The sequence below is a fragment of the Trachemys scripta genome, chromosome 1 (assembly GCF_013100865.1).
Source record: "Trachemys scripta elegans isolate TJP31775 chromosome 1, CAS_Tse_1.0, whole genome shotgun sequence".
Lineage (NCBI taxonomy): Eukaryota > Metazoa > Chordata > Testudines > Emydidae > Trachemys > Trachemys scripta.
In genome coordinates, this window is record NC_048298.1 from 257,484,949 (window position 1) to 257,557,037 (window position 72,089).

A 72,089-nucleotide genomic window follows, 5' to 3' on the forward strand; every position below is an offset into this window, starting at 1 on the left:
ATCATGCTGGATGAAAGGAGATGAAGATTGTATTGGAGCACACATTTCCTTTAGAAACAATGGCAGGATATTCAGGTATGTTAGAAAGCAAGGCTAGTAATCACTGGATAGGTGATCTGTTGCCTTTAAACACACTGTACCAGAGACAGTAGTGAGTAACTTGAAAGAGTTGGAAGCAGTCTTATGGATTACCTATATCTTATTAATGTTATTAAAATATATTATTGGCAGAATTTCACTTCATTGTAAACACATCTCTAATCTACCACCCTCTTTCACTGAGAGGTCATTGTCTGCTTGTCCAGTGTATAAAAATGTGCTTGGGTCTACATACTGTATTCAGGGTTTGATCAAGCTGTTACTTTGGGGATGAAGCTAGACTTGGTAAATAGGTCTCTCTATCTATCTGCAACCTCTACTCAGGTTACCAACTTCCTTCTTTCTCCCCTACTAATCACAAGGCTTCTAACTCACTCTGGTCTAACTCAAAACTCTCATGAGAGTTAGGGTGACCAGTTGTCCTGATTTTATAGAGACAGTTACAGTATTCGGGACTTTTGTCTTATATAGGTACCTGAACCATTCCTCACCCCTTTCCTACTTTTTCACACTTGCTATCTGGTTACCCTAATGAGAATCCCCCCAATTACTGCTGGGGCTTCTCATTTCTGATAGTGTGGCTGTAATTCTGTGCCAGACAGGAATGTATGCTATCATATTACAAGGAGTATGCTCCATCTGCCAACCAATATTAAAGCAATGGGGGTGGGGTACCTTGTTCATGTTTATTGCTTTTTAATTAAACATGGCAAGCCAAGGTCTCCCATTTTCAAAAAATAACAAAACAAACAAACAAAAACCCTTCTTTTCACAGAAAATGATTTGCTACTCATTTTGAAGCAATTCTTCAATACTTGAGGAATATCTATTATGAATACTTTGGGCTTATCTATATACAGTTCTCATGTTGCTTTACTTGTGTTGGTAAACCTACAGGATTAAGGCATATTCATAAAAGTACTAGGGAGTTGTCACTTCATTACTATGTTGATTTAGGAAATCAATGTGGGTAGTGGTACAAAAACTTCATGTAGACCAGCACCTGTTCATTAACCACAAGAACAGTGATGTACTCATAGCAATACCAACTTTTTAGCAGCATCAACAAGATATTTTAAGCAACAAACAGAATGGTCTTTCAGTTCTTTCTCTAAGAATTTGCCTTGCTGGAATCTGCATGTGTTAAGACTCTACACAGGCTTTCATTGTATGTGTGGTAGGTTTGTGGCTGGTTTTCCAGCTGCAGTCAGCCATATCCACAATGCTATTTATTTGCTGTCACTTTTGACTTACCAAAAAAAGTTTTTTCCATATAATTCATTTACATTCATCATCTCCTTTAGGAACCCTTCTAAACACAGAAAAGGCATACAGAGCATGCCCAGCATACCTTGACTGCATGCAATTTGTGCTGCAACCCCAGGGCTGGTCAACTCAAATGTTCCTGAGTATGTAAGTTATGTACAGTGTAGCACAAGGTCCAATTTTGGTACTGTGGACATAGTGTCAGATGTGAACTCTCCAAGGTGGGAAGGAATTGAAAGCCTCAGAGGGATGTCAAAGGAAATTAGCAAACATGAGAAGGAAGGGAGGTTACTAAGGATGTAGAGAGGCTCACAAAAGTGTTGATGTCAAGGTAAGGGAAAAGGTGAAATCAATAGATGGGGTTTAATTGTATACAGCCCAATCAGTACATGTTATATTCAAAGAAATCAGGTATTTGGGAACTTTGGCATAACTCAGAATTAATAATTTTTTTGAACTCCCTTTCTGTAGGAATTTTTCAAAACTAACTATTCATTAAAAGAAGAACAGGAGTACTTGTGGCACCTTAGAGACTAACACATTTATTAGAGCATAAGCTTTCGTGGACTACAGCCCACTTCTTCGGATGCATATAGAATGGAACATATAATGAGGAGATATATATACACACATACAGAGAGCATAAACAGGTGGGAGTTGTCTTACCAACTCTGAGAGGCCAATTAATTAAGAGAAAAAAAAACTTTTGAAGTGATAATCAAGCTAGCCGAGTACAGACAGTGTGATAAGAAGTGTGAGAGTACTTACAAGGGGAGATAGAGTCAACGTTTGTAATGGCTCAGCCATTACAACATTACTAACACGGCTGTTACTCTGAAACTTGTAACTATTCATTGTTTCTGCATCCTGTCAAAGATTTAGAAAAAGCACACAGATGAGCCATTTAACTGATGCATGAGGACTTTTTGACTCTCACTTTACTCATTTCACTTCACTCAAAGAGGTGAATGAAATTATAGATTCAGGGTTTAAATTAGAAAATTTTCAGTGAAAAGGCTTTCAGCATCAGTTTCATAGTGGACTGGAGAGGACCAGTACAAACAAGCACTGAAAGCTATGCACTACCCAAAAATGTCACTAATGCAGACTTAAGGTTGTTAAGGAGAACCCTTAGACCCCTCTGGAATGGGGAAGCTGACAGCTGGAAACAAGTCTCCAAACCGTAAACATCTGAAAACCAAGAAATGCAGAGTTAGAGGGGTGCTTAAATGGATCTGCCCCTTGGAGACAGCGGGCCAACCAAAATCAGTTGGAAAATAGCAGTTCTTGGGATTCCAATTGGTTAACACAGGCAGTGTGGATCTCTGCACTGGGAGTTAAGAGACCTAGGTTCTACTCCCAGCTCTGCCACTGATATGTTGTGTCACTTTTTCTTCCATTTTGATGACTGAACCAAAAAAAAAAAATTGACAAAAAAAATGGTTTGTTTCAAACCAAAACCATTATTTTAATTACTTGAAAAAATAAAGTCAATTTGTGTCAACATTTTCACAATGAAAGAGTTAATTTCAAAAATGTTAACATTAACTGTTTTGACTCTTTGAAAAAATCTCATTAAGTAAAAAATTATTCACCCAACTCAACCAGAATTCATCAATAATTTCTGTCTCCCCGACGCTTGATTTTTTTTTCTTGTTTTTTGGTGAAAGTACTAGCCACTAAAAAAATTCATTCAGCTCTACTAGTAAAATCTATAGTTCAATATGATCTGAAATGTCTCCATGAAATTTAACATGTAGTAGAATATTATGGGCTCCATTTAAGATGAACCCTAAAGTCTAGTAGCAGTGGAGCTGCCCATAATCTGCTGTGTTTACCTCTTAAAAAAAGTATACATGTGTTTTTTTTTATCTAAGAAAATTGGCACTCCAGCAGAAAATATGGCCCAAAGCAAAACCTTTGCATTTACTTTGCCTAATAAATGCAAAGTATTTTCAAAGCATTGTTGTTCACCAGTGTGAAGAAGGTAACGTTCTAGAAAATAAAAGTATTTCCCAGGTGAAGGCCTTTAGAAAAATCCACAATGTTGATAGATGAATGAAGTGGCAAGATCTTTGACTAGTAACATTAATGGGAACTGAAAGGTTTGTTTGTTGTAACTATGAATGACACTGAAGGCTCAAGATCAACAACAATAATTAATTTCTCTATATTCAATATCTATCCTGTTTCTACCTCCTGATGTAAATGCTTTATTTCCATTTACTAGTGCTTGTATGTGTAGAGGCCTGTAGGGGCAGCGTGCTGGGAGGGCAGCTGAGCCCTGATTAGGGGGCGGAGCTTGGTTGAGGAGAGGGCCTATAAAAGCGCCCACCCAGCCAGGCAGAGGCACAGGAGCCGGCAAACAGGGCTGCTAACAAGGGAGTTTGAGTGGGAGTTTACAGGGGGAGGTGGAAGGGGAGGCAGGAGGGTGTGGTGCCCAGTGTGCTGTGTTTCCCCAGGTGCGGAGGGCACAGGTGAGCAGGCGGGCACAGACAACAGCAGCCATGAGCCAAGCAGCAGGGGATACAATGCAGATGATTGCATGTGGCAGCTGTGGTATGTCCATGGTCCTAGCTGCGGTGCCTGAACAGAGGTATGTCTGTATGAAGTGCCGCCTAATAGAGCTGCTGGAAGAAAAGATCCAAGGTTTGGAGATGCAGATAGATACCCTGGTAGAGTTTAGAAGGGGGTTCGAGCAGCTGATGGAGCAAAGGCAAGGAGTGGTTGAAGGGGAATGTTCGGGGTACAGGTGAAAGCAGTGGCAAAGGCCTGTGAGGGGGGAATGCTGGGGGGAGAACAAGGGCAGTGGAAGCATTTGACCATGAGAAGCAGGCCAAGGAAAAGGAGGGCCAGTGAAGGAGAAATAGAGCTCAGGAACAGGTTTGGGTGTTTGGAAAACGAGGAAGGGGTGCAGCAGGTGGTAACTGAAGGTGGGAGGGTGAGGAAGAAGAGAAGAGCAGCTAGTTCCATAGAAAGAGGGGAGGAGTTGATGGAGACAGCACCAAATCTGGGCCCCGGGAGGGTGCAGGATGGCATAAAGGGGATTATAAGGGAAAATAGGAAAGGACAGGGGTTGCAACTAGAGGGAACAGGGGATAGATTAGTAGATCTCACTGTCACCAGGCAAAGGCAGGTTTACGTGATTGGGGACTCCTTACTGAGGAGGTTAGACAGGCCTGTGACCAGGGCGGACCCAGAGAACAGAAGAGTTTGCTGTCTACCGGGCGCTAAGATACGGGATGTGGACCTGCGGTTGAAAAGGATCCTGAAAGGAGCAGGTAAGAACCCCTTGATCATCCTTCACGTAGGAACAAATGACACGGCTAGGTTCTCGGTAGAGAGAATCAAGGGAGATTATGCCAGGCTGGAGAAGACGCTTAAGGAAATCGAGGCTCAGATCATCTTCAGTGGGATTCTGCCTGTTCCTAGAGAAGGGCAGCAAAGGGGTGACAGGATTGTGATGATAAATAGCTGGCTAAGAGAGTGGTGCTATAAAGAGGGCTTTGGAATGTATGGTCATTGGGAGGCTTTCGGGGACAGAAAACTGTTCTCACAGGACGGACTTCACCTAAGTAGGGAAGGAAATAGACTTCTGGGAGGGAGGCTGGCACATCTCATCAAAAGAGCTTTAAACTAGGAATTTGGGGGAGATGGTTTGGAGATGTCCAGTTAATCTCCACACCAGATTATAACATTGAGAGGGAGGACGATGAGATAAGAACAGATATAGCCGGGGGGAAGAGATTGGACATAAGTAGGAGGGGGAGGATGGATACTAGACTAATAGGTCATACTGGCGGTACCGTGTCCGTACCAAATTGGACAATGAATGTGAGAGAGGCCAAACGGCATAAATTAAGATGTTTATACACCAATGCAAGAAGCCTAGGTAACAAAATAGAGGAATTGGAGCTCCTGGTCCAAGAAATGAAACCGGATATCGTAGGAATAACCGAAACATGGTGGAACGGTAGTCATGACTGGAGTACAGGTAAGGAAGGGTGTGTGCTGTTTAGGAAGGACAGGAACAAAGGCAAAGGTGAGGGAGTAGCATTGTATGTCAATAATGAGGTAAACTGTAAAGAAATAATAAGTGATGGAATGGATAATATGGAGTCTGTCTGGGCAATACTCACACTGGGTAAAAGAACTACTAGAGCCTCCCCTGGAATAGTGTTTGGGGTGTGCTATAGACCGCCGGGATCTAGCTTGTATATGGACAGAGAACTCTTTAACGTTTTTAGGGAAGTAAATACTAATAGGAACTGTGTAATCATGGGAGACTTTAACTTCCTGGATATAGATTGGGGAACAAATGCTAGTAACAATAATAGGGATCAGATTTTCCTAGACATGATAGCTGATAAATTCCTTCATCAAGTAGTTGCTGAACCGATGAAGGGGGATGCCATTTTAGATTTGGTTTTGGTGAGTAGTGAGGACCTCATTGAGGAAATGGTTGTAGGGGACAACCTTGACTCGAGTGATCATGAGTTAATTCGATTTAAACTAAATGGAAGGATTAACAGAATTAAATCGGAGACTAAGGTTTACGATTTCAAAAGGGCTAACTTTAATAAATTAAGGTGACTAGTTAGGGAAGTGGATTGGACAAACATATTTATGGATCTAAAGGTGGAAGGCGCCTGGGATTATTTCAAGTTGAAGTTGCAAGAACTGTCGGAGGCCTGTATCCCGAGAAAGGGAAAACGGTTCGTGGGCAGGAGATTTAGACCGAGCTGGATGAGCGAGCGTCTCAGAGGGGTTATTAAGAAAAAAACAGAAAGCGTACAAGGAGTGGAAGATGGGAGGGATCAGCAAAGAAACCTACCTTATTGAGGTCAGAGCATGTAGAGATGGAATGAGAAAGGCCAAAAGCAGTGAAGAGTTGGACCTTGTGAGGGGAATTAAAACCAATAGTAAGAGGTTTTATAGCCATATAAATAGGAAGAAAATAAAGAAAGAAGTGGGACCGCTTAAGACTGTAGATGGAGTGGAAATTAAGGATAATCTAGGCATGGCACAATGTCTAAATGAATATTTTGCATCCGTCTTTAATGAGGCTAATGAGGGGTTTAGGAATAGTGGCAGCGTGACGGATGGGAATAAAGGAGGGGGGGTTGACATTACCGTATCCGAGGTAGAAGCCAAACTCGAACAGCTTAATGGGACTAAATCGGGCAGACCGGATGATCTTCATCCGAGAATATTAAAGGAACTGGCGTGAGAAATTGTAAGCCCGTTAGCGATAATTTTTAATGAATCGCTAAACTCGGGGTTGGTACCGTTTGACTGGATAATAGCTAATGTGGCTCCTATTTTCAAGAAGGGGGAAAAAAGTGACCTGGGTAACTACAGGCCTGTTAGTTTAACATCTGTAATATGCAAGGTCTTGGAAAAAATTTTGAAGGAGAGAGTAGTTAAGGACTTTGAGGTCAATGGCAATTGGGACAAATTACAACACGGTTTTACGAAAGGTAGATCGTGCCAAACCAACCTGATCTCCTTCTTTGAGAAAGTAACAGATTTTTTTTAGATAAAGGAAATGCGGTGGATCTAATATACCACAATTTCAGTAAAGCATTTGATACGGTACCGCATGAGGAATTATTGGTTAAATTGGAAAAGATGGGGATTGATATGAAAATCCAGAGGTGGATAAAGAACTGGTTAAAGGGGAGACTGCAGCAGGTCGTACTGAAAGGTGAACTGTCAGGTTGGAGGGAGGTTACCAGTGGAGTTCCTCAAGGTTTGGTTTTGGGTCCGATTTTATTTAATCTATTTATTACTGACCTCGGAACCGAATGTAGGAGTGTGCTGATAAAATTTGCGGATTACACAAAGTTTGGAGGTATTGCCAATTCGGAGAAGGATCAGGATATCCTGCAGGGAGATTTGGATGACCTTGTAAACTGGAGTAATAGTAATAGGATGAAATTTAATAGTGAGAAGTGTAAGATTATGCATTTAGGGATGACTAACAAGAATTTTAGTTATAAGCTGGGGACGCATCAGTTGGAAGTAACGGAAGAGGAGAAGGACCTTGGAGTCCTGGTTGATCGCAGGATGACTGAGTCAGCAATGTGACGTGGCCGTGAAAAAAGCTAATGCGGTCTTGGGATGCATTAGGCGAGGTATTTCTAGTAGGAATAGGGAGGTGCTGGTTCCGTTATACAAGGCACTGGTGAGACCTCATTTGGAGTACTGTGTGCAGTTCTCGTCTCCCATTTTTAAAAAGGATGAATACAAACTGGAACGGGTACAGAGAAGGGCCACTAAGATGATCCGAGGAATGGAAAACCTGTCGTATGAAAGCAGACTCGAGGAACTCGGTTTGTTTACCTTAACCAAAAGACGGGTGAGGGGGCATATGATTGCTCTCTTTAAATATATCAGAGGGATAAATACCAGAGAGGGAGAAGAATTATTTCAGCTGAGTAATAATGTGGACACGAGAACAAATGGATATAAATTGGCCATCGGGAAGTTTAGGCTTGAAATTAGACGAAATGGTTTCTAACCATCAGAGGGGTAAAGTTCTGGAACAGCCTTCCGAGGGAAACATTGGGGGTGAAAGACCTCTCTGGCTTTAAGATTAAGCTTGATAAGTTTATGGAGGGGATGGTTTGATGGGATAACATGATTTTAGTCAATAGGTCAATAACGTGCCATTGTTGGAAATTAGTAACAATGGTCAATGATGAGATATTAAAAGTTACTACAGAGAACTTTTTCCGGAGGGTCTGGCTGGAGACGCTTGCCAGCATGCTCGGCGTTCAGCTGATCACCATATTTGGGGTCGGGAAAGAATTTTCCTGCAGGGTAGATTGGCAGAGGCCCTGGAGGTTTTTTGCCTTCCTCCGCAGCATGGGGCAGGGGTCGCTTGCTGGAGGATTCTCTGTGACTTGAAGTCTTTAAATCATGATTTGGGGACTTCAACAGCTGAGTCAAGGGAAACAATTATTCCAGGGGTGGGTGGGTCAGCTTTTGTGGCCTGCATCATGCGGGAGGTCAGACTAGATGATCATAATGGTCCCTTCTGACCTTAAAGTCTATGAGTCTATGATAGTCAAACTTTTTTTAATGAGCTATTTTAACTGTATTTCAAAGACTAATGCATCTAAGACGGAATTTGAAAAGACTGCAACACTTGCAAGAAGACATTATATAGACAAAATGCTTCTAATACTGGAAAGTTATAATGGTACTTCAGGTAACTTGTTTGAAGAGGAATTAGCTGTGTACTAGCAACAAAATGGCAAGAAATAATGGGAAATGTTTTTGCATCTTCAATCATTCTTAAAAGAAACATTAACATTCATGGTTTGCCATAGTAATAGTGGGCTTATATTATCTGCATATAATCATGATAACCAAGACATACGTTTGTTTCCCAAAAATGTGAATTTGCCCTAGGGCCAGGTGAAGACCATAGCTGGAACATGAAGGTAAAGTTCTACTTTAAAAATATTGCTTTTTAAGGAGATGATTCTGCATTAGTGAATTCTATTCAGATTGATGGAAGTCAGTGGGGAATTTAGTCCTTGACTTCAAATATATGAAGTATCTGGTCTTAACAATTGAGTACCGTCTTTGAACTTTCAGAGCTTACTATTTCAACTTGGAATTCAAAACCCGTATTCTTTCTGGATCACTCATAACCACCACTAATAAAGACTTCAATACTGGAATTTAAATGTTAAGTTGAATATTCATGATTCAGAAAGCAATGCAGATCATTCACCCATAACTGAGTTATTTCTGTGCTGAAAGTAGATGTAAAAAAAGACACATTGTTTCATTTTCATCATAACAATAAATACCCAAATATAAGTTGAGTAAGAATGTCAATTGTACAACAACTCTTCTGACCATAACCACATTTTTAAAGTTATATCTCAAACTCCAAATGCCTCTGATTTTTATATTAACATTTATTTTTAATGTCAGACATTGAGCTGTATCTTCAGGATAACTTTGAATATCAGGGTTGGAAGGGACCTCAGGAGGTCACCTAGTCCAACCCCCTGCTCAAAGCAGGACCAATCCCCAGATGTATTTTTACCCCAGTTCCCTAAATGACTCCCCCAACGATTGAACTCATAACCATGGGTTTAGCAGACCTATACACAAACCACTGAGGTATCCCCACTCCCGCCTTACTTGTTTTGAATCAAAGATAATGGGGCTTTCAACCATCAATGCAGATAATTTTTTTTCACCTATCTCCTGCAGCACACTATGCATTTTTATTAGGGAATGAACCAATTCCATATTTTTGACTTAAGTGGACTAACCACCTGATATCTTCCTCAATACAAAGGATGGACATGACTCTTGACTGAACAATTTACTTCTTGATACCATCTGGGGTTCCCTGGGGAAATCATGAATTCCTTTCCCTTTGGTTTCCTGTTATTTATTGTAGTGTGTAAGAGAGACCCATGATCCAGAAAGGACTGCTTCCTTTTCCAGAGAAGATGAAGGGGACATACTTGCCTAAAATGTTTGGAGGGGGTGAGAGCATGTACTTTTTGGAGCAAGAGATTATAAAGGGAGCTGTTGAAAATAAACATCTTATCTTTCCACTCCTTCAATAGGCTGGGACCCAGAGGCAGGGCCGGCTTCAGGATTTTGGCCTCCCCAAGCAGCGCCACACACACACACAAAAAAAAGCCGCGATCACAATCTGCGGCGGCAATTCGGCGGAAGGTCCTTCACTCCTAGCGGGAGTGAGGGACCGTCCGCCGAATTGCCGCCGAATAGCTGGACCTGCCACCCCTGTCCGGAGTGGCCGCCCCAAGCACCAGCTTGCCAAGCTGGTGCCTGGAGCCGGCCCTGCCCAGAGGATAAGGTACTACAAAGCTGTATTTTGTTACACTGGGTCCAAAGGCTTCAGGTAAATTTCAGTTAATTATGTCAGGTTTCACTTAATGAATGGGCCCCACTCTTCCACTTTAAAGACTTCAATTGATTCCATGTGCAGCTGGAGGGGATCAGAAATGGACCTTCACAATCCCTAAACAAAAATTATTTGAACTATTGGAAAGGGATCAAATGATTTTCAGCTGAACAGACTCTCAGATGAATTGCAACTTGGGGTAGCCAGAAATAACCTTACCATTACAATTCTTTTTAAAATCAAAATGATGTTCTCGTGTAACTGACACAGCTTGGATAAGTCAAATCTGGTCTGATGAAGTTCACGTCCCACAGTTGCGGCCACTTTTGTAACTGGCTCCTGTTGGTCCTGCTAGCAAATATTAACCCTTTTAGTATATTACATTCATTTACATATTAAGTACTGTCCCAAAATCTTTTTGATATTAACAAAGAATCATAGAATCATAGGACGAGAAGGGACCTGAAGAGATCTTCTAGTTCTGTACCCTCACTCATAGCACAACTATATTATCTACACCATTCCTGAGAGGTGTCTGTCTAACCTGCTCTTAAAAATCTCCAATGATGGAGATTCCACAACCTCCCTAGGAAATTTATTCCAGTGCTTAACCACACTGACAGGAAGTTTTTCCTAATGTCCAACCTAAACCTCCCTTGCTGCAATATAAGCCCATTGCTTCTTGTCCTATCCTCAGAGATTAAGAAGAGCAACTTTTATCCCTCCTCCTTCTAATAATTTTCTATTAACTTGAAAACTGTTATAATGTGCCCTCTCAGTCTTTTGTTTTCCAGACTAAACAAACCCAATTTTTTCAATCTTCCCTCATAGGTCATATTTTCTAGATCTTTAATAATTTTTGTTGCTCTTCTCCGGACTTTCTCCAATTTGTTCATGCCTGAAATGTGGTGCCCAGAACTAAACACAATACTCCAGTTGAGGCCTAATCAATGCAGAGTACAGCAGAAGAATTACTTCTCATGTCTTACTTACAACACTCCTGCTGATCATCCCAGAATAATGTTCACTTTTTTTTCCAACAGTGTTACACTATTGTCTGATGTTTAGCTTGTGGTCTACTATGACCTCCAAATCCCTTTCTGCAGGTCTCCTTCCTAGGTCGTCATTTCCCATTTTGTATGTGTTCAACTGATTGTTCCTTCCTAAATGGAGTACTTTGCATTTGCCTTTATTGAATTTCATCCTATTTACTTCAGATCATTTGTTTGTCCAGATCATTTTGAATTTTAATCCTGTCCACCAAAGCACTTGCAACCCCTACCAGCTTGGTATTGTCCGTAAACTTTAAGAGTACTCTCTATGCCATTGTCTAAATCATTGATGAAGATATTGAACAGAACTGGACCCAGAAATGATCCCTGTGGGAACCCACTCCATTGTGCCCTTCCAGCATGACTGTGAACCACTGATAACTACTTTCTGGGAATGGTTTTACAACCAGTTTTTCACCCACCTTATAGTAGCTCCATCTAGGTTCTATTTCCCTATTTTGTTTATGAGAAAGTCATGTGAGACAGTATCAGAAGCTTTACTCAAGTCAAGATATACCATGTCTACCACTTCCCCCCCATCCACAAGGCTTGTTACCCTGTCGAAGAAAGCTATCAGGTTGGTCTGACATGATTTGTTCTTGTCAAATCCATGCTGACTGTTACTTATCACCTTATTATCTTCTAGATGTTTGCATATTGATTACTTAATTATTTGCTCCATTATCACTCCAGGTACAGAAGTTAAGCTGACTGGTCTGTAATTCCCCAGGTTGTCCTTATTTCCCTTTTTATAGCCTAGCACTATATTTGCCCTTTTCCAGTCGTCTGGAATCTCTCCCGTCTTCCATGACTTTTTAAAGATAATCGCTAATGGCTTAGATATCTCCTCAGTCAGCTCCTTGAGTATTCTAGGATGTATTTCATCAGATCCTGGTTATTTGAAGACCTCTGACTGTCTAAGTAAAGTTTAACTTGTTCTTTCTCTATTTTAGACTCTGATCCTACCTCATTTTCACTGGCATTCACTATGTTAGAAGTCCAGTCGCCACCAACCTTCTTGGTGAAAACTGAAACAAAGAAGTCATTAAGCACCTCTGCCATTTCCACATTTTCTGTTATTATTCCCTCCCCGCATTGAGTAATGGGCTTACCCTCTCCTTGGTCTTCCTCTTGCTTCTAATATATTGTAGAATTTGTTGAAATAGTAAGGCCAGAGTGTTAGTCTATAACCTGTGAGTGATCTATATTCAGGAATTTCATAGTTTGAGAATTAGACTATAATCCATCACACCTGGCACCTGCAGGTTTCTGGGAATCAAGATTATCAGGGAAAAGATCACCCCACCCCCGCCACCAGCTAAACTACTAAAAGTGTCTACTGATGTATACTATAAACAACACTGGGTGATTGATAAGGGATACTCATTATGGCAAATGTTTTCTGCAATGGATGACTAATCAAAAGATGTGTTGAACTCATTAAGAACTGTCAATTTTGACAACCATTAATAAGAATGACCGGATTATAAATTCCTTTTTACTTATCAATCATATAACATAGAGATATCATAAAGTAAATCCATAAATACTGAGGTAAACAAAAATGTTAAAACATAGCATATGGTGAAATTGATCACGAGAAAGTATGTTTCCCTCCAGAAAAGGGGATTCTTTGTCTTACACCCTATAAAAGACAAAGGACTTGATACCTAGGTCGGGGAATGAAAATTTCTGTCATCACATCAGTTACAGAGAGGAGAAACACAGAAGCCAGCTCTTTTGATTACAGTAAAGTATCTATTCTTTATGTATTCTGTACAGTGATGAATTAATCTTTAGTTGATAATCATTGTTTAAATCCATTTTAGCCTGTAATTCGACAATGTCAAATAGTTATTCAATTCAAGCATGCAACACTCCACTGGGGCTGACAATGAGGTCTGAACCCAGGACCTTCAATGCTAAAAGCATAAGCCTCTAATGCTTGAGCTAAAGATCTGACTCCCTTAACTAGCTGCAGCAGCAGATTAGTAAGGTTACTATGAGGACTAGCTACTAGAAAGGGACAAATATCCACATATTCCTATTAAAACAGAGGGTACAGCTCAGGCACTGTCTGGGTTACAGAGTACCGTAATGGGACCAGAGGTCGTTGGGCTATAGCTGACTGGGCCCAAAGCTGGGAGAATGTTACACCTACTAAAGCGGTCCAGCAGTGGGCATGCTCTCACTCATTGAGACAATATAACCTGAATGCTGGGTTGTTACCAGTCATGTGGCCAGTAAAAATTATGGACAGACCTTTAATTTAGAACAAGAAGGCTGTCAGAGGGAAGGGCTACTTGAGTTGCTGCAGGGAGAACTCATCTCTGGCATAGATTTATGCCAAGTCTTTGGTTAATGTTCTTGTAAGGAGCCAGTGACATGATGATATCTGTTTAGAAGGTGAAGAGAATGGGAGATAGATAACATATAGTAGCTTATTAGTGTTTTGTAAAGTGTTTTTTGTAAATAATGCCTTTAATAAACTGTGACCTTTATCCACAAGATCATGTTGCACTTCAGTGCCTGATTCAATTAAATCCTTTAAAACATGCCTGGAAACTTTGGGAATTTGGTAGTAAATGAATATGAACAAACAAACCAAAAACATTGCCCAAACTCCCTTTTTTCATTTGATTTCTTGACCCATTTATTTTAGTAGAAATAAGATTGAAGGTCAAAATTAAGCACTTTTGAAGAGAGAGATACAAAAGATTAAGGCTCACACAGAGCTTTTCTGCCTTCTGTCTTTAATTCCCAGACTGTAGGAGTCTTCTGAAACTGCCCTGCTGCTTTATTTGAATATCATCACCCTTCACTGAAACTCTCATTTAAAGTAAATTCATTACCGTATGTGACTTATTTAAATAACAGGTGAAAATTAATGCCTCTAGGGCATGGAACTGGTTGTTCCACAATGAAAGTAGGATCTAAGAAACATCATAACAATACTCTGCACTAAGTAATATTAAATAGATAGTACAATTTGACAAAGTATTTTACAAATGTTGCGCAAGTTTCACAAAGATATTGTTAAATAGATGAATATTATTAGACCCAATTTTACAGATGAGTACTCTGAGGCACGGAAAAGGTTAAGTGAGCTGCTGAGAGTTACAGTTAGTGAAAATCAGACCTGGGAAAAGAACCTAGGATTCCTGATTCATATTCTCCAGCTCTATTTAACAGAAAGCATTGGGTCTGACTTTCAGCCGACTTGCACACTGTGTACTCATATATATCTGTGTATAAAACACTGCTACCCAAGTAAATGAGTGGAAAATTAAGACTTAGTAGCAGCTTGCACATACTTTGTGACATCCCACTTCTTGGCCAACACACCAGTGATAGAACTGGGTACCTCCAGAGCTAAAAGCATGCTGTTATAGGTTAAGCTCATGGTCTCTAGTTGGGGTTGTAGAAGATTCACATCCTCTGTTGAATGGACCGGGGGAGCAGTAACACACTCTTACCACTGGGTTACATTTGCAGAGGGGGAAATGGCTATATAAGGCTCAAGATGCAAGGTGGGTGACCTAATTTATTTTATTGGACCAACTTCTGTTGGCGAGGTTTCAAGGGAGTGGAAAATCATTCCCATTGTCTTTCAAATCAATAGATATCATTTGATGTAAGGTACCATATAGATGCAATTTTTACCTGAACAATTATTAAATTGTGAGCTCTCTAGGGCAGAGAGCCTGGGTCTCATTCTCTACTACTCCATAAAATATATACTGTAATAGCACCATATTGCAAGTTGTCAGTGCTATGGAAACAAATGGATTAAACTTGCTTAGCAAAGAGTTGGTGGAAATTAGCACACCCATGTGTGAAATGCAATAGATAATCAGACCTAAAATCTTTGCAAGTCTTTTGGGCAATCTATAAATCTTGAATGGGGAGAGATCACAAGTCAGTGGAGGACAAAAAGGGCTCTTCAGTTTAGCAAACAAAAGCGTAACAAGAGCCACCGGTTGGCAGTTGAAGCAACACAAATTCAGACTGAAAATAAGGTGTACACTTTTAGCAGTGAGGGTAATTAACTGTTAAAACAATTTGCCAAGGTTTGTGGTGGATTCTTGATCACTTTGCAATGTTAAATCAAGATAGGTTGTTTTTAGAAAACATATGCTGTGATATAAGCAGGACCCAATTAATGGAAGTCCTTTGGCCATAGGAAGTTAAACTAGATGATCACAGTGGTCTCTTTTGGTCTTGGAATATATTAATTTCTCTGGTGGTTTCCACTTTCTTTTCAATAGAATGGCAATGATTCTATAAGCAGCTTTTGTTACATTTTTGGAAGTGCCAGAAGGGACCCATGACTCTACTTGCGCATTCATCTTCCTGATCATGGAGGCCATTGGGGCTTGAAGGACAGGAAAGATGAGTGGCTTTGGCTCCATTTGACTGCACATTTCTACCTACAGATGTGTAGGAATTAAAATTCAATCTTCTGCCTAGAAGATTGTGATTGTGATTTAGTGAAGGGTTGTTCTGCTTTCACACTTCTATTTGGGACCATTGTTCAGTATATTCTGGTTCGTAAAATAAATATACTCCCCTCAGAGGAATATAATTTACAAATGCTGACAAACATTTTAAATTAGATAGTAGCTAATTCAGGACTCCAGGTCTAGTTAATGTTTCAGAAATATATCACCTGCCACCCCCCAAAAAGAATCCCATACCCTTTCTAGTTACAATATGCAATTAGAATTCCTCCACAATGGAACACAAGTAATTAGTGTCATAATTCATTACACCTTTATGTTGGCTATGCATAAGCAATATTTTAATATATTTAACCAGAGAGGCAGACAATAAGCATTAAGCCAGTGAACTGGAAAATCAGAAGACCTACAGTACATAGACTATAACATTACCGCCCAGCATGAATTTTATAGCAACTTGCTCTAGTGAAAACCATTGCAATGTGACTTACAGTGTCTGTAATGTTACATAGTCAACAACATTCTATAGCCATCAGAAGAAAAGGTCATCATTTTACATAGTTGCACCCTATTTGAAATATCTCTCTCTAAAAACAAATTAAGTCTAGAAATAATTTTCCTGAATTCAAAATGGCTCATTCTGTGCTAAGTAATTGATTCATAAAAGTCAGGGGCATGCACGTTTAAATGTGTTTAATCAAATGTTTAATCAATAAAAACAAAACTGAAGATAAATTCAACATGGGATGATAAAATAGAATATTGTTACGGGAGGCACCAAAGTGCGAGTGAGCTGTCATTTGAGACACAATATGTAAATTATGCTAAGACAAAGTCGAGCAAGGACTTTTAGGAATAACTTCCTTTCTGACTGAATGCCTATTGCTTCCTGAACCCACCGCTCCTTCAACACACGCTTATTGATATTAAAGCTTTATTCACACTGATTTTTGCCCTCCCCCAGCTTTAAATTTCCCTTTGCTTATGTGAAAGCGTAATGTCACTGTCCTTAAGGGTGACATATAAGCCATCCTGTACAGAGCAAATAAAATTCAACCAGATATATAAGTATCCTTGGATCCAAGTTCCCCCATCTGTATTACATTTTTGTAATGATCTTATCCTGCTGTTCTTTTCTTTGTGCTGTTGTTAAAGTAATCTTCAAAGTGTTGACAGGTTTTTTTAATTAAAGCCTTTAAATATCAATCAACATGTTACCACATAGAGTTGCATACAGCTCCATCTTCCTGCATAACCTTACACTGAAATAAGCACAAAATAAGATTTCAAGAGAATAGAACAGAAACAGTAGGTTCACTTACCCTCTGCAAAGCAGTATTTAATTATATTTTTATGAGTTGGCAATCTGAGCTCTTCAACAAGAAATGTTTTGTAACAAGACAGCATGTTTTTAAATAATGGTAGACAACTCTTATTTAAAACCCCTGTGATTGATGTGATGTCAGAGATCCACTTAATATTGCTTGAAACTTATGTATATTGTTCTTTAGCAAAAATGGCTTTAACAACTTCAAAATCAATTATTTTTCATTCAATCTCCTTAATTAAATTTTGACCAACTGATGCCTGAGGTTGTGGCCAAACAGCACAAATTAGCTTCAAGCTGTTTTATCTTGCACTAGAGAAATTGTCCAGCACAGAGCAGCCCAAAGATTGACTTAAGTAAAGTTGCCATAAAGTCATTTTTACATTCCCCTTCCTGAGTTATGCCAATTGCTCCTCTGTTAGAGTTGTGGACCAGGACAAGTATTTCTTTCCTGGCTTTTTTTTTTAAACTGTATCTACATAATTCCTCCTGTCCAAAACACATACAATGTACTTTGACTGTCAACATGAAAAATGAAATGACCACATTTTTGTTAAATAACTGCCTACAGAGGTACAGTACTGTAGGTCTCCGGTTCTGACTTTGCCACACATTATAGATATTTTAATAGAATGCTAATGATACTATTGAGCCCCCAGTAAAGCAATATTCTCTCCAAAGGAAAAAAAAATAAATATCCCTTTCTCAGTTCTGATCAGATGTCATATTATGTTATTTTTATGATGGATAGCACTATGCAGAATATTAAAACAAAGTTGTTACATGTTTTATATAATGCCTAGGGTAGATATCCTTGAGCTTTGAAACACTGAAATACATTTGTTTGCCTAATAATATTTCAGTGATGGATTATCACCTCATATTTTCCTTAAAAAATGTTTTAAAACTAAAGTCTAAGAAAACAGAACCAAATGGGAATAGAGAAGTGATGAACTGCTCACTAGCAATCCACCTTCACTGCTTGCAAACTAAGGAGGTGCTAGATAAGCAGGAGTCATCTCTATGCTTAATCATAGGAAATGCAGGAATGGCTGAAACTGTAGTGGGTTGAACCTATATCAAAGTAAAAGTGTTCTTTTCAGTTTGCACATCATAGTGGATTGGCTCATAATATAGCAGTAAAATACTATAATGTCATACCATCTGACACATGTTCTGCTAAATATCATAATAGAAAGAATTATGACTAGTGTAACTTTTTTTTAGACTGGAATACACTAAAACATTTTAATGAAAAGTTAAACGCATCTTGCATGAGTGAAGACAGGCTTTCATTTTCTCCTCCAATTTCAATCACTTTATTGGCATGCAACGGTATTTAAGCATTGCCAGAATTATAAAATCAAATATCTGTGTATAGATTAGGTTTCATACAGGTAACTGGTTAAATGGCTTTTACATATCTGTCCATTTTCTACTGCTGTTGATTTTTCTTATTCAGAGGCATATACTATGAGGTTATTTCTCTATGCTCTCTCTTTTCTGCCAATGATGTACCTAGCTATTTTACATGGGACTTGATTCAGCCCTTGAGTTTCACCAGTGAATGCTGGCAGATCCCAGACTCCAGACTCATGGTGGGTAAAGGTCAATCATGAGTGGGAGCACAAAGGACTATGCCTCATGCAACTTTCACTTTTCTGAGGATATATAACACCAGACATTCATATACCAGTAAGTATTTCTCTTTAATTGCACACTAAGTCTCATCTTCTAACACAGTATGTGCAATCTACACCATTGTATATTCTCTGGCTATCTGATATAATTTAGACATCTAGTAACCTCTTCTTATCATCTACGCCTTTTGATGCCTCAAGAGCATAATCCTGACAACACACTGTGAGGAAATGTATTCTTAATGCACTGGCAGGTAAACAAACTGATTCACTTCAGATGCCAGAAACTTAATTCCAGTTGATATTTCTCCATACAGCTACTTCAACATGTGGTATTGATTTCTCCTAGCTGTCACTGTATCTTTTAAGATCTTCATAACATTTCAGGTTAATAGCTGAGCACTTAAAAGTATGATTTTTCCATTTTTAATTTAACTTTAAAAATATATGTTAATTTAGATAATATTGAATTTTCTGTTTGTGTTTTAATAGTGGAAATAATAAGATTTCAAGATAGTTTTTATATTTACTTCCTATTTTCATAAGCATTTGGCTTTCCAAAATATTCACCCAGTAAGCTTAAACTTCCTCTACTAGAGCTGTTCTCCTAGATGGCTTTATTTTCATGTGAACAAATTCTCCTCAGTTTTCAGTTTATGGGAAAGTGGGGGAAATGCAATCTCCCTTTGTAAAATATTGGTTCTTTTGTAAATCTAACATCATCTCTTTTGAACAGGGTTACCGAAAAAATATTCTGAAGTTTGAAAGTTGTATCTTTTTGGGGACATGGTAATAGATTGAAAAATCACTTCTGAACATGCACAAGCAGAATCTGCTAAGATTTTTCGCAATTTTATGAAACACTCCCCATCTTAGGGAAAGTATTTCTCATTATTTATACTCAGCCTGACATGCAACAGAGGTACTCTGGGACAGTTTTCACAAGGAACATTGTAAATGTCTCATTGAAGCAAAATTTCTCCCAAAAATTGCCTTAACATCAGGACAGAAGAAAACTGTGGCAAATAAAATTTTGTGGATTCTTGATTTTAGGGTCTGTATTATTATGGCTGTCTTATACTATATCCTGCACATTTCAATCTAAATATAGTATGTTGTCTTTGGCTCTAATACAGCAAGCCCTAAGCATGGGAAATCTCACTGATATCAGTGGAAGCTCCATATACAAGGGGTTAGCAAAGATCAAGCACTTTTTCCATAATTTCTATAATTTAAACCAAAGAGTGGAGAGAATGGACTCCAACAGAAACAAATTTCCTCAACAAGGTAGAGATTAAACTTAAATTGTGATAATGTAAAGACTAACATTACTAAATATGGGTTCATTTTTTTTAAAGGATAATTTAATCTGCGTGTGTTGCAAAGGATAGCCACATGCTTTCATTCTGAATGACTTTTTTTTTTAAGGGAAAACAGTGAACTGTAAATACAAAGGTCTCAATTGAGTGCTTTACACTAGGAAAAGTGAATGAGGTTACAACAGAGTTAGCACATTTTAGCTAACCCTAACCTAACTTTGATCTTTTTCATAGTGCAGATACAGGTTAGAACCTTCTACCTTAATTTCAATGGTCAAGATTGACCTTAGGGAGGACCTTCAGGTGGACCTTGATTAGATATAAATCAAAGTAAAAAGATATTAACCTGGATCTATGCTTGGAAAGAGGCCAAGGTCAGGTTGAGGAAAGCTAAAACATTTTAGCTAATCTCAGTATATCCTTAACCACTCTTACTAGTCTAAACAAACCATATGAGAGATCACATTAAGTTCATCCCCTGTATTGGGCTGTATAGGAGTTGAATACAAAATGGCCGACACCTCCAGATGATGATGGACTCCTACAGATTTAAATATGCACACTCACACACAACTCACAAGGCTCATATAGTTAAATATACTATAGTAATTAAATGTTAAGTGCAACATTAAGGTGAAAACAATAACAGAACTAAGGATTTCAGCATAAATGGTGGCCATATCTAATACTGTTTTGTTGAACGTATGAGGTATCCTGTACTCTTGTTTCTCTAGTTCAGAGGTTCCCAAACTCATTTGGCCTACCGCCCCCTTTTCAGAAAAAAAATTACTCAGCGCCCCCCTGGAACTCTACCTTCTTTAAATGAACAAACAGAAAGATGCAGTGACAAATTTGTATTCTTTTATGTATCTATATTTCTACTTACATCCTACAATATCGTAAAGAAAGATGTTGTTGTAAATAAGACACCTTGAAATTATAAAATTATTTATTAAAATCAACCATAGTAACATTCGCATTACACACAGAAAATTAAGATAACGAAGGATAATATTAAAATAAAAATTACGAATAACATTAAAAATAATCCTAATGCGAAGGATGAACCTGGTGCGCTGCTATCAATTTATTAATGTTCAGCTCTATTTTTGTCAGCAGCATTCTTAAATCACCGCGATTAGCTATTTGCAGTCAGTTTCTTTTTTTAGTTAACAGATTTGTGACCGCACTGAACCCACGTTTCACTAAATATGATGAAGGAAATGCAATTAAAAACTTTTGTACTATAGCCCATAATCCAGGATAAAGTGTAGGTATCTGCTTTTGCAGCCAGAACTGTTTGGTAGCTGTCTTTGAATTTAAATTTAAATTCCTCATTTGTTTTTACTTCTATCAGTTCTTCTTGTAATTTTAGAGATTCTTCTGTGTTTGTAATTGAAAAAGGGTCCAAAACCCAATCGGGTATGTTCATTTTAAGAATATCTTCAAATCGTTGATTGAAGTCAGAATGGAGAGCCTCCAAGTGCTGACAATAGGTAAGCAAGTCTTCATCATGTTTTTCTACTGTTGATAAACTTGGAAACTGGCTGAATTCTCCTCGTCCTAAATTTCGTTTGTACAGAAGAAGTTTTGCCACAAACGCGGAAATAACAGTTTTTGTTTTGATTAAATTCAGCTCATTGCCTTGGAGCTGTAAATTTGTTTCATTAAATTTATTAAACATGTCTGTCAAATAAGCTATGTCATTTTTGGAATCAATCAAGTTGGCTTGTAAAGCATCATCTTTGTTTTCTAGGAACTCTAGCACAGAGTCAAAGACTTTATAAAACTGATCCAAACAGGCACCTTTTGATAGCCAACGAACTTCTGTATGAAGCAGCAAGCGATTGAATTCTTCATCGTTTTTCAATACAAAGTTGTCCAAACAATCTGTCATTCAATTAATTGTTTCTGATTTTGTTGATTGCTTTAATGAAATAATGTAATGACCTATGTAGGCATTCACTCAGATTTTTGGCAACTAAATGTTGACGATGAATGACAGTGTACAGCGAATACATTCAGAACTGCTTTTTTTAAATATGCAAGAAAACCCCTGTAGCGCCCTATCATCGCTGGAGCACCATCAATAGCAACTGACAAGATATTACTCAGGGGGATTTCTTTTTCTTTAAAAAACTCTTCCAATACATGAAATATCGATTCTCCTTTAGTATCAGTTTGCAAATTTTTAGCAAATAATAATTCTTGGCAATTTTTTTCTTTTATGAATCGCATGTATGCTAAAAGTAAGGCTTCATTTCCTGACAAAGTTGACTCATCAAACTGTATAGAGAACTGGGATGTTTTTAAATACTCACATAATGAGTCTTCAATATCTTGAGCCATTTCATCAATTCTTCTTTGCACTGTATTATTGCTCAAAGAAATTTTCTTGGTAATATCAGATGCTGGCTTGTGTAGCATAGTGCGTATTACCTCACTTATAGCTGGTAGAATTAGTTCTTCATCAATAGTATGCGGTTTTCCCGATTTAGCAATCAATAACAAAATGTTGTAAGAAGCACGCAACCCATCATCATCTTCTTTGAATGCTATTGAAAAGAGTTTTGCCAATGTCGGCTGTCTCAAAAATTTTTCTTTAAGTGCTTGAAAATAAGATAAATCCTTATCTATCTTATCAGCATGAACTTTTGTCAAATGTTCTTGTAGTCTTGAAGGCTTCATAGCTTCATTTGATAAAACTTTTTGGCAAATCAGGCACATCGGTAATGTGTTGATTGTAGGCGACTGAATAAAGCCATAGTTCAAGTAACATATTCAATACTATATTGTCTACATTTCAGCCATGATATTATCTGTAAAAGAAATAAAATTTGTGTTAATTTTATACCCCATTTATGATAAATAATCAAGATATATAACAATTTATATAACTGAAAAAGTGCAATTTCTCTTGCCGTAACCAAAAATTTTGCAATAGTTGTGTTATTAGAATATCGCCCACGACATAAGGTATACAGTGGTTTTTGCGTAAGATGAGAAAAGACAACCAAACTGAAATACTGATGAAACTAATAAAATGGGTTTTCTTCTTTGCTCTGCATTAGATATATGTATTTGATATTAAATTGTCAAATATCAAACTAAATTTATCAAAAATAATTAATTTAAAAAATAATCAATATGCAATTAAAAATCAGTTAATAGTTTTAATTTAGTTTGCCCTTATTTAAATAACACTGGTCTACAATTTTTGAGAAGTCGTCTGCTTCAGAGATAAAATGTGCTATTTATTATGTATTTTGATGTGCTGAATTCAAATATGACAATTAAAGTAACTGGCTACTATTTCTAATTTTTAAATTTTATGTTTATGTATATACTGTAGATAGTAGAGGTTTAATCATAAATTGTAAACCTAGGTCTTTTCATGTGTTTATGGTTGGTTTACATGATAATATTTCACCTGTCCTGTTTATGTAACACTTTAAAAATCAGCAAAAGGGTTATATAAATAAAATGTATTATGAAACAAAAGACAAAAAACTATTATGTACATAGTTTAGTCCTATTCAGTGTCTACTCCGCGCTTCTTGGCTTGTCTGCTGTATTCATTAAATGGAGCATCTCTTGTCACTGTCCAGCAATAGTCTGCAAGCATTGATGGGCTCCATTTGCCCTGATGAAATCGCTTGCCGTGCTCGTCACTCACTGCTCCGCAGTTCGGTGGGAAAAAAATCTAGATGAGAGTGCAAAAAATGTATCTTTAGTGATATGTTGCAACCAAGGTTTTTGTATGCCTTGAGGAGGTTTTCCACCAACAACCTGTAGTTGTCTGCCTTGTTGTTTCCGAGAAAATTTATTGCCACTAACTGGAAGGCTTTTCAAGCCGTCTTTTTCTTGCCATGCAGTGCATGGTCAAATGCATCATCTCGAAGAAGTTCACGAATCTGAGGACCAACAAAGACACCTTCCTTTATCTTAGCTTCACTTAACCTTGGAAATTTTCCATGGAGGTACTTGAAGGCTGCTTGTGTTTTGTCAATGGCCTTGACAAAGTTCTTCATCAGACCCAGCTTGATGTGTAAGGGTGGTAAAAAAATCTTCCTTGATTCAACAAGTGGTGGATTCTGAACACTTTTCCTCCCAGGCTCCAATGACTGTCTGAGTGGCCAATCTTTCTTGATGTAGTGGGAATCTCTTGATGACACAGCACAACTTATTGCTGAGCTCTGTGAATTTATCCTCACGCACAATTATTTCAAATTTGGTGACAATATATACCTCCAGACCAGTGGCACCGCTATGAGCACCCGCATGGCCCCACAATATGCCAACATTTTTATGGCTGACCTGGAACAATGCTTCCTCAGCTCTCATCTACTCATGCCCCTTCTCTACCTATGCTATATTGATGACATCTTCATCATCTGGACCCATGGGAAGGAGACCCTGGAAGAATTCCACCATGATTTCAACAGCTTCCACCCCACCATCAACCTCAGCCTGGACCAATCTACCCGGGAGGTCCACTTCCTAAACACCACCATACAAATAAGCGATGGCCACATTAATACCACCCTATCCCGAAAACCCACCGAATGCTACGCCTACCTTCATGCCTCCAGCTTCCACCCAGGTCACACCACATGATCCATAGTCTACAGCCAAGCACTGAGGTACAATCGCATCTGCTCCAACCCCTCAGACAGAGACCAACACCTACAAGATCTTCACCAAGCATTCTCAAAACTACGATACCCACACAAGGAAATAAAGAAACAAATCAACAGAGCCAGACGTGTACCCAGAAGCCTCCTGCTACAAGACAGGCCCAGAAGAGAAACCAACAGAACTCCACTGGCCATCACCTACAGTCCTCAGCTTAAACCTCTCCAACGCATCATCAGTGATCTACAACCCATCCTGGACAATGATCCCTCACTTTCACAGACCTTGGGAGGTAGGCCAGTCCTCGCCCACAGACAACCTGCCAACCTTAATCATATTCTCACCAGCAACCACGCACCACACCATAACAACTCTAACTCAGGAACCAACCCATGCAACAAACCTTGATGCTAACTCTGCCCACATATCTACACCAGCAACACCATCACAGGACCTAACCAGATCAGCTACAACATCACCGGCTCATTCACCTGCATGTCCACCAATGTTATATATGCCATCATATGCCAGCAATGCCCCTCTGCTATGTACATTGGCCAAACTAGACAGTCACTACGCAAGAGGATAAATGGACACAAGTCAGATATCAGGAATGGCAATATACAAAAACCTGTGGGAGAACACTTCAACCTCCCTGGCCACACAATAGCAGATGTAAAGGTAGCCATCTTACAGCAAAAAAAACTTCAGGATTAGACTCCAAACAGAAACTGCTGAGCTCCAGTTCATTTGCAAATTTGACACCATCAGATCAGGATTAAACAAAGACTGTGAATGGCTATCCAACTACAGAAGCAGTTTCTCCTCCCTTGGTGTTCACACCTCAACTGCTAGCAGAGCACCTCACCCTCCCTGATTGAACTAACCTCGTTATCTCCTCACTGATTTATACCTGCCTCTGGAGATTTCCATTACTTGCATCTGAAGAAGTGAGGTTCTTACCCACGAAAGCTTATGCTCCCAATACTTCTGTTAGTCTCAAAGGTGCCACAGGACCCTCTGTTGCTTTTTAATCATAGTAGTTATACTGTGCTTTTGTGATGCAAAAGTCACTTCACCACAAACATAGCAGGAGTTATCTGCACTGTTCACACAAGTACGAAGCATCTCTGCTCACTTCGGGTAAACAGAAATGTGTCCCTTTGGAAAATCAAACACTGACAAATAAGAGAGCACGACACTGTATGATTTCTAGAGCTGATATAGGGCAATTTGTTCAGCAGAGTGATGTAAGCTTTGTTATGATTGCATCATTCATGACTTCTAGGAATAACATGATGCAATTCATATCATGTATGACGCAATACCAGCTTCAGATTGCATCATTCATTGTTTTGTCTAAAAAGCAAGTACCTTCCAAACCCAGTCATAGATTTATTCATAGATCCAGTCAAAGATGTATTTTAGTCATTTCTGGTTTAAATTGAGATCCCTTCCCTTTATAACTCACTTATCCTCCGCCATTCCCAAGTCAAGGGTCATATATACTGACCCAATAGCATATCTTGAAAACTAGAGCCAATCAACAATTTTAAGCATCATTTTCGTTCTCAGTGACCCAGAATCAGTAAAGTTTGACTACATTTATTTCAGAAGCATTTTGGCTGTAGAGCAGTGTAATTGTTCCTTATTAACACGCGCCTTATTTACCAATTAACACAGATGATTCAATAGATATAAATAAATGTTAATAGTTAACAGTTTTTTTACGATTTCATTCCCCTGTTTTCGTTAATATTGTAATAAAAATGACAAATATATTGACTGTACAATTCAAATAGTTCTGTACCGACACAAGCCTGCTACGATTTTATTATTAGTAAGCACTAGAGACACAGAAACGTCCAGTAGATATGTAAGATAATGTATAAAAATACTCACGTGTAAATTGCTGTTTTATTGAAACAACAATAATACAATTTGCTTTGTATGTGATCCGTAATCCATAAAGATCGAAGGTATCGAATATGAATAAAAATTTTTAAATACTTATTGCACTATTGTTAACTGCTTTTTACACAATTCAGAAACAATCTAAATTAGATTTCATACATGTCACCTATTTATAGTATCGTATTGTAAACAAGTCATTTACACGCACATATTCCTGCCGATGCATGCTGGACTTCCCGACAATGCGTGACATGCTCGCCTGCCAACACTTGCCTGTTAAGAGCTGTTGGCGGACTTGAAACCTGATCGGTTATACTTTGTGAATTTATTTGGAAAATAAAGTAATCACTACAACTTTAACTCTGTTACACAACATATGAAACATGTACGAACAGTTTTTCAAAATTTTCTTATATTCTCTTCTTTCTTTATGCTTCCACCACCCCCTTATTTTTATTCAACGACCCCCAATTGCACCCCAGGCTACTACTGCCCCCCTGGATCGTTCCAGCACCCCCCAGGGGGCGGTATCACCCACTTTGGGAACCTCTGCTCTAGTTCTATATGAATCTATCATGACTGTTTATGGCATAAAATGTTTATATAAAATGTAAGATATGGAATGAGGCTGAGTTAAATTTGCTGTTGGAACCTTACATTTGAAATTACTCCATTTTTTTGGTAATTTGAATGATACAATTTAAATGTTACCTTAGCATAAGTGTTTTGCATTGAATATAGTTTAACACGTGCATATATGGCAATATGGCATCACCATATTTTTCCACACAAGGGAACAATCTAGCCTCAGAGTTAGGGCATGTAAATTATGTGCAGAATAACTCCAGACCCTTAGTGCTAAAAGCTTGAGCCTCCAACAGTGGAGCTAAAATAATCTCTCTATCAGCTGGTGCCAGAATGTGACTCATTCTCATACATGAATCAGCCACAATTGGAGGACAAAGACTCACATTTTTCTAGTGTGGATTAAATAGTTCCCCACTTGAAGAAACTCATCCCAAACATGTGAGTTGAAATTTTATGTTGTGCATGATTTATCTAACTGACTCCCACTTGGGATGTGGGATTTGAATTCTGGTCCTTCAGTATTAAAAGCATAGTTGTTTACCACTTGAGCCGAAGAACACAGGGAAAGATTTTCAAAGACACAAAGGGAAGGTGCCCAAATCACTTGACTCCTATTTGTGCTTTTGTAAATTTTCTCCTAAATTCCTAGCTGCCAACTATATTAGATCTGCAATCTCTTATGAGGACCAACTATTAGAGGTGGCCAAAAAAAAAATCATCCATTTCTACATTACCTTCTGGACACACTTAAGGTAATTTCTGATTTTGGACTTGCTGTTATATAACATGTTCAGAATCTCTTCTGCTACATATCAATGTTGCTGTTGTCTACATGTATACCAAACTGTATAAATTTAAGAGAAATGGCATCATATGTCATACACAGCAGAAAGGACAAATTCAATGACAATTAAGAAACAAAATCTCTGGAATTTCCTATCCAAATTCTGAATTCTACCAGTACTATTGTTCGACAGTTGAGCTTGAAGAAATTCAGAGTACCTTTGAATTCATCTGTTCACCTGGCAATGAATGATTGCTGCTAACTTTGAAAATATCCCAAATTAGGCTTATATATGCTTTACAAACATCAAATAGACTCAGTGAGAGAAAGAAAGTTATGGTTATGAGTCTTATGTACAAGAGAAGCTCATATAACAAATACAATAATTACACTTGGGTACAAGGCAAATATATATAAAAAGTAAATAATGGAAATAAGACAAATGGAACTGGGATTAAGAGAAATAGTGAAATAGAGCTAGAGATGAAATAAAAGACTACTGGAATAGGGGGAGGGAATAGGTCTAATTCTGTTAATAAGTCAGTTATGAAAAGATGGATGTTCTTGTAGCACCTAGTAAACACTTATAAGTTCTTTTCTTCCTTGAACCCTATGTATTAGACAAAAAATACAATGGAGATTAAAGAAAATCAAACATAATTAAGGGAAACATTTGTGCAGATTCTTGTAACAGTTTGGGCTGAATTAAAAGAAAATTAACCCAGTGATTTCAAAGTGCTTATTCTGTGTTGTCCGGAGTATTGCTTCCAGGCCAATATTCCATTTACTCTGTTGTTTTAAAAATTTCTACTGAGGGTCACATTGTGCCTGGACATGGCTAGGATATGCAGGTAGAAAAGCAAAACAAATACAAAAGCAAAACAAAAGCAAAACAAAGCTTCTTCTTTTTTTTTTTTTTAATGTTTGAGACCACCATACAGAAGCCAGGTACAATTGATGTGACAGCATATTCCAAGGAGTGCTCCACGTTCTTGGAGATCCCACTGGAAGAATCCAACCTTATGCTCTTGTCTGAGCTACAAAGGGCCTCTGCTGATGGAAGGAGGTCAGGGAGGAGCTGAATCAGGTGTTCCCTTTCCTGGGCTGGCACTGTGGGGCTGTATCTCACAGGTTTTGTCCTTCACTACCCAGAGGAGTGGCCTGTGGCAGAGTTCTGCCACTAAGATTCCAGGACCTGTGATCAGTCAGTGAATATAGTCTTACAATTGTCCTATTCTTACTGGCAGATGAGTCTTTGTTAGAAGACCTATTAGCTACAGGTAGGATTTTTCCTGAGTCTTAGAAAGACCATTCCACTGGGAGAAAGGTCTGCTGGCAGCATTACCCAATTTCACGCCTTTAAAAGACTTAAGACCCTCCTCACTTTCCAGTTGCTGTGGCACATGCTAGGCAGGGAAACAGGTAGTTGCTTCTCTTTTAAGATGCATCTTATGGCCTGGATTGAAGGGAAGATCCTCCAAATATTAAAGATATTAAATTGGTAAATTCTATCAAAGATGACCACAGAAAAGGGAGAATAGTAATCCTTTAGTATGTATTTGTTCAAAAGGCATTTTATGTGGTAAAGGCATTTTAACCCTGTAATAAATGCACCTGCACCCAAATCAGGAGTTTAAAACTTAAAAGTGGGTGGATTTTTGATGGAGAGAATTTGTGACATAAAAAATGCCATCCTGCCTTTGGCGTGTGCTATGTTTCTTTCAGCTGGTTGATGTTCAATCAATTGTATTCCCTCTTCTGAATGTATTGTCTAATTCAGCATTTCTCAAACTGGGGTCGCCGCTTGTGTAGGGAAAGCCCCTGGTGGGCCGGGCCAGTTTGTTTACCTGCCCTGTCCGCAGGTCCAGCCGATCGCGGCTCCCGCTGGCCGCAGTTCGCCATCCCTAGCCAATGGAAGCTGCTGGAAACGGCGGCCAGTACGTCCCGTGGCCCGCGCTGCTTCCAGCAACCCCTATTGGCCTGGAGTGGCGAACCGCAGCCAGTGGGAGTTGCAATCAGCCGAACCTGCGGAGGCAGCAGGTAAACAAACTGGCCCGGCCTGCCGGGGTGCTTACCCTGGCGAGCCACGTTCCAGCGGTTGCTGACCCCTGGCCTAAAGGTATAATCTAGCCTAGTGGGATTACATGTAGCATAAATTGTTTATCAGCCTGAGCAAGAGTGGCAGAATCTATCCCTCAGTAATTAATTCTGACTGACTCAACATTATTATATTGCAAAAGATGGTTTATTTCTACAGGTGTAAATGTCAGAAATCCATCTAAAGGTTGAAAGTAATATTTGCAAAACATGATAACATTTATGGCATAGTCTTTGATGCTGAGTCAAATATTCTGGGAAAGTACTGGTGCCAATTTACAAGAGATTCAATATACAAAGTTTTCTTTTGTTTTTGTTTTTTTGTAAATGCCTGGCTGCCTTATAAAGTCTTACTTTTGAGGAAAATATCATTTCAATATTAATATCAAGGTGGGGGGGGGAGAGAAAGACAAGAAAATTCCAATTAGCCCACACTAAAGACATATTCACAATAAGTAAATAAAAGAGAGAAGAAATGATTTAAGCCAAACAAATATTAAATTCAACTTTCCATAATCATCTTAAATGCCACATTCTGGCATATAAAACATACTAAATACAGAAATTTAATTGCATATTTCTGCAGCTGCTAAAAATTTATTTAATATTCATTAAGAATCAGGAACAATAAAATTTGATAATAAATCATCAACTAAATCATATAAGTTCCTCTCTTCTTTATCTTCATGTTATTTCAGACTGTGCTATTAAAAAGGCTAGCATCATTATAATCATAGAACAAAACTTTTTCCCCTTCAGCAATTAATTAGAGCTTAGCCAGAAATAAAACTGAGGCAGTAATATCCACTGAAGCTTTCAAAATCATAAGCTTCTTTCTATGGGCTCGATTTACTCTGGCTATGACTGGGAAAATGAATATTTTCCCCCTTCATATGACATTTGTGTTTGTGTTTAATTCATAACACACTGTGTATGCTCCATCAAAAGAAAGATATAGCAATTAAAATGTAATGCAAAGATGCTTTAACTGATTGATCTATTGAAGAAAGCACAGATTTATGAGGCCTTAAAGTACATTTGTGTTTGAAAAATGACTGTATAAAAATGGCACTTTTTTCTCACAATAACTATCTTAGATACTTATATGTCCCCAGTATTGTAGTATCCAAATGCATCACACTCTTTTAACGTATTTATCCTCACAACCTACATTCTACAGATGGGGAACTGAGGCCCAGACAGACTAAATGATTTGCCCAAAGTCATAGGAAGTCGATGGTGAGCAGGGTATTGAAACTGTATCTCCTTGTCACAGACTATTGCTTACCTATGGGGCCATCCAATCTCAAACTGGCTAGATCGGCGGGCTCAACGGGTAGTGATCAACTGCTCCATGTCTAGTTGGCAGCTGGTTTCAAGTAGAGTGCCCCAGGGGTCAGTCCTGGGGCCGGTTTTGTTCAATATCTTCATTAATGATCTGGAGGATGGCATGGACTGCACTCTCAGCAAGTTTGCAGATGACACTAAACTGGGAGAAATGGTAGATACACTGGAGGGTAGTGATAGTATCCACAGGGACCTAGATAAATTAGAGGATTGGGCCAAAAGAGACCTGATGAGGTTCAACAAGGACAAGTGCAGAGTTCTGCACTTAGGACGGAAGAATCCCATGCACTGTTACAGACTAGAGATCGAATGGCTAGGAAGCAGTTCTGCAGAAAAAGATGTAGGGGTTACAGTGGATGAGAAGCTGGATATGTGTCGACAGTGTGCCCTTGTTGCCAAGAAGACTAACGGCATTTTGGGCTGTATAAGTAGGGGCATTGCCAGCAGATCGAGGGATGTGATCATTCCCCTCTATTTGATATTGGTGAGGCCTCATCTGGAGTACTGTGTCTAGTTTTGGGCCCCACACTACAAGAAGAATGTGGAAAAATTGGAAAGAGTCCAATGAAGGGCAACAAAAATGATTAGGGGGCTGGAACACGTGACTTATGAGGAGAGGCTGAGGGAACTGGGATTGTTTAGTCTGCTGAAGGGAAGAATGAGGGGGCGATTTGATAGCTGCTTTCAACTACCTGAAAGGGGGTTCCAAAGAGGATGGATCTAGACTGTTCTCAGTGGTACCTCATGACAGAACAAGGAGTAATGGTCTCAAGTTGCAGTTGGGGAGGTTTAGGTTGGATATTAGGAAAAACTTTTTCACTAGGAGTGTTGTGAAGCACTGGAATGGGTTACCTAGGGAGATGGTGGTATCTCCTTCCTTAGAGGTTTCTAAGGTCAGGCTTGGCAAAGCCCTGGCTGGGATGATTTAGTTGGGAATTGGTCCTGCTTTGAGCAGGGGACTCGATGACCTCCTGAGGTCCCTTCCAATCCTGATATTCTATGATTCTATGATTCTATATTGTGGCTCTATGTCAGTGGTGGGCAATCTTTGGCATGCAGCCCATCCAGGTAATCTGCTGGCGGGCCGCAAGACAGTTTATTTACATTGACCATCCGCAGTCACGGCCGCCTGCAGCTCCCAGTGGCTACAGTTCACCATTCCCGGGCAATGGGAGCTGCGGGAAGTGGCGGCCAGCACATCCCTGAAGCCTGCACCACTTCCCTCAGTTCCTATTGACGGGGAACAGTAAACTGTGGTCACTGGCTGCGGGCGGCTGTGCCTGCGGATGGTCAATGTAAACAAACTGTCTCATCGCCTGCCAGCGGATTGCCCTAATGGGCCATATGCGGGAGACAGGCTGCAGGTTGCCCACCACTGCTCTACATGGTTGCACAGGGGAGTAAGCCTCTGAGTGGCTATAGCTACCTTGCTCCAGTTGCTCTGGGGCCAAGGGGAGAACTAGGGTCCATGTCCATATACCCCCAGAAACTACAAGTAGGTGGGTAGGGATGGGAAGAGAGTGGTCAAACCATGATACTATTCCTCTTAACACACCAGACAAGCAAACTGTTTGGGTATGATGGAGGAATATGCTGAGCTCTGAAAAAGATTACAGCAACTTATTTCCCCAGGGACCAGAGAAGAGCCACAGTTTATTTCTCTCTACACAAATACTGGGGCAGCGCAACTATACACTGCCCCCTACTCTGGGTTAAACCTAAAGGCTCAATCTATCCCTTTAGCCCCCCCCAAAAAAAACTTTTTACTACTTTATTACTCCTTTTAAACTTGCAGACCCACACAGTTAAAAGAGAATGAGTTCTATTCTGTTCCATTTTGTGCATCATCAACAGAATTGTTTAAGTTCTAATTAGAGACCAAATCAGTTGCATTTATACAGCCCCCTTGGAAAGCAAGTGAATTATAACACAACAAAGCAAATATCTAACTTACATAATTTCTCCATCTCCTCTTCCCAGAGATGCATTCAGAACTCCATTTATGATTATGAAAAAATAAGCCTCAAATATGACATATTACTGAGCACCATCTACTGGTGACCCTCATAACAGAGGGCACAACTAATAATTAAGGTAACAGCATGAGAAAGGAGTGAAAGATATTCATCAAAATATTAAAAAGTCAACGCAGGATTCTTTGGGAGTCAACATATGGCTGAAGCCACATGCAACACTTTCTTTTTCTGAATTAGCTGTGCATACTCCATATGCTCCGAATGGTCAGCTTGTGTGAAAGTCAGGGAGAAGATACTTGCCCAAAAGATGCCACAAGCGGGAGTGGGCCTGCTATCAAGCAAAGACATCAAGCTGGAATAGCAGGCACTTGGTGTTCCTCCTCAAAAAACCATTACATGGATATAGAATTGTTGGGAAAGCAAAGGTAGGGCCTCTGTTGGGGAAGGGAAGACTCCAGACTCTGTGATGCTGATGCAAACCAAACTGCAGATCTTTTCTTGGTTCTCATATCATTAGGTTTATATTGGCCTGGTAGAAGTCACCAGATGGCACTGTTAAATATGGTCTTACAAATTCAGATTATTAATATGGGAACCAAGTAAGTCTTTGAAGAAATATTGTATCCTTGTTCGGTAGTATTTTTTGTTTGTTTGTTTGTTTTTAGTTTTTAAATTTGATGGTCCTTTTTGGGAAGCTGTGGCAGATAGCAGGGAGTTTACTCTTAGCTTATAGGCGCCACATAGTGTATGTGCTCAGATTTCTGGAAGAAGGGATTGCCTGCATGCTATTTGCAATTGCCTCTCTTCCAGGGCTGGAGTATACATGTAAATAAGCTATGCTGAGAATATACCCAGATGCCACATCACTGATTTCTCCTTGGAAGTTGACCTGCAAGACCCTGACATCTGGTACATCTTAGTAATGCAGAAACACTCAGCCATTGGTGTCAGAATAAGGGGCAACAATATGTATATTTCCATAGCAGGTCTACAATTTGATTTTACATATAATTTTATTACTGGGGTGGCTGGTTTACTGCATGATGGTATGTGCAGTTTTTTTACCTGTAATCCTGTAGGGCTGGTCGAATTATTTTTATGAACAATTTATTCATTGCATGTTTCGAAATTTGCTTATTGTCAGATAATGATTTTTTTCATCATCGTATTTGTTCAGTGAATACTTTATGAACACAGTGTAAGCGTTATTTGCAAACTCAGCATAGCAAATATTACTTTGAGTATTCAGTATGGCCACACATGGGCTTACTACAGAACTCCGGATAAGAAATACTAATCTAGAAAAAGTAAAATCAAATCAGGAAACAGAGACCTCTCAGAAAATCCTGCTTGGAAACCTCAAGTTTTGGAACTATTGGGAAAAAGATTCTGACATACTCTCAAATTCTGGTCACTAAAAATGCTGCTGAGACTAAACTAACATTGCACTTCACAAAGCCCATTATTCAGTGCACTGGAGACATTATCTAGTGGTAGAAGCAGAATGCTATCAGACTTCCAGATCTTGCTTTCATGATGTCTTTCCTTGGAGTCTTGCCCAGCAGTGTACCTTCTCTCAGGCTTTTTAGCTCTGAGGATAGCTATTCTGTTTACAAATACAGACACTTACAGGGTTTCTTGAAGAGTAGTTAAAAATAACACATTTTTCAATAATTTTTTTTGGAGTGCTACCAAAATCTAAAGTGATTGAATGTAGTGTTATAGTAATTAAAAGCATGTAAAACATTCAACTCCAGCATTAAATTCACTTGAACTCAACCCTGACTTGCATTTGAACTACTTCAAGTGTTGCCACCTCTGAGGTACAAAAACTGGGACAGCTGGGATGATACTAAGCCCCAAAAACTGGACAGATGGGAGTGTTTACTTAGAACTTTTACAGATTTCCCACGACAGCTACCTCCCCCGCACACACCCCACGAAAAAAAAAAAAAAAAGATGGTCCTGGGAAAACCTGGACAGGTGGCAACCTGACCTGCTTCCACAAACTAACCTGGATTTTTGTTTGTGTCTGCAACCTTTTTGTCAGAGGTGCATACAACCTTTTTTTTATTTTTATTTTTTTTCTAATATTCACAAATCTGTTGAAGGTCCTGTTCACTTATGAACTTTGAGTCTCAATCCATCTGGCTGGGAATACCACTTGACATGAGTCTGTAGATATGGAAAGGTTGTTTGTTTGTTTTGTTTTAAGCATGGATCAAAAGACTGCCTTGTCCCTCCCACTTTGGATGCCCTCACATGATTCCTTCGCTCTTCCATGGCTCCCCCAATTCTTTGTGCATGACTCCCAGGGATGTTCTCTGGTCACCTGCCCCTATGTTTATTTTATCTGCATTCCCTTTTTCCACCCCAGTAACCTTCACTGACTTCTGTGCACCCCACTGTTGATTCAAAGTACATTTCCCCCCACCCTTCCATGCCTGATCCTGGCCTCCTGCATGTCCCATTCAAGACTCCTACTGTCCTCCACATTGCATTCCACACTCATTTATGTGTACTCCATTTCTATGCACCCATGTGCTCTCAACTCAGTTCCCATTCCATGCAGTTATCTATGTCTGTAAGTCCTCAGCACCCACTATCATGCTACATACTCCACCAGTGTCTTATTTTTATCTCACTAGAACCCCCCCCATTCCAAGACCAGGGAGCATGGCATCATGCCACCCCTCCATGTGATCCTCCAATACATGTCCTTGCACTCCCCTACCCTCCTCTTTCTGCCTCCCCTACATCTCCCCATATTACATCTTGAACTCTTGTTCTAAAACATTTCTCCTCAGACTTCTAGCTCGCAGTCCCGGCCACCCCCCTTTTCTGGCTCAGCACTGCAGAAGCTGCAGCAGCAAAGCCTGTGCTCAGTAGCAAGTTAGTTTATAAATGTAAATATTTTTATCAATACATTAGAAGCAAGAGGAAGACCAAAGACAGGGTAGGCCCACTACTCAGTGAAGAGGGAGAAACAGTAACAGGAAACTTGGAAATGGCAGAGATGCTTAATGACTTCTTTGTTTCGGTCTTCACCGAGAAGTCTGAAGGAATGCCTAACATAGTGAATGCTAATGGGAAGGGGGTAGGTTTAGCAGATAAAATAAAAAAAGAACAAGTTAAAAATCACTTAGAAAAGTTAGATGCCTGCAAGTCACCAGGGCCTGATGAAATGCATCCTAGCATACTCAAGAAGCTAATAGAGGAGGTATCTGAGCCTCTGGCTATTATCTTTGGAAAATCATGGGAGACAGGAAAGATTCCAGAAGACTGGAAAAAGGTAAATATAGTGCCCATCTATAAAAAGGGAAATAAAAACAACCCAGGAAACTACAGACCAGTTAGTTTAACTTCTGTGCCAGGGAAGATAATGGAGCAAATAATTAAGGAAATCATCTGCAAACACTTGGAAGGTGGTAAGGTGATAGGGAACAGCCAGCATGGATTTGTGAAGAACAAATCATGTTAAACCAATCTGATAGCTTTCTTTGATAGGATAACGAGCCTTGTGGATAAGGGTGAAGCTGTGAATGTGGTATACCTAGACTTTAGTAAGGCATTTGATACAGTCTTGCATGATATTCTTATCGATAAACTAGGCAAATACAATTTAGATGGGGCTACTAAAAGGTGGGTGCATAACTGGCTGGATAACCGTACTCAGAGAGTTGTTATTAATGGTTCCCAATCCTGCTGGAAAGGCATAACAAGTGGGGTACTGCAGGGGTCTGTTTTGGGACCGGCTCTGTTCAATATCTTCATCAACAACTTAGATATTGGCATAGAAAGTACGGTTATTAAGTTTGCGGATGATACCAAACTGGGAGGGATTGCAACTACTTTGGAGGATCATAATTCAAAAGGCGTCATAATTCAAAATGATCTGGACAAATTGGAGAAATGGTCTGAGTTAAACAGGATGAAGTTTAACAAAGACAAATGCAAAGTGCTCCACTTAGGAAGAAAAAATCAGTTTCACACATACAGAATGGGAAGAGACTGTCTAGGAAGGAGTACGGCAGAAAGGGATTTAGGGGTTATAGTGGACCACAAACTAAATATGAGTCAACAGTGTGATGCTGTTGCAAAAAAAGCAAACATGATTCTGGGATGTATTAACAGGTGTGTTGTGAGCAAGACACGAGAAGTCATTCTTCCGCTCTACTCTGCTCTGGTTAGGCCTCAGCTGGAGTATTGTGACCAGTTCTGGGCACCACATTTTAAAAAAGATGTGGAGAAATTGGAAAGGGTCCAGAGAAGAGCAACAAGAATGATTAAAGGTCTTGAGAACATGACCTATGAAGGAAGGCAGAAAGAATTGGGTTTGTTTAGCTTGGAAAAGAGATGACTGAGAGGGGACATGATAGCAGTTTTCAGGTATTTAAAAGGGTGTCATAAGGAGGAGGGAGAAAACCTGTTTACCTTAGCCTCTAAGGATAGAACAAGAAGCAATGGGTTTAAATTGCAGCAAGGGAGGTCTAGGTTGGGCATTAGGAAAAAGTTCCTAACTGTCAGGGTGGTTAAACACTGGAATAAATTGCCTAGGGAGGTTGTGGAATCTCCATCTCTGGAGATATTTAAGAGTAGGTTAGATAAATGTCTATCAGGGATGGTCTAGACAGTATTTGGTCCTGCCATGCGGGCAGGGGACTGGACTCGATGACCTCTCGAGGTCCCTTCCAGTCCTAGAATCTATGAATCTATGAATCTATATATGTTTAAAACAGATATTTAAACTTTGCATATACTATGTATCATTAAACTCAATAAATCCTCCCATCTCAACATATTACTACTCATTTGCATAGGCCAACACAACAATATACATTGGGAGAGTCTAGAACAAGCCATTTTAGAGATATAAAGAAAATAAAACAGTTTCTTTATCTCAAAACCTATGGGCCCGAGTCTCTTATTTTTTGCCCAACCTCAGGCCCCTTACACTGCCAGATCAATGTAAAGGGTTCTTAGTGTAAATGAAACTTCGCAGAAAAGTGTTCTCCTAGAATGAGATGTGGCATACAAAATATCAAGACGACTTCTGAGATGGGGAAGGTATTAAATTTGGGATTTATAATGGGAAGCTGGCTTCAACACTACCTATGAAATGATCGCTGCCACTCTATAACGATGATGCATTATCATTTGTAAAATGGCACAGGTATTTTGCAGTCATCCACAGGCAAGGTCTGGGTATTGTTAATAAAAAAGTATCTTTACATCTCACTGAGCCATTGCACTGTAGCTCTTAAAATGGGAAAATAAAATCAGATTCAAATATCATTTTAAAAAAAGTGCCAGAGCAATTTGCTGCTTCTACTGCCAGTTAAAACCTCTTCTGTGCTCTAAATATATTACCTATTTTCTTATGCACTTGGTAAATGGAATACATTTAAACATATTTTACAGCCTGCTCAAAATGCCACTCTCAGCATGATCTAATTTACAAGTAGAGTACTCTTCTATTACCAGGCTTCTCTGCTGTCTACCATCCACAAAATTCTTTTCTCCTTCAGTGTTACGTGCTGGCGTCCTACAACCTGTAATATTTAACAATCAAAATAATCTTTTTTTTATAATACATTTACATATAAGCCATAAAAATGTAAAGCTGTTGGGAGTGTGGCAGGGGAGGAGGGGAAGTAGAGGTGAAATAAAGGGGAAAACAGCAGTATTGTTCATTTGTTGGAAAACTAGGTCAGGTTTGAGATATTTCATCTCTGATGTTTCAATCACAGTCCTGGTTAATAACAGTAGTTTGGCTGCGATTTTTCAGTGAGGGTGGAGGGGAATACCGTTTATTTTGCTAAGTACCAGGAGTTTGGGATATTTATCACTAGTCTGGAAGCTGTTAATACTTCTGAGTGTCCAAAAACAGATTGTTCTTCTTTTTATTGCTATTGTCATTATTTCCAGTCAGTGAATTTAGCATATACATGTCAAAAAAAAAAAAAAGGGGAACATAGCAGAGTGATAATACCCACAGCTTATTTTTACCAATGGATTGTAGAAAGTCACCAAGTTCCTTTTAAGTAATCTAGGATCAGATGAGGCCATCAATTTCTAAAATCAGTGGGGAGTTCTGCTTAAAACCTAATAGTACAATATAGCCCTTAGTGATTATCATCAGCTCAAAACAATAGGAAATGAACACCTGATTTTTTTAAATCTTTGGGTGGAGTAAATCTTATCCATTACCATGCAGACTGAGAATATGCAAATCTCTTTCAAGAATATACAGTTTTAAGCCCTGTGATTTTAATGTATGAAGGTGGTTTTGGAGGAAGCTTTTTGAAATGGGACCTAGTATTCGACAAATGTTTTCAATTAGACAATGAGTTGTGTAATGGGGGGAATATTAACCCCCCCCCCCATTACTTTGGGTACATATAATGTATGGAAATAATCCCACACTAACAACAACAATAAAGGAGGCAACTATGGTGAGGCAAATATCCCATGGTTTTCACAATGTAACTACATAAGCAAGCTCTTCACCAACCTGCTCATTTAGAATCCAGTCCAGCAGGCAAAACTCCCATTAACTTCAATGGGATTTTTTTTTTAATGTAAAGTGCTTGCCAGACTGAGTCTTTCAAAAGTTGCTGGTCCATGGAAGTGCTTTTGACTTGTTTTATATGAAAGGCATGGAGCAACCTCAGAGAAGTAGAGATCATGGCACAAGGGGCATGGTTCTGCTTTGCTTATGCTGAAGTCAGTGGAGTTGTGCTGATGTGAAACTGATGTAAGAGAGATCAGAATAAGGCACAAGATTGCCTCTTTCACAAAACTGTTTATCCTTTATAAGAAGACGTTTAATTGCTTTAGTCTGGAATAACACTTGTGAATTCTAGTAGGCTATATGTAGGATGTGTGTGTGTGGGGGGAGAAGTGTCAGGACAAAAAGGAAAGGGTTATTATTCATCTTCTATTTGTTTCTTTCCATTTCATATCAGCATTTCTGAGGTGTGGGAATGACTAGATATTTAAATCACTATACAGATCACTTGTATATATCCAAATATCCATGAAGCACGTCAGGAAGAACTTGCTGCATATCAGAAGACCATTTAAGCCTTTGAAGAGGCAGTAGCTCACCGCAGGTGGTCCCTGAACAACCTGGAAAGGCCGAAGTGGACATATTGAAAACTGGGAAAGAGTAGATTTATGGGGAAGACAAGCCTGCCTGCCACTATCACCCTACTGAAGGCATTAAAAAGAGGGTTTTCTGGAGTCTGAGGGTAGTTGTGGGCAAAAAGGTGGAGATGACTGGAGAATGGAGGAGAGGAGAGATAGTTTCTTCCTTTGAAGTTCATATTTTCTTTTAACCAAAACTTCAACTTGAATAGCAAGGGGTTTGAATACTTTTATACCTTGATAACTGAACCCACTGCCACTTTAGACATTTAATCAGGAGTCTTTGCTCATGGAACTTATATCTTATACTTGCAGCTCTTCTTTGTTTGCTTGTTTTCTTTGGGCCCCTTTTTTATGTTTCAACTCTACCATACTGAAAAAGACATGTCAATTAGCTTGGGAGTTCAGATGGATAGCTGTGTATTTGATTAATGGAGTCCCATTAACATGCTTTCTATTTTTAAGTTCCATTTTGGACTATGCCAAGAAAAAAATGATATCATTCAACACATATAATTATAATCTAAACCATTTTCAGAATAACTGACAATATGAAGGGGGAAATGTATACAAGGACATTGGTAGGGGACACATATCTGAAACATTTCTTCTGTAACATTCAGTGCTTGATCGTGTCCCAAGGACAAAGCCATTGGAAGGAAGAAATTCACAATTCCCTTCCTGCCTGCCCATGAGAAGTAATGTTTTGCTTGCATGTGACTCCTTTGTCCAAATGTGCTCATTTGGCTGATTCCCTGCCCATGCTGCCCACCTGGTCTGGTGCAGAGTAAGCAGACACATAGCACCCCTTATTCCTCCATACCTAGAACCAAGTCCAGGTAGACCATGCAGGGGCATGAGGGAAATTCAGATCCACTGATTGGCCGCAAGACATTTTGTTTACTTTGACCGTCCACAGGCACGGTCCCCCGCCTCTTCCAGTGGCCACAGTTTGCCGTTCCCGGCCAATGGGGACTGTGGGAAGAGGCATCCAGCATGTCCCTACGCCACTTCCTGCAGCTCCCATTGGTTGGGAATGGTGAACCACAGCCACTGGGAGCTGCGGGGGGCCAGGGACGGTCAAAGTAAACAAAATGTCTTGCGGCTCGCCAGCGGATTACCCTGATGGGCCATGTGCCGAAGGTTACCGACCCCTGCTCTAGCTCAAATCAAATAAGTCATAAACAATTCAGTTGTTCATAGATGACAGTCCCCTCTGGAGTCCTGTATCATCACTATCCACGCATATACAACACCCTCTCCTCATAAAGAATGGAGAAAGGGTGGGCCTTGTAGGCTAACAAAGTCTTACAGTCCTGGGAAGGAAGGAAGTTAAGAAGATCTGGGACCCTCACAGTGAATACTGATCACTGAAGGTATTAAAGAATTTTTCCTCTCTAAGTCTATGAGAATCGATCTTCTGTGGTAGATTGAGTAGGAGCTTGCTTACTTTTCTTATTTTAGATCCTATGTCTCCCAAAGGCAGGGTATGATTTGTAAAGAGATGTTAGGGCCTATTGACGATACACATTAAACCATATTTCTGTAAGAGATATTTAACCCTCTCAGATGATCCAGTTTCAGTGAACAAGATTGAGTTGTAGCCACAAAACAGTTTTTGTTTTTTAAATCACAACACAAGAGATCTGACAACCAAGGTATCTCTTGTCAGCTGAGTTTGTTCACACCTGCTACACTGCCTAGTTATGTTTGTAGTTGTGTATTCTAAGAAAGTACAGACAGTTCTTCCATATCATCTCAAAAGGAGATAGAATGCCTGGAGAACATTTATATAAGGTTCTAGAGAAGCAGAATGAGACAAGCTGGTTACACTGGTACAGTCAGTGGGGTTGTACTGATACAGTGTGGGGATACTGACCACACAGCCAAAAACAGTGACAAGAAAACCATCGTGTGCCAACCTATGCTGCTCCCTAAAACAGAACTTTTAGTGGTCACAGTCACTAGTCTAATGTTAGACATGTTGTGTATAGACACAAACCATTTCTATAGCCCACTGTGATATTAAATTGTTACAGAATCAATTAAATGCTGTGGCATAAAATGGGCTGTATTTAGTGCACCGTGGGTTTGTGCTTCTTTGTATACATTTATCTGATAACCGAAATAGTAAGATAGGGATTTAAAGATAAAGGGTAGTGACCTTTACATTCTGGACTAATTACTGCTAATTTGTCAGTAATTGCTAATTTGCCTGCCATAGTATAAGGACAGAATTTAGGGGGGGCTTATTTCCTGTGGAGTTTTTCTTTTGATATGTTGTTTGTGAATTTCTTATGTGTCACATTTATTTAATGAAGCTAGGTCAAATACCTGCCTCAAATATAAAAAAGCTTGTTCCATTAGGCTGGCTTCACTTCAGTGAGGGCTGCAGATGAATACAGATAGAAAGGTAGTGTTGGATTTTGATTTTGAGTGAAAACAACAGTCGGTCATTGTGTAACTAAATAGTAGAACTGTGGAATATTGCCAAACAACAACAACAACAAAATATTTCTTTGAATACAAACATGACATTTGCATCTCTGACATTCCTAACTTTTACTGCTGGCTGTGAACATTTAAATGGCAAATGTTTGATTAAAAAATGTTCACGAAAAAAGACATGGATACTTGTACAAATTTGTATTCATTGCTGAAGTGTTCATGTGGCTAACTTGAACGATCTGGATGTCTCCTAAACCATAAAATAAGGGACCAGAAAAAACCAACACGTGACTTAGGTAACCGATTGTACTTCATAGAGAAAGTGACTCTATACTCACTGGCTGGGGTACTCACCAAGGATACGGGACACCCTGCCCTACTCAGAATCAAGTGCACTCACCCTTCTATTGGTTTTGATGACATTTTGGTCAGGAAATTCTAACAGGACCAGGATGGAATTTCTAGTCAAAACCAGAGAGCGAGTGAGCGAGCATGAGAAAACTATTCATCCCAGATTCGCCAATAGCCCAATGGTTAGAGCACTCACAGGGACTATAGGAAAGCCAAGTTCAAGTCCCTGCTCCAAATCAGGCAGAGCAGGAGTTATTGTTCTCTTTTGTGAATGCCAACACAAATCAGAGTTAAACTGACTGGCTTTGAATATCTGATTTAACCTATGTCACAGCTCTGGTCAAGCCCTTCCTGCTTGACACTCACAAGATTGCTAGGTTTGGACCCACATACTGGGCCTGTCGTAGTTTTATGCTTCTTGTGGGCACTGAGTAGGTTTCAGCACTGGCTGTGGCATCTGATACTTTACTGACATTCACTTTCTATATGATGTTCCTTCTGAAACTGAGACTCCATGGCCCAGCTACAGGACTGGAGCTGACAGCCACATACACTTGTTCCCAGAGCTGTGTCCTTGTGGGCATGTGACCGGGGTCCCGGGGATCCACACTGAAATTACTCAGTTAGGGTAAACTGCAAAGAATGGGGGAGATAATCCCCAAAATTGATGGATATTCCAATACTTCGATTTACCAAGCCTGCACAAAATGGCTTCTATAATACCTTACTGAAAAAGCCAACAACACAGTACCCTTAAAACAATCCAGTCTCAGGCATCCACCCAGACTCCCAAATCAAATATGATGAGGATTACTGAAAATCTTATCAGTCATATAAGACAGTTCTACCAATCCCAAAGGATTGAACACATTACCTCTCAGGTTAATGAATATTTCAGATCTTATCCAAATACACACTTACAGCCAATCCTTATTAACTAAACTAAAATTTATTAAAAAAGAAAAGAGAAAGCGTATCGGTTAAAAGATCAGTATACATACAGACATGAATTCAGCTCTGAGATCAGATTCACAGTAGAGATGGTGAGTTTTATAGTTGCAAAGAGTTATTTCAGAATTAGTCCATAGGTTATATTCCAGTGTTCATATTCAGGGTGATCCAGATAGGACTGTAGATCTCAATCTTATGACTTAAGCTTCCCTGCATAAAGCAGATCTGAGATAAAAGGATCATGACCCAAGGGGTTTTATACAGTTCCAGGCCTTCTCTTGACAGCTTGGAGTCCTTAGGCTAACAATCAGCAATCATGGAGACTTTGAAGTAGACCTATACCTAAACATTAGCTACAGGAATTAACATAAGACAATTTATCCATTAGGCAGTTTATCACAAACTTTAAAGAGACATATAGACAATGACATTATTTCACCCAAGATTAATCTGAATGTTAATATTCCCTTTTGATCTCTGAATCAATAGCTATAGTAATAGACAGGAACTGTCTGTGTACATGGCTAACATCTCACAAGATATAAGTAAACACACGCAATTAGAATCACCTCTAATTCTGTAACAATACAGGATTGCATTTCAAAGTTCTAGCTTATCTAAAAGGAAATGACCCTAATTATCATTTACATACTTTTCTAACATATCTCTAAAGGTTGACTCTGGGTCATTTAGCAAGCGAGCTGCGTAACCCTTTCTATTGACACACACTGAATAAGATTCTTTGCAATTATATAACAGTGGTAGCAACAATGATTTGCATGGTCATATTCTAATTGGATAATGTCACAGGGCACACTGGTATATAGTTTGCCTCTTGAGGCACATATGATAGTACAAATAGACACAGACTTTGTAGAGTATTTCTAGCAATTACTGTTTAGCCGAGACAGCACAAAAGATACACAGTTCTGTGCAAAATAAGAAACAACTGTATGCAGCTCTCTGCATAAGTTTCCTCACTTAAATATTCTTTAGGATTTGGTCAGCATCTACTCTTCTGGATTTCACTACTACAGAACATGCTTCTTTTCCTGTTTTGGTCAGTGAGGGGGGCTGTTCGGAGCAGATCTGGTCTGTTTATCTCTTAAAATGTCCTTTTTCAGATGACTCCTGTTCACCCTCTTTCCCCTCTCAGGTGATCAGTTGCCTGGCTACCAGCCCACCTGGGTGTACTGGTTCTTCTGGTTCTTCAGCTCAAGATCCATCAAGGTTTAAGGCAGTGGTGGGCAGCCTGTGACATGTGGCCCATGAGGGTAATCCTCTGGTGGGCAGTGATACAGTGTGTTTACATTGACCTTCCTCAGGCATGGTCGTCCGCAGCTCCCAGTGGCCGCAGTTTGCTGTTCCTGGCCAATGGGACCTGCGTCCTGCGGGCTGTAGGTTGCCCACCACCAGTTTAAAGGTTTAACAACCTCCATGGTTAGCCTTGTGTCATTCAAATTTCTGTTCAAGATTAATGTTTCTTAAAAAAGCAGAAAAGCCTCACAATCAAAATGGAGTTTTTACGTTGACATAAATGTATACAAAGAGTTCATAACATCACACAGAATTCATGAATTGTACATAGACAGATTCCCCGAATCATTACAATCTACCAAGAGAGAAGCAAAATAATTTGAAGAGTAGCTGCTAAATTTGTTTTATATGCTCCATACCTTCACTCAGAATAGTTGCTGAGTGAGGGAGACACCTACATTTATTTCCAAATATTGACTGCTATGCTGAAATATTGCCTAAAAGGTTCTTAGGCAATTTAGAGATACAGTGATACATTTTTTTTAAAGGCAGGATTGGGAACATGAAGTGCTATAACTTGATCAAAAGATGCAATCTTTTAAAAGAAGAGAAAACTAGTTACTGTGTAAACTGAACTGCTGCTAAGATGGTAATATCTTAGAGGCATTTTATGTATTAAGTCCGTATCTTTATTAATACCACATTGCAATGGTCCAAAAATTGTAATATTACACATACCTGCTAACGGGCTTATAACTATAGCATTCAGTATCAGAGGGGTAGACATGATAGTCTGAATCTGTAAAAAGCAACAGATGGTCCTGTGGCACCTTTAAGACTAACAGAAATATTGGGAGCATAAGCTTTCGTGGGTAAGAACCTCACTTCTTCAGAAGGTTCTTACCCACGAAAGTTTCTGTTAGTCTTAAAGGTGCCACAGGATCCTCTGTTGCTTTTAACTATAGCATTGTTGATGAAATATTACAATATGTGGTTCGAGGGATCAGCTTTCATCTGTCAATAATTCATATTTGATAGAGTGGAAATAGTGTTGAAATGAAATTATGGAAAAAATAAATAAGAGTCATGACTCTTCAATGAGAGGATTTCAGAGGTATAACTTAAAACAGGGACTTTAAGCATAACATCTGAGATGAAGTTCATTAGCCCAGCAAAAGTCTTGGTCAGCTTCAGCTAATCACCAAGGCAGTGATAACACAAATCTGTAAACCATTTGGAGGCTTGGATTAGACAAATATTAGTCTCTGAGAGGATTCCCTTGTGTCCTCTCTGAAATAGCCCTCAGACTCCTATTTTTGATATATCTCTGGAAAGGATCAGGGCCCCCACGAGAATAGAGTATTCTACAGTATTGCAACTTTTTTTTAATGTAAGGGGCCCCCGAAATTGCTTTGCCCCAGACCCCCTGAATCCTCTGGGCAGCCCTGAGCACCTCCATCTTCTTCAGTTTGGTCTCCCTGCTGCTTCCCTTTACCTAGGGTTGCCAGTCATCTGTTTTTTGACCGGAATGCCTGGTCAAAAAGGGAACCTGGAGGCTGGTCAGCACAGCCAACTGGACAGTTACAAGTTCAGTCGGTGATGCAGCAGGGCCCCGGAGCTAAGGTAGGTTCCCTACCTGCCCTGGCTTTGCATGGCTCCTGGAAATGGCCACCAGGTTCTTGCGGCCCCTAGGCATAGGCACAGCCATGGAAGGTTCCGTCAGCTTCCCCCGCCTCGAGTCCTGGCTTCGCTGCTCCCATTGGCTTGGAACTGTGACCAATGACAGCTGTGGGGGCGGCACGTGGAGCCTCTATGGCTGCCCATATGCCTAGGGACTGCAGGGACCCGGTGGCTGTTTCCTGGGAGTAGTGGTAAGCACCGCCAGTATCCCGCACCCCTTCCCACACCCCAGCTCTCTCCTGCACCCACACCCAATGCCCTGCCCCAGTCCTGAACCCCCTCCTGCACCTCAAACCCCACATCCCCAGCCCCACCCCAGAGCCCCTACTCTGAACCTCTTGGCCCCAGACCAGAGCCCCTTCCTGCATCCCAAACACCACAACCCCGGCCTCACCCCAGAGCCATACCCCAGAGCCCACACCCCAGAGCCCACACCCCCATATAGAGCCATCATCCCTCATCCCCCATACCCCAACCTTCTGCTCTAGTCCAGAACCCTCTTGTGTATCCTGAACCCCTCATTTCTGGTCCCACCCCAGAGCCTGCAACCCCAGCTGGAGCCTTTACCCCCTCATGCATCCCAGCTCCCTGTCCCAGCCTGGTGAAAGTGAGTGAGGGTGGAGGAAAGTGTGCAATGGAGGGAGGGGGGATGAAGTGAGTGGGGGTGGGACATTTGGTTTTATGCAATTAGAAAGTTGGCAAACCTACCTTTACCCTTTCCTGGCTCTTTCATACTGCCTCATGGGACAGTTTTCCACAATACTAACAGTACCTTCTGGCCAGGAGCTGCCTTCTCCCAGTATGTCTGGCACCAGGATGAAGCGTGGGCTGCAAATAAACCATACTTACAAGTGCACTGTGTGAATGGATGGATGTTGACTAGGTAAATCAGAATCAGGACCTAAATGTTTTGCAGAGTTGGGCCGAGTATTAAAAAAAAAAAAAATTGTGTGACAGATTTATCTTCCTCTTCTCTTTGTGAATCCTCTACTAACAGACTTGATTGATGATTGATAAACACAAACTTGTAATCCTAATAATTGTTCTTAAACTATTTAGATTTGAGCATTCCCTGTTTGTAATTTGCTACTTTTGATATGTGGCTCTTCATCTAAATCACACATGGCCAGATCGTCCAATCTCATGCTTAGTCCCTCACCCTTCAAGTAGTCCTATTAGTTTCAGTGGTCAAGTAAGCTGCTACACAGTGAAAGGGTGCCAGATTTTATCCATAATGTTCTTTCTGCTTCTTCTCTGATGACTCTCAAACTACGAAGAGCTTTCTGGATTGCTTCATGGATACCTCTGGTGCTAAATAAATAAATAAATAGATAAATAAATAATGCACATTTGTATTTGTGCAAGCAATTGTGAAACTTTCTCTTTCCATGAACATTTTTTCAATCAAAAATTTGCTTATACAAATGTCTATAGAAGAAAATAAAAGGGGGTGAAAATGGCACCAAATACCACATTTTCAATTCAAATAAATGTTCACACACACTTTTGGCAGTATAACCTAGATCTGATGTTTAGTAGTAGTGATTAGATTTTTTGCATACTTTTCAAAAAAGGAATTGTTATTTCCGTTTGCATTATAAGCTCTGCAAGAGTGATTTAGAAAGATAACACTGTGTGATTGTATTTCATTTCAAAATTATCTTTGAAATATTCTCTAAGAATACTAACATATAATGTACAATTATCTAATAGACAGATGACAGCTGAAATCCTCCATTTCTGGGAAATAAAATTTTGACATGATATGGAGTAATAGACAACTGCATCATCTGTTAAGGACTAGAGTAATAAAATATGTATGACATTTGAGATTCTCTTGTACCCTTTTCAGGCAAAAGTACAGAACACATTTTTTTTTTTAAACTGAAGTGTGCACTTCCTTCATTTAATAAATCCTTGTCAATATTTACACAAAGACCACCTCATTCTTGTCCATTTGAGAAGTGTAAATTGCAGTAAAAAACTATAGGCAGGGGTCAAGGCTGTATCCCCACTTTGAACTTTAGGGTACAAATGTAGGGGCCTGCATGAAAACTTCTAAGCTTAACTACCAGCTTAGCTCTGGTCCGCTGCCACCATCCCCAGAATTCCCATGCCTGGGAAGCCTTGAGAAACCTTCACCAATTCCCTGGTGAATACAGATCCAAACCCCTTGGATCTTAAAACAAGGCGAGATTAACCATCCCCCCTCCTTCCTCCCACCAACTCCTGGTGAATACAGTTCCAACCCCCCTGGGATCTAAAACAAGGAAAAATCAATCAGGTTCTTAAAAAGAAGGTTTTTAATTAAAGAAAAAGGTAAAAATCATCTCTGTAAAATCAGAATGGAAATTAACCTTACAGGGTAATCAAACTTAAAGAGCTCAGAGGACTCCCCTCTAGTCTAAGGTTCAAAGTACAGCAAACAAAGATAAACACTCTAGTAAAAGGTACATTTACAAGTTGAGAAAACAAAGGAAAACTAACACGCCTTGCCTGGCTATTTACTTACAAGTTTGAAATAGGAGAGACTTGTTTAGAAAGATGTGGAGAACCTGGATTGATGTCTGGTCCCTCTCAGTCCGAGAGCAAAACGAACACCCAAAACAAAGAGCACAAACAAAAGCCTTCCCCTCTCCCCCCCCGCCAAGATTTGAAAGTATCTTGTCCCCTTATTGGTCCTTTGGGTCAGATGCCAGTCAGATTACCTGAGCGTCTTAACCCTTTACAGGGAAAAGGATTTTGGAGTCTCTGGCCAGGAGGGATTTTATAGTACTGTACACAGGACAGCTTTTACCCTTCCCTTTATAGTTATGACAGCAGGGTAGAAGGAACTTATTATAGTTTGATGTGTAATGTTTCCATTAAACAAACACACACACACACACACACACACACAAGGTTGTCTCAAAAGAAAATAATGAGTTAAGTGCCAACTTTTTCTGTATAATATATGTGGATTTAATGTGACTATTTATTATACTAGTCAGAAATATATTAAAAAAAATAAACATGACTGTTTCAGCAACAGCAGCAATATGACCAAAGCACCATTTTGGCATACAAGTATAAAAGTAAATGCAATAGTGACTTTTAAAAAAATAATCATAGGGCTCAATTGCTCTCCTAAGAACCTCAGCCAGTGGGGAACCCTGATTCTGCAAAGCAGTAAAGCATGCACATAATTTTGCTCAAACAAGTAGTCTCAGTGTTCTCTCTACTCATGAGAAATAAGTTACTTGGTGATTAAGTGCTTTGAAGGTATAAGACCCTGGATCTCTCCTCCTGTGAGGAAGAGGGACTCAGCTATTTCTGAGATAGATTCTAAACTTCCCCTGACTTATCAAGGTTCACTGCATCAGTTCAGGGATCTGTATGGGGTGTAGTGTCATGGAAGGAGTGGGCGAGTTGAAAATGGGGACAGAGTGAGACAAGTATCATTTCCCCACCCTCTATGGAGCTTAGAGTGGAAAGATAACACAGCTAGAAGTTGTATAAGTTTTCTGTGCCACCTGTCCCACAGCTGATATTCCTCTTTTTGGAGGGTCTCAGGAGCATCTGCCAGCTATGGAAACTCTGTCAGCACACCTAAATTGGAGCTGTGCTGCTAGGGAGCTAGGGAAGCTCCAGAGACATCATGGAGGTTATGGGGCACTGCCTGGGGGGCCCTGGATTCATATGGATCCTAGAAGAGCCACATAGGCTGTTGTTTGAAACAACTGAGAAAAATCCTCTCCGAGGAGAATGTCAGAGGTGTCCTCCTGTTAATCCCCCACCTATTCGTTTTCTGCAGGTGTGGTTGTTCAGACCTAAACTTTATAAAGGATGAAAAAGACCTAATATGTTGTTCAGTCCATTATTCTGCTGTGTTCTTTACAGTCTCAAACATGTTTTAGCATAATTTAGTATAACACTCATCTAACTGATTTTAGAGTTAAAGAATCTTTCAGTTTCTCCATTCTTCTTGACACAATTTAATTTAATTACATATATTTATTCCACACAATTCCCTCCAAATACTCTTAGACCATTAATTAAGGCAAAGGTATCCTCTTCCAGTCTACAGTGTAGACCTATATCTTATTATACACACAACATTAAATTAAAAAGAACCTTATTAAGGTTGCAAAGTCAAGAACTCAAAAATTAGGAAATGCCAGAATTAAGGTTTCCTGTGCAACCTTAATTTGGTCAGCCTGAGTAGGAGCCGCGATCGGCCGGACCTGCGGATGGGGCAGGTAAACAAACCAGCCTGGCCCGCCAGGGGCTTTCCCTACACAAGCGGCGTCCCAAGTTTGGGAAACACTGCCCTAGAGGGCTGTGATCTGTGCTTTCTGGGCTAGGTGTGTTTACCCTTCAATTAGATTCACCTTTTCCCACAACTGCTCTCTGTATCTCACCAGCCTTAGGGAAAACACCGCCTTCTTGGTCAGGTGGGTCATTTGTGTTCTCGCAAACTACCTCCTGGCAATTTCCTGGTCTCAACTCCTCGGCTGTCACAGGCATTGGAGCTGCATCTTGATGTAAAGAGACACAGTTACTTTCCAAACACTTATCAGAAATAACATCCTGAAAAACTGGGTCCTAGATTGGGATACCCTCTGCCACCCCTTTCTCTGTCCCTGAGAAGTCAGCTGTGTGACTGCTCCCCTCCAGGAGGTCAGTTACACAGTTCCTTCTCAAAACCTGGGTCACAGGCCGAGTGCCTGGGTGCATAGATGCACCAGCCATCCCCTTTGTGTCCTGGGCATCCTGCCCCAAGTGACTAGTGAGGAGACGTTCCTGTACCCCCACTATTCCTTACCCAGTTTCCTCCTCTGGGCCCCCTCCTAAGACACAGTTCTCTGTGCTACCTAGGAAGGTTCTGTCCCTTGTTCATCCTCAAAACTCTGCCAGCTAACAACTGGGACAGTTTCCTTAACCACTGACAACACCTCCCCTGCCCCTGTGCCTGAGGGCATGTTGCCTTCTGCTGGAAAGGAGCAAGTCTCAGACCCTCCCATACTTGGAAGGACACTGCTTCCCTGGGTGAAAGAGTCACAGGAATCCTCACTCACCTCAGTGGTTTCTGAGATCTCCTTCCCCTTCTCTGGGCTCTCCTCTGGGACACATTTCTCTATGCTCCCTAGAGACAGGTTTATCTCTGGTTCAGCTGCAACCTGCTGGTAGCTAACAACCTGGACAGTTCTCTCCCTGGCAGGCATTACACCCCCATCCCTTCCTGATGTGGTGTTGCCTCCAGCTGCAATGCAGTAGATGGTCTCAACCACCCTTCCACCTGGAAGCAAGTAACTTCCCCCTACTGTTTGTATTATTCATCAGACAGCCCTCTTGCAGAAATGAAGAAATCCTTATTATGTGTAGTATATGCACTTACAAAGAAAGTTCAGATTGGTCATACATTGGCACAAGCATAAGTCTGGTTTAAAAGGTATAATAAAATATGAAACCAATTTGCCTGAAACATACCAAGTACCTCACATGTGAACACAAGTAATGATTCTCTATTTTGCAAACTAGAATAACATTTTTTGTAGGACAGTTTACCAAAATGCTCTCACTCCATATTTTTTTAACATAGTTACAAAAATATTGTAAATATAAAAGAATGGTTGAAGAATCTGTCTAGCGTAGTACTGATATGCTCCCTTTAATGTACTGGATGACCCCTATGTACTATAGTTAGAAACAGAATTTTTCTACCTCGGGCATTCCCACAGACACTAATAGAAATATTTTCATTAGCTTTGCTTGTTCAGGGTTTTTTTTGCTTATGGAGTTGTCAGTGTGAATAAATTGAGGGAACGACATTTTAGATACATGAGTTTTTTCCATTTAGTTCTCTAATTGGTGAGGTTATGGTTGTTCTTTCCTCTTGCAGGAATGAGTTCCATTGTCTAGGTCCGGGATAGGTCCTGTGAAAGTTCTGTGTCTCTTGTACTCACAAGCCTCCCCATGTTGATGAGCCATTTCATGGGAGTATAGTTATCATGGACATTTATGGTTGCAGAAGGTGAGTTGATCTCTCAGGAAGGTAAAACCAATCTGATGGATGGATTTTAAAATTAGAAGAGACCTTGATCTGAAATCTGAATTCAATGGGGAGCCAGAATAGGGTACTGGGACAATGTGCCCACAGTCACATGTATTGCTAAACAAATAGGCTGCTGTGTTCTGTACCAGTTTGAGCTTTGTTTCTGTATGTGGTTTCATACAGAGATATCCTACGGTGCAATAATCAAACTTATATGTTACAGATACATGGATCAGCAAGGATGGGGGTAGCTGATAAAGTAGTGTACGATTTTATGCCTGTCACAGATAAAAGTGGACATTTGTTTGCTGTCATGGATATTTGGGCTTCCATTAGTACTGAGGAGTCTGTAAGGCCTATACCCTGACTTAATGTGAAGGTTTGATGCTCTTGCTAATGGCAAATGTTTTAGAATCATAGAACTGGAAGGGACCTTGAGAGGTCATCTAGTCCAGTCCCCTGCATTCAAGGCAGGATTAAGTATTATCTAGACCAAATATCAGAGGGGTAGCCGTGTTAGTCTGTATCCACAAAAACAACGAGAAGTCCTGTGGGACCCGAAAGATTAACAGATTTATTTGGGCATAAGCTTTCATGGATAAAAAACTCCACTTCTTAAGATGCATGTAGTGAAAATTACAGATACAAGCATAAATATCTTACCTAGACCATCCCTGACAGGTGTCTGTCTAACCTATTCTTAAAAATCCTCAATGAGGGAGATTCCATAACCTCGCTAGGCAATTTATTCCAGTGCTTCACGCTGACAGGAACTTTTTCCTAATGTCCAACCTAAACCGCCCTTGCTGCAATTTAAGCCCATTGCCTCTTGTCTTATCCTCAGAGGTTAAGAAGAACAATTTTTCTCCCTCCTCCTTGTAACAAACTTTTATGTACCTGAAAACTGTTATGTTCTTTCTCAGGCTTCTCTTCTCCAGACTAAACAAACTCATTTTTTTCAATCTTCCCTCATAGGTCATGTTTTCTAGACATTTAATCATTTTTGTTGCTTTTCTCTGGACTTTCTCCAATCTGTCTACATCTTTCCTGAAATGTGGCACCCAGAACTGGACACAATACTCCAGTTGAGGCCTAATAAGTGCGGAGTAGAGCAGAAGAATTACTTCTCATGTCTTGCTTACAATAGTCCTGCTAATACATCCCAGAATGATGTTTGCTTTTTTTGCAACAGCATTCCACTGTTGACTCATATTTAGCTTGTGATCCATTATGATCCCCAGATCCCTTTCTGCAGTACTCCTTCCTAGGCAGTCGTTTCCCATTTTGTATGTGTGCAACTGATTGTTCCTTCCTAAGTAGAGTAATTTGCATTTGTCCTTATTGAATTTCATCCTATTTACTTCAGACCATTTCTCCAGTTTGTCCAGAACATTTTGAATTTTAATCCTATCCTCCAAAGCATTTGCAACCCCTCCCAGCTTGGTATCATTCACATACTTTATAAGTGTATTCTCTACACTATTATCTAAATAATTGATGAAGATATTGAACAGAACCGGACCCAGAACCGATCCCTTTGGGACCCCGCCCATTATGCCCTTCCAGCATGACTGTGAACCACTGATAAGTACTCTCTTGGAACAATTTTCCAACCAGTTATGCACCTACCTTATAGTAACTCCATCTAGGTTCTATTTTCCTAGTTTGTTTATGAGAAGGTCATGTGAGACAGTATCAAAAGCATTACTAAAGTCAAGATATACCATATCTACCGCTTCACCCCCTATCTACAAGGCTTATTACCCTGTCAAAGAAAGCTATCAGGCTGGTTTGACACAATTTGTTCTTGACAAATCCATGATGACTGTTATTTATCACCTTATTATCTTGTAGGTATTTGCAAATTGATTGATTCATTATTTGCTCGATTATCGTTCCAGGTACAGAAGTTAAGATGACTGGTCTGTAATTCCCCGGATTGTCCTTATTTCCCTTTTTATAGATGAGCACTATATTTGCCCTTTTCCAGTGTTCTGGAATGTCTCTCGTCTTCCATGACTTTTCAAACATAATTGCTAATGGCTCAGATATCTCCTCAGTCAGCTCCTTGAGTATTCTAGGATGCATTTCATCAGGCCCTGGTGATTTGAAGACATCTAACTTGTCTTAAGTAATTTTTGACTTGCTCTTTCCCTATTTTAGACTTTTATCCTACCTCATTTTCACTGGCATTCACTATGTTAGACGTCCAATCGCCACCAATTTTCTTGGTGAAAACCGAAAGAAGTCATTAAGTACCTCTGCCATTTCCATATTTTCTGTTATTGTCTTTCCCTGCTGATTGAGTAATGGGCCTACCCTGTCCTTGGTCTTCCTCTTATGTCTAATGTATTTGTAGAATGTGTTCTTGTTTCCTTTTATGTCTCTAGCTAGTTTGATCAAGTTTTGTGCCTTGGCTTTTCTAATTTTATCCCTACATACTTGTGTTATTTGTTTATATTCATCCTTTGAAATTTGACTGAATTTCCACTTTTTATTGGAGTCTTTTTTGAGTTTTATATCATTGAAGATCTCCTGGTTAAGCCATACTTCCAATCTTTCCTATGCAGTGGGACAGTTTTTTCTTGTGAAGAAGCCAGTTAATTGTGCTGTCCTCTTCCAAGCACGATCACCTCAGTTTTCAGGACAGCGAGGTATGTCTGATTAACACTTGTTTTGTATTACTGTTTTTATTTTTACCTTGATATAGTAAAAGGAGGTATTGTAACCCTGAAACGTACAAATATTCTTAAAGAAGCTATGCATGTGAGATGTGACAATTTTCCCCAGTAGAGTGTTCTTTCAATCAACATTAATTATAGCAACATTAACAGTTGCTATGTTTCCACACCACATCACACATTCCTGGAATGACAGAAGTAGCTGAGCAGACCTTATCTGAAGCCATACAATCGCTGTACCAGATTGGCAAAAGGGAAAGCTGAACTTACTCATCAAGTAAGAGATTCGCATATTCTCCAGCTATGACAGGTTTGTAGATTCAGCAAATACACTTCAAACAATATGCAGATGTTTTAAAAGGGGAAGAGTGAGCACAGATTCCTTCACAAATACTTTTGAAGGCACACTGAAATGTCAAATCAAGCAGCTACAAACGGTTTAAATAGGCTCACAAAATTATTTCAGGACCTTACACAATTTTAAAAATCACTGAGGTGTTATTTTCCAATGTGTCTGAAAATGATTATTGTTGCATAGCTAACACTGTAGATAGCATAGATTTGTGATAGGTTTCACAACAACACTGACAGAACAGAAGCATGTTTAGCAACTGTGGTTCCATATGAATGCTTTTTTTTTCTGCTGCTGAATAGCAGTTAGTAAAAAATAAATTTGAAACATATTAAAGAAAAAAAAATAGTGGAAGATAGAGGTCCAAGCAATTTTCGGGTCCCAGGCCATTGAGGTCATTTAGTTAAGTCTGAGAACAAATACAGTGAAACCATACCAAGTCACTATCCTTTAAAATGTGTTTGTCAACAAATCCATATCAAAACAAATAAGATACTTAAAAATTAAAAGGAAACAGAATATGCAGTAATCATGTGGAGCCTTGTTCATACACTATGGATAAATTCACTTTCACATGGAAGCCCTGGTGAATGTTCTCTGTGCCATTTAAACTCTGAAGGGATGTGCAAGGTGTGGGAGAGAAATGGGTGAAGAGCCATCAGTGGACTGGCTACACAGTGTGGCATCTACACCTTCATTCTTCAGAGGTCTCCCTGTCAGCATTGTATAACCTGGAATATATGGGGGGATAAGGATAGAAGGCCAGGGGAGAGATCAGAGGATTTATATGTATCCTGATTTTAATACTAATTCTTGTATGTATGTCCTAATCCCCGTGTAAGTGCGGTGTAGGGACTATGGATATCATTCTACCATATAGGCTAGACTAGCAATCAAGGACGACTGCATTGCAGTACTTAGCTTTTTCAACAAAAGCAGAATTAAAAAATACAAATTGCTTTCATTATTTTGAGCATCATTAATATTGAATAACCGCCCTTAAATTAAGGAGTTATACGATAAAGTGATGTAAGTGTCATGTTGTTCATTAGCGGGATATAACACCATATATTATAGACCAAAATTTCAAACTTTAAGTTTGTCACATTATTTATGGGCAATAAACACATGCAGTATCAAATATTTGCTTTCTTTTAGACAAAATTAAATTTCTAAAATGGTTCAGATTTCCCATTTTCTCATTTTAAAATCCAGTTTATAAACAAATCACCTCCTATGCAGATGTTCTATATTGTTCACAAATAGACACATGTGCTCAATAAAGGGGGTGAAATTACTCATTCCAAAATTAGCTGCAACAATTATGAAATCTTGTAAATTAGCATGATACACATTATTTTTTTGGCTCAGTAACCTAAAAAGGCAAATTTGGTTTGCATTCCTCAAAGACAGATGTAACACATACAAAGTCTTTCCATGCAAAGTGGTAATTACAGAATTATCACTGCATACAGTTTCTTTCACTCTACTTCCTTGGACACGCAAACATTTATAGTAAAAGTTTAAATTAGACAAGTGAAAAAAGAGCTTTGGTAAAGCAGGGGGAAAAAGCTTAATGGTTTATACTGTAACAAGTGCAAAGCACATTTGAGATGGGCTGAAGGATTCAGTGCAAAAATCCAGGACATCTGAACATGGGACAATCTTTGCAATGTGTGGACATTCAAGCTCTGATTAAAGTCAAGGGAAAGACACCCAGTGATTTCAATGGTCCTGTTGCAGAGTGGTTACCCTGCTCCTGCCTGAGGGGTTTAAAACTGCCCTGGCTGAGGGCTGGGGCAAAGGGAAAAGCTACTGGGCTGATTAGGGAAGTAGCCACAGCTGGGCCTCGCCCCAATCAGGCCACAGCTGGCCTGTATAAGAAGGCTGGGAGCTAGGAGCCCAAATAGTCTCTCTCTCTCCCCCCCCCCCCCCCTCCCACTCAGAGAGAGAAGGGCCTGGCTATAGGGAGCTAAGACAGAGTACCTGGGTGGAACAGGGCTGGGGACAGGCTGTGGCCTAGTAGGAGGCCAAGGGGTACTGGGGGTTGCAGAGGGCAGCCCATGGGTAGGCCAAGGCAACAGGTCCAAATCCAACCTTGCCTGTGATGAGTGGCCTATACTGCAGTCTGCCCCAGGGAGCAGGGGTTAGTTGATGACTGGCAGTGGCCTTATTCTGAGGTGAGGTAGGGATAGTGGGTGGGGGTTCCCCAGGGAGGGGAGACCCTAAGACTGGGGGGTTATTGCCAGGGGGCAGCACCCCAGGTAAAAGGGCACCGGGGTCCAGGGAGGGACATAGGGGCCAGAGGATGGCAGACCACCGGCCTGCAGAGGGCGGTCCAGGATGCTGGAAGAGCTAATTTCTGGAGAAACCAGCAGGAGGTGCCACAGGGGTGAGTCTGCCCCTCTTACAGAATTGTTTGTAGGGATTTTTTTGTTTGTTTTTTGTTTTAAATCTAAAGACATTCTCTACTCTGGTAGAGGTTGCAGAATTTGTTGTTGTAAATTATTTATCTGTTGAATAATTTTTGGTGATAAATTGTTTTCATTATTCAAACAGCTTTGATATATGGGAAAAATATAAGTACACCTCTACCCTGATATAACACTGTCCTCGGAAGCCAAAAAAATCTTACTGTGTTATAGGTAAAACCGCGTTATATACAACTTGCTTTGATCCGCCAGAGTGCGCAGCCCTGCACCCCCGAAGCACTGCTTTGCCGCGTTCTATCCGAATTCATGTTATATTGGGTTGCGTTATATCGGGGTAGAGGTGTATGTGGTGGAAAGGGCTTATTGCCATGGCTTTACGATGGTCACATTACTCACAAGTATATGGAAGATTTGAAGTCTGCACAAAACAATTGTAAATCTCAGGTCCAGCCTGATGTTGAGCAACAGGATATTGGAAGTAGTTTCATTTGATAGGATGACCTTTTCTAATTCATCATTACCATGAGTATTTTAGGATGATTCATTCCCCTCAAGTTAATTTTTTTCATACCATACTGCACCTACTGTCATATACTTGCATACCTGCCAAGTGTCGCTCATCAGGAGTGACAGTCACACCTTTGCTTCTGCTGTCACTCATCCCATCTGGAATGTCACTCAGACACAGAGCTCCAGGGAGTGAGTATGGTTCTTGCTGACACAATTCCTCTGGGCTTCTAGAAGCTACTGAGGAGACAGCCAAGACTGCCTTCTCCCATCCCTTGCCTATTGCTGCTCTCTGTGCTGTCTGCTTTGTACCTACTGTGTCAGCACAGCTAGAAAAGTCAGTGATGGGAGGAAGGTGGTTTCCAGCACTCTCACATTTACTCTCACCCACATACCTACCTCATGTTCCTTATATAACCCTTCTCCCAGATTGGTGGGTAGCAATTGATCTACTGGGGATCGACTCTTCACGTCTAGTGAAGACGCGATAAAATCAATCCCTGATGGCTCTGCCATCGACTCCGGAAATCCACCGCAGCAAGAGGCGGAAGTGGAGTCAATGGTGGTGCGGCAGCGGTCGACTCGCCGCCGTCCTCACAGCCAGGTAAATCGACCTAAAATACGCAACTTCAGCTATGCTATTCACGTAGCTGAAGTTGCGTATCTTAGGTCTACCCCCGCCCCCTCATAGTGTAGATCTAGCCTAAGGCTCAGCTCCTACACCTGCTCAGCAGTGATATCAGCTCTAGGAATCATGAATTGGAAAGGAACTCTCAATTGAGCCTAATCAGCTGTCATTAGATGCTAAAAACAGGTAGGTCAAATAGTGCTGAGAACTTGTTAGACTGAATCCACATCTCAAACCACTGTCTTCATTCACTTCTCCCCGATTTTGCATTCCTACCCCTTGCTTAGCAAGTGAGGTTCAGTTTAGATGACCTCCTCAATCAAAGTAGGCTAAGCATAGTTCTCCTTTCCTTGTACAATAAGGAGAGCAACATTTCTTTACCCCTGCATTCAAATAATAGAGTGATTTGTAACCTAAAACCAACCAAAATTGATCACTTTGACAAAGCAGCTCAATCTGCTGTGCACTTAGAGTTGTCATGTCTATGCAAAGACTGTCTGCTCCTGAAGTCTTTTCCACCAGCTCATCCTAGATATCAGGCGAGTGTTCATTCCAGACACTGCTTACACCCACTAAAGGAGAGGAGGAAGGGACAGCTACTACTTGCCCAACTGAAAGAATTCTAACAGGCTGAGTCCCTCCCTTTTAAGCCACTCCCCTTTTGTAGATGTATTTCACAGCCAGTATATTTCTAGGAAAAGGGTTTCTTTTTAATTAGCTCATGGTGGCTCAATGTCTGCAATAGCTCTGCCAAAATATCACCGCACACAGACATTTTAAATGTTCTCTTTTATTACCTGAGTACAGGAAGCATATATGGAGAGTTTAAAATTAACATGAAGGTAAAGAGCTCCATTCATTTAATTTCAACATTGTATTAAAGTTTTGTGACTGTAACTGTACTTTTGATTGGTTCTCAGTATTAGTCAAACGGTAGTTCTTAATAAAGTTGAGACAAACTTGAGCCTTCACTGAGAGGGGGAAAGGAGCACATCTGATATGTTCCTTGCAACTCCTGGATTTTGTCTGCTATGCTTTCCATGCTATTTGCCCTGGGGAGCTGCTCTTCACTCCTGGAAAGTCATGCAATACATAAGAAACTCAGTTCAGCTGGGGGCAATAGCCTTGCTACTACCTGTAAAGAGGGAGCAAAACATACCTGACAAAGAGCAGCTTCTGAATGCAAAGTACAAATCTAGGCATTTCTCCCTGCTTCCCAGCAACACCCAGTCTACAAAAGTAGACAGCATCTAAATATTATGGCCTCCTGTTGAAAATAAAGGAGTCCATTGCAATGACTGACATTAAGCACTTCCTTTACTTTGTGCCTTGGAGTCAGCTCTATTTCTGCAAGGTGCGGAGGACTGAGAACTTGTGCTGATAACAACATGTTTTGTTCAATGAGCTCTCCTAAGTGAGTAAAACTGTCTGCCAGGATTGGGAATAAATCCTGAATTGTCCAGGTTTAAAATCTAGGATTTGTCTTCAAGGATGATGAAGCTAAAGTGAACTATGACCACTTAACTTTGAATGAGAGCATCCACCTAGGGATTTAATGCACTTTTACAGAACACCTTAGTTAAATGGTCTTAACTTTTCTAAGTGTCCCAAAGTAGGCAAACTGTTAATGACCAGATGCTCAGTTGGTATAAATCAATGTAGTTCTAATGAAGTGAACATGAACTGGCATACCTATGACTTCAGTGGAACTATGCTGATTTACATGGACTGAGAATCTGGCCCTAAGTGTTTCTGTTGGATATAGTTGACTTGGGGATGGCACTGTGTAAGGCAGTGGATTACAGACAGAATAATTACTTTCCATATGGTATTTTAACACGTTCTTAATCTGCACAGTATACACTTTTATTGTGTATTTACACAATAGATTGGAATGGCTGTGATTTGAAATGAAAATGATTCCATCTGGTTTTAAATAATTAGAAAGGGAAATTACTTGCATTTACTTTGTGTATGAGAGAGAGATGATTGATCAGAATTCAGTTGAAAAATGCATAAGCAGCAAACATAATTATTTTTATAATGTTCCTAGCACTTTTATGTTCTTGCCTCAGCTGTCAATTGTACTGTTAACTCCCCATCTCCAAACAGTCTCTCATTTTGCTTTTTTTCCTAATGCAGTTCACACTATCTGTAATATTCAAAATATAAGTGATCAGGTTTAAAAGTGCTATATGGAAGTTGAGTATTACTTTTTTCCTGGAATATGTGCAATAAAAGTACCTATTAATTGTGACTAATTTTTAGCTCTACAAACGCAAATATTTTATAATTAAGAAATAATGTATGAGTTTGCTGTCTGAAAAATTTTGAATCCAGCCTTGTTTAAATAAGAACTCAAATGTTACAAAGTATTTTTATGTATTTTTCCATTTTTGGAATAGAATTCATTTTTTGGAGTAGAATGTAAAACAGTGTCCCCTAAAATAGTTCTTGTAACAGTTTGGAAAAAAAGATGTTTCCAGAAACAAGTAAAGAGAACTTTTTTTTTCTATCCTGTTTGTGCTTTTTTTTAGTTTATCAGCAGTACCCAGCCTTTTGTAGCTACCATATTTCAGTCATTCCATGTATTCAAGGGGAAATCTATAAATCTTAGATTATTAGATACAGTAGAACTTCAGAGTTCCGAATACCAGAGTTACGTACTCAGCAGCCAACCTCACACTCATTTGTAACCGGAAGAATGCAACAAGGGAGCAGAAGAGATTAATAAAATTAAAAAAAAAAAAGCAAATATAATACAATAGTGTTAAATGTAAGCTACTAAAATATAAAGAGATCTTTAAAAAAGATTTGATAAGGTAAGGAAATTGTTTGTTTAATTGAAATTAAGATGACTAAAAGCAGCATTTTTCTTCTGCATAGTAAACTTTCAAAGCTGTATGTCAGTTCAGTTGTAAACTTTTGAAAGAAAAAACAAAGTTTTCTTCAGTTACAAATAACTTGCCTTCCTGAGGTGTTCGTAACTCTGAGGTTGTTCTGTATATAATTTTTCAAACACTTGTGCACATGTGTCTTTAACTATGTGCATGAAACGTTTGCAAGATCAGTGACTAAAACAGTGGTGGGCAACCTGCAGCTCCCAGGCTGCATGTGGTGGACCATGAGACAGTGTTTACATTGACCGTCTGCAGGCACGGCTGCCTGCAGCTCCAGTGGCCAGGGTTCACTGTTCCTGGACAATAGGAGCTGCAGGAAGCGGTGTGGGCTGCAGGGACGTTCTGGCTGTAGCATCCCGCAGCTCCCATTGGCCAGGAATCGCAAACCGCAGCCACTGGGAGCTGCAAGTGGCCAGGCCTGAGGATAGTCAATTTAAACAATCTGTCTCACGGCCCGCTAGCAGATTACCCTGACGGGCTGCCTGCGGCCCATGGGCCGCAGGTTGCCCACCACTGTTTTAAGGCAATGGGATCAAGTACAATAACATTTGAGTCTTCATTATTCTGTATCTGAACATTTGATTCCTGAATTTCTATTACGAAGCATTGACTGGAAATACCATTTAAGTCATAGGCTTCTACAAAAGATCCTATGTTAGCTTTACTTGTGATATTTTACTCTGGTCCTAAGAACTTCTTTGTATATAAAATAACTTAGTGTAAACATACACATAGTTGACAGGTTGAACTAATTACTAGGGTGGTTCTATAAGGAACTTTTATTATATGGATTTTACAAATATCCCATTGACAGTATTTCAGTGGAGGAAAGTAGAACAAATGTAAATACAGATTTTAAAAAATATCCCCTTTCAATACAGGTGTTAATTGAATTTAAAAGCAAGGAACATATAACTGGTAAATGCTCAATAAATTGCTATTTAAGAACAAATAAATAAAATCCTAAATATGCCACTTATATTCTGCTCACATGAAAGTGTTAAAATATAGCAGCAAAAAGTAAAACAGCAGTAACTGGAGATCAGAGAGCTAAGGATGGATTCTTTAAAGGTATTTAGTCATTGCTCCGCTCAGCATTGCTAGGTCTAAGTGACTTAGATGGCTCAGTCCCATTTTCAGAAATGACTTAGGATGCAAAGTCTTATTGACTTACTTACATGCTTAAGTCCTATGTCACTTTTGAAAATGGGATTTAGCCAGCTAAGTCACTTAAGCCTTGCAATGCTGAGCAGAGCAACAGCTAAACTGAGACCAAAATATTTACAAATCCTTACAAATCTAGCCCCAACTGTTTTCAGCCAGTGTAACATCCATAGAGCTAGCTAAGATTTCAAGGAGCAGCAGCTGGAGTTAAAAACTGACACAGATAGGAGAACATCTTATAGTATCCTCCCAAACTCTGTATGTCTATTCTTGTTAGGAGGGAGGAGAGGCCTAGCCCAGATCAGCAGCTGTGTTGACATTGCTTGTGATATCACTTTGCCTTTTGGAGGAGAGGGGTCCCAAACAACTACCAATAAGGTCTAATCAGTACAAAAAGGAATCTGAGAATATTTGCCTGTTACTGACTGGGAACTGCCACTTCAGTGAAATATATGCACAGGTGTATAGTGTTCTGGCACCATACAGGACTCCAGAGTTACAAATAATTTAAATTCTAACAGAGAAACACACAAACCACTGGAAGTAGAAGAGAGGCCCCAATCCACAAAGGATCACTCATTTGAGAGGTGGGGAACCTCAGTTCAGATTCTTTCTCCTCCTAAGGTGGTGATAGGTGGGAATTGAATGAGAATCCCCACATCCTGATAGAGTACCCTAATCTAAAGATTATAATGGAGGCCTCCTCCTTTCTCTCCCCACCCCCAGCCATTTTGTGTGGAGTTAGGCATGCTCTAAGCATACCTACCAGATCAGGCCTTGCAGGCAAGATGGTGGAGAAAAACCCTATCATCCCCCAGGTTGTGGATCACATTGAGCTTAGGTAGTAGGGGTCCAGATGCTTAGTGAGGCAGCAGATTATAATCAGAGGTAGAAACTCATGTACCTAGGGAAGTTTTACAGAGACAACTTAGGCACCAAGTGAATTTAGGCACTTGCAAATTAGGCAGCAGCCAGGCAGTATCTAAAACTGAGACTTAGGCACTTAAATCGCTTTGTGGATCTAGGCCTAACTGACAGTGTGGCTGGGTGCATTGCAAAGGGCTGTGATCCAAATGCAAGGCATTATCATATCAGAGCAGCAGTTCAAACCTGTGGAATGGAGAATGTCCTTGTGAGACAAAGCAAGGAATTTTGGCTCACCAGCATTTTCTCCAGGCAGTAGTAGGATTCAGCTTCATTGAAACTACAGCTGCACAGATGGTCAGTGGATACCTGCAGGATACCATTTTTATGTCTGATAGTACTGAACCTTTGCTATACAGTGAATTCAAGAGCTGTGGCTGGCTCCATTTTGTTTAGCTGAACTACATCTATGCTGGCCCCCTCTCAAGTGATTATTCCAAGTGGCTTTATAGTATGACAAATATTATAGTCGCCAACGGGCATGCTTGCCTGTCCATGAACAATGTGTTCAGGCCTTCATTTAAAATGAATAAACACCTGCTTCTGTGGGAGTGCAGTTTCACAAAGAATGTGACTACTGATTCCTGGTCTTAACTGCTTTGCCTAGGCTCTAGGGACCAGCTTTGTGCCCCTGGCTCCACTCTATTTGGCTTCAGCCTATCAACCCCCTCCAGCTTTCCATGTTTCTTCTTATAGCTTATATTTTTAACAAACAACATCTGGCCTCTCAGAGCTTTCTACAGCTCCTGTCACTGAATTACCTAAGGGCTGCACAGGTGATGTAGATGTACATAGCAAGATCTCCTTAGCCTCCCCAGAGCAGCTGCTCAGTAAGGGGGCACAATCACTGCATCAATGACAAGAAAAACCAAAAGATCAGGTAGGCAGACAAGCCAACTTATTAGCATTATTCAGTTTTCCTATTCAACACTATTTGGGGGAGGAGAGGGGACTGTGCTGCACCTCTTAAAGGGATATTGCAGACTGCTCATTCCCTGTGCAACAAGGAAGCTCCAGGGGTTTTAGTGAAGGGAGACTGTATGGAAGTTAAAACCCCTGTGTCTTTAGACAAGGTGAAATGAACCATCACAATGGGTATGTGCCTCACTGAGTATCAGTGTTATTGTTGTTATCCTTCTTCTTCTATCCTTTGTGCACCTGTTTTCTGTTTATAACCCTCTCTTGTTGTGTACATGACACAACAAGTCTTCAGGACCAAAAGCCTGTCTTTACTTGAACTGGAAGGTACCTGGCACGTTTGAGTTAAACTATTCTGAATTGGACAAATAGTTTCTCCCACCTAACAGGAACATAAGTGACACATTCAACTATTGTATGCAATGTTGTTGTAGCCATGTTGTTCCCAGGATATTAGGAAGACAAAGTGTGTGACATAATATCTTGTATTGGACCAACTTCTGCTGGTGAGAGAAACTTTTGAGATTCCATGGAGATCTTCTTCAGGTCTGGGACAGACCTGAAAAGGAGCCCTATGAAAGCTTTTTATTTTGTTTTAATATGGAGATAGGTATATCTCAAAGAACTAGAAGGGACCTTGAAAGGTCATTGAGTCCAGTCCCCTGCCTTCACTAGCAGGACCAAGTACTGTCCCTGACAGGTGTTTGTCTTTTTTTTTTTTTTTCCCCTCCCCATCCCTAAATGGCCCCCTCCAGGATTGAACTCACAACCCTGGATTTAGCAGGCAAATGCTCACAAACCACAATTAATAGGTACTTTTATTGCACATATTTCAGGGAAAAAAAGTAATACTCAACTTCCATATAGCACACTTAAACCTGATCACTTATATTTTGAATATTACATATAGTATGAACTGCATTAGAAAAAAAGCAAAATGAGAAACTGTTTGGAGATGGATTTGAATTTAAATTTGCTGTTTACTTATACAGTTTAGCCCAAAGATTTACAGTCCCTGTAGTGTTTAATGTGATATAGGCCTAGCATGTGCTGCCAATGCTTAGTGTACTTAACATTCTTAGTCTGCTATTGATTTATCTCTAAGGTGAAAATTAGATTTGATATTCACCAGTAGGTGATGTCAATATGCATTCTCTTTTACAGCTCCCTAAAAAATGAAATAAACAATGAGAGGTTTCTAGGTCTGTGGGATATAACTTCCTAAACCTTTTCCATTAGATTACTAATCTGTGAAAAAAGAGATTCAAACAGACTATTTGTTATTTAGATTAAATGATGGTAGCAAAAACTAACAAACAAATGAGCCAGAGCATTCAGGAGAATAGTATTACGGGCAGATTGTTAATCTCTATTGGTTGCTTTTAAAAAGGTCTTCAGTTGCTAATATATGTATTAACATTTAAGACCTGACCTATGCAATGGGTGTATCTCATTGGTTTAGTCCATCTAGTCCATCTCAGCAGATATGGCCAAAATAAATTGAATACATATGTGGTGAATTAAAAACCTGGAAAACTCAGTAGAATCACATTTTCTTTTAAATGTGCAAATACTAATTAGAATTTTCATTTCTCTGACAGAAGTTAAATCTTGTGAATAGTATCATGTAACAGGACTGACTCATTTTCTGATGCAATATTTATTTCAAATCTGAATGAAAAACATAACTTCACAGTACTTTGAATAGCATTTCTTTGTTTAGGAATCCTCTTATCACAATGATGTACATCCTACACAATGTCTTCTATACACATCTTTACAATTAATTCAAATCCCGCTTCCCCCCCCACACACACACACACATACACACTTCGTCATCTGCTTGCCTACCTACCCTTCAGAATTAAGACAGTCATACACTCCAGATCTCTTCTGGGGGAAAAAATCTTGTTTTCTCTTCCACATAATCGGATGTATACAACCAAACACTAGACTGTTCACACAATTGTGTAACACTATGGAGAGATCACCTGCTTTAATAAGCACACTGTTCACCCCAGGGAAAGAGGAGTCATGACATTTATATAAAAGTATAAGCCAGGATGCCTTTTTACTTGTTACATGTATTCCTGGCCCAAATTGAAGTCCGTGGTAGAACTCCAACTGTGGCCAGGCTTTCACCCACTGTTCATGAGTTGAGGGTGTATTTACAGAAAAGTGACTATTATATTGTAAGACATTAATTAAAAATATTGTCACTATCTATATAGGCTACTTTGCCAAAAGTTTTAATTTAAAAAAAATCAACTAGTTCTGTGCAATGTACTTTCTGGTCAAAAGGGGGAAAATATTAATGTGTAAGAGTTCATATGATATATTATACCCAGAAAGCAGGCAGGGTAGATACCTGCTGTTCTTAAAAGTAAAAAATACTTTCCCTTGCTCAGTGAGAGATTTCTTAGTAGCAGCTCTTTTTCTCAAATGCAAAATAGTTTTGCAAAAGTTATTTTGCCAATCATGACAACTGCAAAATAAATTTCCCCAGAAACAGCACTAATGCTCTTACCTTTCAATAGTAGCACTTAAGCTTCCTGTCTGCTTTGTCATCATAAACATGTTTTCCTCCCAAACACCAGGAGGTTTTTCCTTTTATTTTTATTTTAAAGGAGGATTCTGTATGAATTTGTTATGGGGAAGTGAGAGTGAGAAAAGGGGAGAATATGGAGTTAAACATTCTACCAGACATGCCACCGGCAAAAAACAAACAAACCATCCCCCCCACCCACGAAATTGGGCTTGTTACTGGCTTAATTAGCTTGTGAGTTGCTTGTTGGGTAGTTTTTGGTTTGTCGCTTGTTGCTGCTTGTAGCTTTTTGCTTCTTTTTTGATCGGCTCCCAGCAAGCAGTGGCTAGGGTGGGCAAGCAGGGGCCAGGCAGGGAGAGACAGGGGTGCACAGCAGGCTCACCACAGTCCCAGACTGCACTCCGGGGGGGATCTAGTCACATAGTGTTGGGATTCTTAGGGAGTGGCTTGTTTGGGCCTTATTTTGAAGTGGGATTAGCTTGATTTTTGGCTTATTGTGAATATCAGGGTGCTTATTTACCATGTGAAAGTCAGTAACTGTGCATTCTACACAATACTTTATTCTTCATAAAGTGATTATTCTTGCTTTGAGAAGGCAGAAAATTATGTTTTCAAATTGTAGCTAAAAACACTCATGAGCTATTGCAAAAATCCAGCGTATGCCACATGTAAATATATCTGGCTTCTAAAGGTTAGTCTCTTTCAGCTGGGTAAAATACCGGACCACAATTTTCTGAAGATGGTACAAAGTAGACCAAAGAGGAATCTTAAAAAGACAAGGTGGGTGAGGTAATATCTTGTATGGACCAACTTCTGTTGGTGAGAGAGAACATGGGCAGTTACAACACCTACAAAAGAGAGATGAGGGAATATAGAAGGGAAATCTAATGAACATCTTAGATATCTGTATACTAATGTAATAAGTATAGTGAGTAAACAGGGAGAACAAAAAATACTAATGAAGAATTACAACCTAATTGACATCACAAAAACTTGGGATAATTCTCATGGCTAGACTATTGGTATAAAAGGGTACACTTAGGCATGTTTGGAAGTTCTCTTGGTGTACTGAGGATTGAAGTATTTGGCTGTTCTGTTGCTGTCTGTATGATCTGAATTGCTTTCTATGTTTCTGTGCAACCCTGATGGACATGATTGACCTCACCAGGCAGTGGTCAGTCCAGCAACCATCAGCTCCTCTCATGACATGAGTGATTTGGACATCTCTTAGATCCTGTGGTCTTACAATGATATAGTGTAGGAGGTGCCTGTTTTGAATGGGGGTATTGCCAACTTGATTTGTATTTGTTGCTTTGTCTGAAGATTGTGTTTGTGATCACAAGGTCATGCTCTGCACATTTGCTGAGAAGGATGCCATTGGAATTAGTCTTGCCCATTCCTTCCTTCACAATGGTGCTGCTCCATACATTAATCTTGTCCAGCACTTGCGTTATAGTCCCCCTAAGAGGCTTATCATATCTGTTTTTGCAATGGATGACTTTATTTGACTGAATTTACCTGCAGTATCATTAGAGTTTACGGCTCTGAATATAACATGAAAATACGTCTACTTTTCATTGATAAAATAGACTGGCAGCATTCAGAAGCAACAAAACAATCCTATAAAATGAGGAAAGTTATATTTTACCTTCTGTAGTAAATAAGAAACTAATGAAACACTCAAGTACATTTCATTAACTGTAATCTTGCTGACCTAAACAGATCCCTGAAAGCAGTGTAGAAATATATTTGCTTCTTGACTGGCAGAACATTGGTTGTGTATGAATACATGATGCCGACATGTAACAAATAGCATTTATTGTTAAGTAAATGATTTATTATTGAATTCCTACAAAACAAGGAATTCAATATTTTTAGATTATACTAGTTAGTTAGTTCTCCCATAGACAAAATAAAAATAGCATATGGTATATTGAAATCAGAACTTTTTTTTGGTGTCCTATTCTTAGGGGAAATAGTAAATTACCTGCTTACCAGACATAACAATGTATTTATAGTTGTCACTATGTTTGGTTATGTTAACCTCAAAGTAAAAATTATTTTTTAGCATAAATCACATCAGGAAATATTCAAAACACTTTCTTCATATAATATTGAAAGGCTTCGTTACATTTAGTGTGCTTGTTGGCAAACAGTTGCAGAATGATGAAATAGCCTATGTTGATATTTCCCTTAAATATTTTCAGCACATGTAGTGCTGTCAAAATGATTTAGGTCACTTTTTTTTTTTTTAATGGTCAAAATTATTTTCTTTTGCTACCCAATCATTTGCATGATGAAAGGAATCGTATTATGTATATCTCAGTACAAATGTTTTCTACTTTTATCAGAACTTCTTAAAACAAGTGACAAGCTTCATACAGACTTATATAATCCTCTCTGCAAGTCTTTCCTAAGGGAAAGCAAGCAAGCAACTTGTACATAATCAGAACACTTTGACCTATGAGGAAGGACACTTATAGGATATCTTTTATAGAAGGAATAAAAGGATTGTTGTTCATAATAAATTTGCTATCAAAATATTTTTGAGATGTAGGGTTGGTTGGAAAAACTTCCATTAAACTATTTTTCAGTGGAAAATTGGGATTTGGACAAATATTTTTCCCTTGGAAAAATCTAATTACAGATTTTTACTTTTTGTTGAAAAACAAATATATTTTGACCAAAACCTGAAATATTTTGATTCAGGATAGAGGTGATGGTGACCTTCCCAGATGGACTTTATCTTCCATGATGTGCTGCAACAGTGAGACTCCTATGAGCAGCTAAGCAAGAGGACAAATGGTGTGGTGTATTATGGGAGAGGTATTCTGGACCAGGAGCCCAGGCACTAGACAAGAATGAAAACATGAGGCACTCAAACTAGAACTCCCATGAGGAATCATGATAGAATTTCCAAAGAAAATAATTTGGGTTTGCACCAAATATTTTGATTTTCAGTCAAAATATTTTTTTTTTTGGCCAAAAGGTTAAAATTTTATATTAAAGTTTTAATTAATTGAAATCTTGCAAGGCAGGGGGATATGTGGGGAGGGAACTATTTCCAACCAGCTATGTTATTCTCTCATAATGTGTTAAGTGCTTTAAAAGAGAGTAAAATGTGCTTCCAAACCCTAGGAATTTACAGTATAATTTAGACATGACAGAACAAGTAAAACTAATAAATAACAAAGGAGGATGTGTTGAGAAAAGGTAACTATTATGGTGAGTCACATGGCTATATAATTTGTAATTTAAGACATTTCTAATATATATATTAATGGGATTTGATTGATACGAGCATGATGGAATGGAGGAAGATGCCAATGAATGGCAAAAGGCAGCATATAAAAGCCATGGAGGGGAGACCATGAAAGGAAATTATTCCAGCCTTGTTATTGCCAACCTCACTGAATTGTGGACCTGCTCTAATAGAGCAGTATACAATTGTATACAAGTCTATGATATAGGGTGATTTGTAGGCACTGCAATACCAGAAAAGCAGTCTGGTTCACTACTACTAAAATACCTTATCGTTTACACCTGTGCAGAGTGTAAAATGTTACCAACTTGGAATGGTGGCTTATTACACCCACTTTACACTCTCCATGTGCAAATATGGAGAATCAGGCCCCAAAAGTTTGACATTGGCACACTTTACAAGGGGAGTCTGCAGAGATTCAAAAGGATCAGGTGTGCAAGATATATTCTGACTGACAAGGAAGATGATCATAGTGGCAGCATTGTGAGCAGGCTGGA

At 39.7% G+C, this 72,089-nt stretch overlaps 1 pseudogene; it reads right to left on the reverse strand.

The window, feature by feature from the left end:
* Window positions 1-21,029: 21,029 nt before the first annotated feature.
* LOC117880122 lies at window positions 21,030-52,449 on the reverse strand (annotated as a pseudogene).
* Between the last annotated feature and the right edge of the window lie 19,640 nt (window positions 52,450-72,089).